The 61,626-nt window shown below is 43.2% G+C and overlaps 2 protein-coding genes across 3 annotated transcripts; both read left to right on the plus strand.

The window, feature by feature from the left end:
* Window positions 1-4,191: 4,191 nt before the first annotated feature.
* PENK (proenkephalin) lies at window positions 4,192-8,777 on the plus strand. Its single transcript, XM_070392205.1, has 4 exons — window positions 4,192-4,318; window positions 4,404-4,460; window positions 4,929-5,069; window positions 7,793-8,777. Exons 3-4 carry the CDS (start codon window positions 4,932-4,934, stop codon window positions 8,450-8,452), a joined length of 798 nt encoding a protein of 265 aa, XP_070248306.1. The 5' UTR covers window positions 4,192-4,318; window positions 4,404-4,460; window positions 4,929-4,931; the 3' UTR covers window positions 8,453-8,777.
* A 33,051-nt stretch (window positions 8,778-41,828) lies between these two features.
* Window positions 41,829-59,086, plus strand: SDR16C5 (short chain dehydrogenase/reductase family 16C member 5). 2 transcript variants are annotated; one of them, XM_070391993.1, is made up of 7 exons: window positions 41,835-42,109; window positions 47,195-47,541; window positions 51,346-51,477; window positions 53,653-53,752; window positions 55,723-55,867; window positions 56,686-56,811; window positions 58,768-59,086. In XM_070391993.1, exons 2-7 carry the CDS (start codon window positions 47,209-47,211, stop codon window positions 58,856-58,858), a joined length of 927 nt encoding a protein of 308 aa, XP_070248094.1. In that variant the 5' UTR covers window positions 41,835-42,109; window positions 47,195-47,208; the 3' UTR covers window positions 58,859-59,086. The 2 variants fall into 2 exon arrangements, with proteins under 2 accessions (XP_070248095.1, XP_070248094.1); XM_070391994.1 differs by lacking the exon at window positions 56,686-56,811 and having other exon boundaries at window positions 41,829-42,109.
* Window positions 59,087-61,626: the final 2,540 nt, after the last annotated feature.

A 61,626-nucleotide genomic window follows, 5' to 3' on the forward strand; every position in this document is an offset into this window, starting at 1 on the left:
AGAGAGATTGGTTGTTCCAGTCATTTATGCATTCATTGGTTGATTCTTGTGTGTGCCCTGACTGGGGATCAAAACCACAACCTTGGTTTACAGGGAAAATACTCCAACCGAGCCACCTGGTCAGGCCCGAAGTAATTTTTTTTTTATTCTCGCCCAAGGACATGTTTTTCATTGATTCTAGAGAGAGGAAGGAAGAGGGAGAGAGAAACATCAAGAGGCTGCATCCCATACACACCCCAACCAGGTATCAAACCCACAACCTGGGTATACGCCCTGACCTGGAATAGAACCTGAGACCCTGTGGTGCCTGGGACGATGCTCCAACCGACTGAACCACATGGGCCAGAGCAATACAATTTTTTAACATGACTGGTTCTCTGGTAGGCTTTACATTATTTCAAGGCAATTACACAAGTCATTTCTAAAAGTGAAGCTGCCGAATAATCTGTATATTGGATGGATCCTCAGTTCTATCCTCTTTAAATCTAATGAGTCATATTGTAACTTGCTTTATTCGTGGTCTAACTACCTACGCTTAGTGCTAAAATTTATTGTCCCCTGAGAGCAGGAGGCCACATTGAAGAACCCTATTTTACTTCTAAGTTTATAGTATATAAACAATACGTTTGATATACACAGTTTAGTTTCACTTCCCTGCTAATTTTTTCCCTGTTCTCTCTCTCTCTCTCTCTCTCTCTCTCTCTCTCTCTCTCCATTGACACATTTTATTATTCAAACTCACTTTTCAAAAACCTTGTACCAGGTTACTTTTTCTTTCAAAGGGTTTATTTTGTGGCCTGGATTTTGAGAGTGAAAATGTACTAGCACTAACCCTGCTTAAAATGGGGATTTATCACACCATGAAAACCTCTCCTTCCAACCAACTTCCAGTCTCTGCCAGGGGGCTTTCAGCCAGTTCAAAGAAGAATCAAGTGACATTTCACGGTAACATCCCCAGCTCACAGAATCTTATCTGGCGACGCGTGCACTTTAGATTGTAGCTGAAAACAGGCAAGTTTGCCCTGCCTCTGGCCTCACTCCAAACATTGGAAATTTTAGAACATGGTGCTTTTATGCTGAAACATTACACACGCCCCAGAGTGCAGAAGTGCTGTGTTCTCACTACTGCTGTGTTAGGGAGAGAGGGGCCGAGGGAAACCCGGCTCCATAATAAAGTGTGTGTACTTGGGTGGCAGGAAGGGGGGAGGAGAGGAATGGACCCCTGAAAGGCATTATTCAATTCAGGCATCTTCCGGCCTGGAGGTGAAGAAAGACAACACTGAAGGACTTGTCAAATGCCTCCTACCACTAACACCTAAGAACTGAATGAAACAGCACTTATCACTGGGACTTTAAAAGCCACGTTGGAGTCTGGAATAAATCCCTTTGTCTGCGATGTTTGGGCCCCAAGAATCAGAAGAAGGCAAGGTCTTAATTCTGACCTGGGACTCAGAATTCTCTGGATTAAATGCTTTAAGAGAAGGTTCCCTTCCCTTTCTTTCTTTCTTTCTTTTTTTTTTTTTTTTTTTTTTTTTTGAGTCTCCTTTCTAAAGCAGCTTTTTCCCAGGAGGTAATTGCAAAATCCATTTGTTCTCAATAAATATTTAGAGGATCACGAAAAGGTAAGTTCCTTGCAACCCACAGCCACCGTTCAAATATAAAGAAATGAACCCAAAAATGTATGCCCTTTAGCCCCTGGGATAGACTGAGACAGGTGATGGGAAGACATCCGTCACTGATTAGGCGATGCCAACAAGGTCGACCTCCCACCACGGTTCCTTCCGCCAGGCAGCCAGCGCATCTATTCAGCACCCACTATGTCCGGATGAGCTGAGCGGGCGCTGGGGCACTACTCCTCGGAGGCAGCCCTCCCTTTCTCTCCCCTGACATTTAAAAAGCCTCAGAGATAGATGCAGATTCACCAATAGAAACGCATTCAGAGCAACCATTAATTTAATTGTTCCAACAGAAATAAACCAGGCCCACCTCAGGTGCCGGAGAGGAGGTGCGGGACCCAGTTCTGCCATTGTCTGGGCCGGTCACTTGGATGCCACTTGACCGTCTGAGCTTCGGGTTTTGCCATTTACAGAATGAGGGTGGAAATAAATTATCCCCGGGCCCCTCTCAGCGTTTAAGCTTCTACTTGTCCAAGATTGTAGGGAGCCTTTTGTGTCCAGCACTCCTGTGTACCCTAAGGAAGCAGTTCTCTCTCTCTCTCTTCCTCTCTCTCTCTCTCTCTCTCTCTCTCTCTCTCACACACACACACACACACACACGTCTCAGCCTCTTGCCCTGATTATTGATTATGTGTTTCAAGTTCTGTTCCCAGGTGATCCCAGGTATGGCCGTGCTCAGAGAGAGCAAGTTTTCTTGCACGTGAGGCAGGATTTATTCGTGCACCGTTACTACTGAGTACTGCAGTTAGTTGGCTGCCTTTACGTGTCTGAGCAACGGGGGGAGAATCTCATTCATAGATGTCAGCTCTCCTTTCCTTTGGGGATGGGGAGGTAGCTAGCTGGAGAGGACACCAGCAGCCCCCTGATGTGAAGAGCTTAAAGATGTCCAAGGGGAAACTGCTTTCCTGGCAAAATGTCTTAGGCTCTGCCGGGCGTTCTGCCGCGGCACCTCCGCGCTCCGCTTTCCCGCCGGGAAGGCAGGCAGTGCACCTTTGGGGCTCCGTGGCCACCCCGGGTTCCCGTCCGGAGCCCGCATGCTGATGCCGAGACCCCCCCCCCTCCCAGGCGCACCCGAACCTCCGCAGGAGAGCGCTGCCCTCTAGCGACCGAAATGAGAAATACAGGGCGACCCGAGCGGGTCCCCGGGAAGGTTGAAGTCCTGGTCAGTCCTTTGCAGAGGGCGCTTCTGGCTGGGAAGCCCTGAGACCCTTTCTCTATGTCTGGGCTCTGGTACTGTCTGTGGTTTCTCTCCAGAGCCAGGAGGGGTAGATAGATACAAAGATGGATGGATGGATGGATGGATGGATGGATGGATAAACAGATGTATGACGGTAAATGATAGACAAACCGGAAGGTAAATGGATGACACATTATTGGTGACACATTTTTAGGGCTTGCTATGTGCCAGGAACACAGCTAAATGTGTAATTTACGTAATTATTACATTTACGTATCTCCGGCACATTACCTTTGTTCCCATTTCCAAATGGGAAAACTGAGATCTTAGACAAGATAAATAACTTGCCTCCTGGCAATATTCCGTGGAGCTAGGAAGTGGCGGAGCGGGTCTCAGTGGACAACCCCGCCTCCACCGTTGGCTCTCAGACCCCTCCCGGCCAAGAGAATGTGCGCGCCCCAGGCCCTGGATGCCCTGGGTACCGCGTCCCTCATCCCTCCCTGGACACTCCAATCCTGATATCACAGCCGCCCCGGCACCCCCTCTTACTGGTCAAACTCTCACAGGGACACCTCGGGCCCCGCACTGAGGCAGTGAGCGGTCCCCAACTTGGAAGACTGCCTGGGACGCTGAGTAAAGGCGCCCCCCGCCACCCTCAGTGGCAGGAGCGCATGCCGTTCCCTGTTCCCTGGCGTCCTCCGTTCCAGAAGGTTAGGCTTTACTGCGTCCACGCTTGGCAGGCGGTCTCACTAACGCGAAAGGGGGGGAAGCTCAGTCTCGAGATTTTCAGATTCCCGGAAATTTTCCGTCATCCCTTCCTTTAGCCATTAACTGCGCACCTACTGTGTGCGTCTGACGCTGTTAGACGGTACAGCAAGGACCTCGGAGCCTAATGCAGGGACAGACGGATGGATAAAGGAGGACGATGTGCTTAGTGCCCGCGGCGAGGGCACCCCAGGAGGAGGCAAAGGAGGGGGGCAGGTTCACTAGCTCGGAGGGTCTCCGGAACATTCTAGAAATCAAAGTCGGTCCCTCTGCCATTCCTAACGCCCCACCTTGGTGCTCTCTCTGGAGCCCGTACCCCCGGGAGTGCAATTCCAGTGTCCTTCCTTGCGGGGACTTGATCTCCTCCCCCTGTCTTCCCAAATTTCCTAATTACCTTCGTTTGTCACCAGGCCGTGAGGGGAGCAGCAAGCGCCCTCTCACGCCGCCCCCTCCCCCGGGGGAGCCGGGAGCACGCGCCCGGACGGACCCCTCCCGCGACGGCGTCGGCGGGGGGTGGCGTAGGGCCTGCGTCAGCTGCAGCCCGCTGGCGATTGGGGCGCGCTCCCCTCCTTCGGTTTGGGGCTAATTATAAAGTGGCTGCAGCCGCCGCCAGCCCGGGGACGGCGAGGGGAGGCGAGGCAGGCGCTCCGAGACCTGCAGTCCAGCCCGCGGCCCCGAGGCGACACTGACCACCGCGACGGTGAGACCGGCGCCTGCCCGCGCCCCGGGCCGCGTCTCCCCCGTGCCCCCTGCCCCTGACACCTGCCTTCTCCTCTCCCTTCTAGTGTCGTGGCTGGGACTCCGCTTCTCCGACCAAGCTGCGCCATCTGAACAGCGTCAACGTGAGTGAACTTGGCCAGAGCGCTCCTTGACCGCGCGCCCTTGGGGCCGTCTGCCTGCTGGGTTTTATTCCGCGTCTCATTGCATGGGGTTCCCAACCGTCTTCCTGTTTGTGACCCGGGTCAATGTCAGGCCTCCCCAGGCTCCCGCTTTCAAGCATTTGGTCTTGGCTCTTCCCTGCAGAATCTTGCCCGGAGCAGCATGCGCCCAGTAAGAGAGCCAAGTGCTCAGAGCAGCCCCGGGCTCGGGGCGACCGTGCCAACCTGGGCACCGGGAGGTCATCTGAAATGTCCCGGGGCCTCTCAACCCCGCCTCGGTCGGGCGGGCGGGGTCCCAGGCGAGAACGTCCCTAGGAGCTCTTGCTCTCTAGTCCCACAAACTCCCGGCTGGGACTGTCCCGGCGAGGGTCTCTCCGAGGGGACCGCTTGCTTTCGGGCAGGCTCGGAGTTCGCGTCCCTCTCTCCCCGCAGCCCATGGCGCGGTTCCTGACACTCTGCACCTGGCTGCTTGCGCTCAGCCCCGCGCTCCTGGCGACCGTGCGGGCGGAATGCAGCCAGGATTGCGCCACGTGCAGCTACCTCCTGGCGCGCCCCACCGACATCGACCCGCTGGTGAGTGTTAGCGCGGTGGGTGAACCAGTAGCGGCCACCGCACGGTGCGTCCTCTGATGGCAATCGGTCGCGGTCTCTGGTGACTTCGGTGTCTCGACTGTTCCCCTGAACGCTGACCCAGGTCCCGCTCTAGCTCTCAGCTTCGGGGACCCACGACTACCTAGGGACCGGTAAGGGTGGCCATGTCCCCACACAAACCAAGTTTGTTTTCACCTGGGGGATATGGGAGCCCCGATGTGCTCTCTTCAGCACCTTGGAGAGCACTGCGTTGTCACCTCACCTGTCCCAAGGAAGATGCTCAGTCACCCCAACTCCTACCATCCCACTAAGGGACCCTTCCACACACCACCATCCTCTCATCCTGCCTGCAGGTAATGTCATTTTTTTATTAGTGACATTTTTGTCGCCTTTTTACGTATTTCATTTCTCTAGCCCGGTTAACCTCAGGTCCCTCAAGCCCTTTCCCTTCAAAGATCTAAGGGGGAGGGAGGGGAGAGCAGAGAAGAGAAAGAAATTGGCAACCGTCTCACGTACAAGTGACGGTGGAATTCAACTGCTGTCATGTCTTGATGTGCTTTTGTAAAACCTACTAAGACAACAGTTTGATGTGCCTATGGAAAAGGCACAGGAGAGGTGGCCAGTGTCCAGAGAGGTGGCAACAAAGAAAAGAAAAGGACTCCACTGGGCCTTGGGGCACGGGGGAGCTGAGGACAAATGAGCTCTTATTCTAATCATAGTCCAGGTGCTCTTGAATCACCACCATGCTCTATGGATCCAAATCTCCGGATGTGGGCAGCTTCATTTTAACCAGCTCCCCTGGGATCCATTTGCACTCCTTGATTTGTTGAAATTCTGTGATGACTTCAACAGCTCAGTAGAGAATCATGTATTCATCCGAGGAGTCAAGCTCCTCACTGGAGCCTTTGCAGACATTTTGCTATGTAGATGCATAAAATAGGGACACCAATCTCAGGGAAGTATTCCACAAAATCCAAGGTTCCTAATTCAGGTTAAAGGTTTGTTTCATTTGAATTACCTGATTCACTTCCTTTGATATGTGCATGTGCTAACATGGCCTTGAAGAGAAGACATATAGTGGGGCTTTATAATTAAACTACAAGAAAAATATTGCCTCTTAATTAGGGGTAAACACACCTTCATCCATCTTTTTTTCTTCTAATTGTTTTTGGTTTAACTGATTTGTTTTGTATGGGAGCTTACATTTTGGATTGTTATTTTATCTCTGACAAAAGGCTTTCTCGATGACTGTGTTGTTAGAATTACAGTGGTAATGGAGTTTTACCTTGGATGCAAAAACACATATGAGAAGTGAGATTTCCTAAACAATACCATGGAGTAAAATCAATATAACAGATATTCATTGCCCTTCTACCACATAAAAGACACTCGTGCTTGGTTCTGTGGCAGATGCAAAAATTCATAGGCATGTTATGATTGATGTCCAAATTGAATTTATCATCTAATATGACCTTGACCATAGAACACCGAGTGTGATAAATATAACAAAAAGCGCATAGACATATATAGGAGCATGTAAATTCACATTACTTTTAAAAATATGAACCTGTTATTCTGATTATCATTATTTGTGTTTTAAGAAATCCTAACATTAGAAAGCATTTTGGTAATAGTGTACAAAATATTCAACATTAAGTTTTGGTAAAGAAATCATTTAAATTATATTTTAGAATAAAAATATTGACACCTGAACATCTTAAGTTCTTAATAACATTTTTATTTCTTAATCAGATATAAAAATAAACAGGATCACTTTAATCCGGTCATCTTTAGGTTTTTATATGTATGTATTTTTAATTTTCTTAGGCGCAAAACAGTCATTAAAAGTTGATTAAATATGTACCCTAAAGAATTTTGTTGCATTAATACACCTTTTCCTATACATCAGCAACTAAATGTTAAGAAAAGTAATATGAATAAACATTAGCATGTGTATAATTTCATATGTGATCTCATAACTACAAATATTTGGTTCAAGATGATTAACTCAGTTTTAATCAATTCAGGAGGAAGAAAAGCAAAACCTCTACTTTCACCAAATAAGTATGTCATAATCCAAATAATTCATAGGATTTAAATTGAATTTTTAGAAAGTCTTTTTTCAAACCTATTTTAAATTGGTTATTTTTCTAAGATTGAAAATGTTTGCAGGAATATTGGATACCATTGCAGGTAAATATTAACAAAAGAAAGTAAAGAAACCTTATGTCATTGGTATTGATTTTATGTAAGACAAGAAGATAAAAGGAATTTTCGGATAATGTCCCTAATTAGGTAAACAGAAATTTCTCCCTTTTGATTAGAAAAAGCTCAAACGAAATGAAATTAACAGTGAAAATTTATCTGGTGAAATTAGATTGTGCAGGCAGTCAACCTAGGTTAAAATTGGGTGAAAAAAACCTTTTACGGTATTGAAATGGCCATATATATATATGCATATATATATATCCTGTTAAAATTCAAAGAAAATTTCTCATTTGTTTCAGTTCATTCTTCACAATTTTTCTAAATCCATATCCCTTTGATTTGCCTATTGAGTGTGATGAAAAGCTTTAAATAAGAAAATGGAGAGTATTATGGGAGTGCTCATCTCGAAGTAAATACGTTGTGGTCCACGCCAATCTGTTCATTTCACAGAATCAGAAAAGCCTCTTTTTATTCTCAAATCGAATTCTCCTCCCCAGGCTTGCACCCTGGAGTGTGAAGGGAAGTTGCCTTCTCTCAAAACCTGGGACGCCTGCAAGGAGCTGCTGCAGCTGTCTACGCTGGAGCTCCCTCCAGAGGGCACCAGCGCCTTCAGAGAAAGCAGCCGGCCCGAGGAGAGCCATGTGCTGGCCAAGAAGTACGGGGGCTTCATGAAAAGATATGGCGGCTTCATGAAGAAAACCGATGAGCTTTCTCCTCTGGAGCCAGAAGAGGAGGCCGAGGGAGGTGAGACCCTTGCCAAGAGGTACGGAGGCTTCATGAAGAAGGATGCAGGCGAGGCTGGCACTCGGGGCAATTCCTTAGACACCCTGAAAGAGCTGCTGGGCACAGCGGACAACCGAGAGAGCAGCCCCCACCAAGAGGCCGGGGATGAAGAAGTGAGCAAGAGGTACGGGGGCTTCATGAGAGGCCTGAAGAGGAGCCCCCAGCTGGAAGATGAAGCCAAGGAGCTGCAGAAGCGCTACGGGGGCTTCATGAGAAGAGTGGGCCGCCCGGAGTGGTGGATGGACTACCAGAAGAGGTACGGGGGCTTCCTGAAGCGCTTCGCCGATTCTCTGCCCTCCAACGAAGAAGGTGAAAGTTACTCCAACGAAGTTCCTGAAATGGAGAAACGATATGGAGGATTTATGAGGTTTTAATACCCTTTCCCATCAGCGACCCCAGGCCCCAGCAAGCCTTCCTCCATCCCCCAGTGAGAGACTGCCTCGCTAATCGTGTTCTGTTGCCATGTGTTGCCTGCATTATATAGCTGACTTTATTGTCTGAATAACTACATGACCTGAAAGCTCTCTTTTCAGGTTCTGTGATCTTTTGAGAGTCTGTAAGCTCAGTATTGGTCTGTGGCAGCTGTCTCGTTTTCGTGCTAAAATAGTTTTTTGTCACCTTGTCCATTATTTTTGACAACACGCCAATAAATGCTTACTTGTTTATGCATATAATAAACCCATTACCCTGAATGCATAACACGCTTGCAAGTCTCTTTTTCTCCCAGGCCCTCATTCACCTTTGGGTTTCAACAGTGAATCTTAAACGCAGAGACAGTGAAACCATCTGCTTTCGACAGAGTCACCACTAGCCTCCTTCTCTTCCTACAAGGGTGGCTGCAAAAACAGTTTTCATTTAATTTCTTATGTATGTGATCTTAGATGAGTAAACACATTAGAGCAAAAGAAAATGTATTTCCACTCTCATATCTGGAAATCAGATGCGTGAAGAAAACGAAAGCCTGAAAAAGAAACTAGCTATGCCCTCATATATAGGAAAATCTGCATTAACATCCAGATGTGTATGTCTCTCTTCTTCAGTGAAGTATTTTAGAAGTTAATAAAAAAATTAAAGATAATTTAGCCCCATTTGAATGACAGTGAAGACCAGAAAGGTTAAGTAGTTGGTGCGAGCTTCCCCAGCAGCTGAAGGATAGAAAGAGAATTAAGAGCCCAAACTTCTTGCTCCCAAGCAATGTCTTTCTCGCTCTAATTCCCTATTGCTCATCCACATCACTACCAAGAATTGGAAGAACTCAAAACCATATACCATTCATTATTATACACCCCTCCACCACAGCCACAGTGGGTGCTCCAATATCTGCTGAATGAATATTTGAATGAATAAAGTAATGAATGAAGAGATTTAGTGATGGGTCCCTGGAAAATGTATTATGGATGTTTTATAAGGCAGATTCTCATCACACAAAGCGCTTATGAATATTGCATATCAATTAAACCACAGAGAACAACATTCAGGTACAAAAAAAATACATTTTCCCCTTTTTCTAATTGAAACTACCTACAGCTAAACTAACCACTGAGTCTTTTATCCAGGACCCTACCCATCCTCTCCTTTGTGGTCTTTCCCCAAAAATCAGGGTTTAGCAGCTGAGAAAAACAGAGGCAGAAGCTCTGCTCTGCAGTCCGGTCCTGCAAGCACCTGCTCTATTCTGAAGAGGCAGCTCTGCTGTCCTGGGCAGCCCAACCCGGCCAGGGTTCTCAGGACTCCACGTGGACACATGCTATTGGGAGACCCACCTTCTCCTAATGAGTGCAAGGGTCCCCCCCACCTCTATTCACAGAGCCCCACCAACACCTATCTTTCTGATCCTTAGCAGCCAACTTTTCCTTCCAGGCCAGAGCCCTCTTTTGAATGAGAGGTGCATGTAATGTAGGTGTTCAAAGCAGAGCAGGAAGAAGGTGACAACCAGCAGCTGGCCCTTGGAGATCAGTGTCAGGAGCATGAGGCCTGATGGGCTGGGACACATCGGCGATATGAGGTCTCTATTCAGCCTTAGCCAATCGTTTCCCTTGGAAATGACAGCCCCTTGTTGCCAGACTTTTCCAGAGAAACCTGAAACCTAGATTTTCATGATAAAATCCCAAGATTTTAATCTTGCCCGTGGATTCCATTTAAAACAGAGTTATGGGTGAAAAAGGTGAACAGGATTGAGAAGTACAAATTGCCATTTATAAAAACAGTCATGGGGATATAAAGTGCAGCATAGGGAATAGAGTCAACAATATTGTGATAACTATGTATGGTGCCAGTGGGGTTCTAGACTTATTGGGGTGATCACTTCATCAGGTATATAAATGTCTAATCACTATGTTATACACTTGAAACTAACATAATATTTCTCAACTGCAATTAAAAATAATTTAATAATAAATAAATAAGTAAAATGCTAAAAGTAAAAAATAAAACAAAATCCATCTGCAGGTCAGATTTGAGAGACATGGAGCTAGTCTTTAAAAAAAAACACAAAAAAAAACTCACTTAATTCTCTCCCTAAGACAAAGGACTCCTAAACCTTGGAAACAAGAACCTTATTGGAGACAGTAAGAGTAAAATGCCCTGTCCCTTCTTGATAAGTTAATAATAAAATTGTTTTACAATAATACAATGTGTGCACGTACATAATCTCATACAACACGTTTGAGGAAACACAATTTCACACTCAAATGAATACATTATTTTTCAAATCCAGTGCAGTTCTTTATGCAGGAGCCCTTTTTTTCTATTTGAGTTAGCTGTGCAGATCCAGCTAAAACACAGATGATTATCTGTCCCTCTATTTCCCATCTGTCACCTCTGCTCAGGGCACAGCGATGCCCGGGTGGGACAGGTTACTTACCTTTGTACTTCCCCACCCCCAGAATCCCTGGTGGAGAATAGAAACCTAGAGATGTGCCACAAATGTTTAGGGAGGGAAGGAACAGAGGAGGGGGACGGGGGAAAAAGAGAGAGGGCATACACAGAGGAGCAAGGAGGATGGGACACAATGGCTGCTTCTCTTTAGGTGATTGTGAGGCTGCCTGCTCTAGCTGGAAACACCAAATGAAGCAAATCCTCAGCGCCAGGCAGACCTTTAAAATAAGTACCAGCTGTTGTCCACAAAATATGACTCTAAGGGGGCTGTGTAGGCTTTCCCGTGTTCCCAAATATCTCCCATGTTGCCCACCCTTCAGTCTGAAATGCCATCATTCGAATGTTTGCCCCTTTAAAGGCTCTGATTTTCAAGAATTTCCTATTTAAAGGCAGTATGGAGGTTCCTCAAAAAATTGGAAATGGAACTCCCATTTGACCCTGTGATCCCACTACTAGGAATATATCCCAAGAAACCAGAAACACCTATCAGAAAGGATATATGTAACCAGATGTTCATAGCAGCACAATTCACCATAGCTAAGATCTGGAAACAGCCTAAGTGCCCATCAGTAGATGAATGGATTAGAAAACTGTGGTACATCTACATGATGGAATACTATGCTGCTGTAAAAAAGAAGGAACTCTTACCATTTGCAACATCATGGATGGAACTGGAGAGCATTATGCTAAGTGAAACAAGCCAGTCAATGAAGGAAAAATACCACATGATCTCACTCATTCATGGATAATAAAGACCATTACAAACTTTTGAACAATAATAGATACAGAGGCAGAGCTGCCTCAAACTGATTGTCAAACTGCAGTGGGAAGGCCAGGGAGGGTTGGGGGGCAGGAGGGAGGGGAGTAAGAGATCAACTGAAGGACTTGTATGCATGCATATAAGCATAACTAATGGACATAAGACACTGGGGGGTAAGGGAGGGTAGGGGTTTGTCAAGGGCGGGGGGGAAAAAGGACACTTATGTAATACCCTTTGTAATACTTTAAGCGAAAAATAAAAAAAAAAAATTAAAAAAAAAGAAAAAAAAAAGAATTTCCTATTTAAATGCTGAGGGCCATTCACCTAAGAGTCACTGGGTTCTGACTGTGAGAGTACATGCTCAGCACAGGTGTTCTGGGTTCTGTAAACTTGGAAGGACTAGGATTAGAACCAGCCTGGCTAGGGCTTCTGGGTAGAGGGACTGGAGTCCAAAGTAAGATGAATTCAAAGCCTATACTTGAGTGGGTCTCCAGAAAACTCTGTGTATGCTGATTGGAATACAGATCAACCTAACTGCAGGGGGCACTGCTGCTCCATTCTGGACCTCTTCTAGTCCTTGGCTCCTAACTTCAATTCTACTCCTTTGGGCCTCCCCAATTCCACCTTCAGGCTTGAGTCCTGGGATGGGTTCCTTCTGAGAGTTGATAACTCTGTGAACTGTGTGTGAACTCTGGGGCCAGGCTGCCTGGGTTAAAATCCCAGCCGGCTGTGTGATCTGCAGCTGTCCTTGACACACTTTTCTCATCTGTGCCTTCTTAGGTTGGTGTAGTAAGTAAATGTGTTAACATGTACAAGAAGCTTAAACCTAGGCTAGCATACAGTCAGCAGTTACAGGGTTAGATACCGCTATTACTCAGTGTCCCAGTTCTTACATGTAGGTCTCGATCTTTCCCCCCTCTTCTTGCCGCCCCCTGGGCCTCTCAGGGACCAGGTGCTATCTCACCCGGGTCTTTCAAGGCTGAGATATAACCTGTGCACCTCAGTCCTGGTCAGACCCTGAGAAGACCCAAAGAGAGGGCTTCCTCTTCTCCTGATTGTGTCCCATGAGGCAGAAACTGCATTTTTCTGTTAATGCTCATCTTCACTTTTTCAGTTTTCTCCTGCAAACATGTAAAACCCATGTAATGAAAACATCATACAAAAAAAGGCGTAAAGCGTCTGAGCCTTGAGCTCAGAAGACCGAGGAGGGGTGCACAACTGTGTATACTTTGAAATTTTGAATACTATGAATATTTATGGGGGTTTTTTTTCTTGAAATGTACATAGCACTTCACATGAATCAATTCATTCATTCAACAAATCATGGAGCCAGCTACATGGGTATCTGGTGGAAAAGCATTCCAGACTGAGGGAACAGCGCTCAAAGGGGAAACATGTGGATAGCAGAAGGAACAAGACTTAGGACTTCGTGTAGGTATGAAAGGAGCTTTGGGTTTTGATCTCAATGTGATAGAAAACAATCCGAGGTTGAGAGCAGGTCAGTGACAAGACAGGCAGCCGTGTGTAACCCTCAGTGTCTGCCATATCGAACAAATGTCCTCACTCCTCGTTCTTCTGAGAGAGAATGCATTAAGTGTCTGTCATCGTTTTGCAGCCTTCAAAACATCTTGGGTTACCTGGAAATAAAAAATTTATATCAAACTCTCATATTTTATAATAAAAATGCAATAAATAAATATTCCTTATCAATTCCTACACCAAAGAAGTAGAACTTAAAATGCTCACACATTGCTTAGAAAATGAAAAACAAACATCAAAAAGCATGCAATTATATTATTGACTGGGAACATGTGCCTCTACAGAGAGGGGGTGCAAAAATCCCATCAGCAGAGAGAGCTTAGCAATAGTTCAAACATACCCATCAATGCCAAGTGCTGATACTTTTTCTCTTATCTTTTTTTAGTCAAGCATAACATATCTACAGAGGTGTCCACAAATCACAAATGTACTCTCACTGAATTGCTATGAAGCAAACATACCCAGGAACCACCTCCAAGTCAAGAAATAGAACATCACTAGACCCTGTTCATGCCCCCTCCAAATAATTAGCTCTCTCTTCTCCCCAAAGGTAACCACTCTCCTGGCTTCTATGACCATAGATTAATTTGCCTATTTTAAATCTTTTCTATAAAAGTAAACATACTTTTTTCTAACTATGTGTTTCAACATTATACTTATGAGATTCATCCATGCTGTTGCACATAGCTGTGGTCTCTTATTGTTATTGCCATATAGTATTCCATTGTAGAAAAAGACTGCAAGTTCCATTCTATTATTGATGGGAGGCTCAGGTTGTCTTCTTTGGGGCTATTGCAAATACTACTGCCATAAACATTCTCAACCACATGGCTTATCACATGTGATACCTTTCTCTTGGGTGTATTAACTAAGAGTAGATTTGCCAGTTCATGGGGTATGAATGTGTTTAGCCCTAGTTTATAATGTCAAACAGCTTTTAAAGGGTTTGTCCTCCTAACCACATTGTAAGCCCCACCAATACTGGATTGTCAATCTTTCTTAATTGTAGCCATTCTGTTTTAATTTATACTTCTCCAATTACTGAGATCAAGCATCATTTTATAGGCTTATTACCATTTGGGTATCCTTAGTTACTCTTTTGCTTTTCAAATGTATTTTTCAAATTGTAGATATGAACTATTCTTCTGCTCTGTGGTAAATGGCCTTAAACCATGAAAGAAATGCAGAAGTTTTTCTAAACTATAAAATACCCTCGGGCATCAATTATAATCTATACAAACCTGTTCATGACCCTGCCCAGAGACTGACTCCATGACATTGCTAGCCAAATACTGGCTTTATGCTGTTCCTTCCAGGCTCAGAACATCCAGATATGGCTTTTGGTAGAGCAGCCCTACCCAACTGGTGCTTTCAGTCTACTGGGTCTTCCTGTGGGCTCCCTGAGATTAGCAGAACTGGCAGTCCTGGGGGGACCACCCTCTGCAAGGGGAGGACAGACCATTTCTAAGGGAACTCATAAGTTTCTTAAATTTTATTTTTCAGTGGTAGGTTACATTCAATATTTTCTTATATTAGTTTCAGATGTACAGCATAGTGGTCAGACAATGATACACTTCACAAAGTACTCCCCCCAATATGTCCAGTAACCACCTGGCACTATACATAGTTATTACAGTAGTATTGACTATATTCCCTGTGCTGTACTTTACAAGCCCAGGAGTATTTTGTAACTGCCAATTTGTACTTCTTAATCCCTTTATCTTTTTCACCCAGCCCCCACCCAAACCCTCTCCCACCTAGCAAACCTCAGTCTGTTCTCTGTGTCTATGAGTCTGTTTCATGTTTGTTTGTTTATTTTGTTCTTTAGAGTCCACCTATAAGTGAAATCATATAGACTTTGTCTTTGCTTACTGGCTTATCTCTCTTAGCATACTACCCTCTCTGTTTATTCATGTTGTTGCAATGAGAAGCTTTCATTCTTTTTAGTGTCTGAGTAATAATTCATTGTATACCCGTACCACAACTCTTTTATCTACTCATTGATTTATGGGGAATTCACAGGTTCTGATGATCAAGTTGTTTCAAGGAACAACTTGATGCAGACAGGCACTATCTTCCCTCAGCCACTAGTACTTGCCTCTCACCTCATCCCTAGGGGAATGAGGGCCCTCGTTGCTCTCTTCCCTGAAGAACCCTGCAGAACTGGAGGGCCTCTGGCACACTCTCTGCCTGCTGCCAATTTCCCCGACCCATTTTGGTATTAATCTAGAAAAGAAATTGAAATGAAGAGGGAGTTGCAGACATGAACTGAAAGAGCCAACCTTCCAGAATTCCTCCTTTAATTTATCAATCAAGTATAGCAGGGCCTTGATAACATTGTTTTGTTCAATATGTCATTATAGCATTGATAAGATGCTGTACAAATTTAACTCATGTTTATATCAACTAGCCTGGGGCAAAATTGGTTTCATTGCATGTCATTTCACTCAAAGTCGAAGAACTGAGTAATGACATTAAGTGAGGACTTCGTGGAGAAGGCTACATCTTCTATGAATATAAAAGGGCTAAGAAAAGAGGAGAGGCCATAGGTGGTCATGCAATTTGAAATCCACATTGAGGCGATAGGACACTAAGCTCTTGTTAAAGAATTGGCTGATAGGGCAGGACTTCAGGTGAATTTGAAGTGGGTATAGAGAACTTACCCAACCAGCCATTTTTTCCCCTTTTCACTGCTTATTTATGGAAGAAGTATTTATGGAGCATATGCCCTATTCTAGGCCCAGGAGCTACAGAAAATGAAAGGCCTCCCAATTCTCTGCTTTCTCAAAACATATATTCAAATGTGTAGAAAGAAGCAATAAACAACAAAGGAAGAAGGTAGTTTGTGAGAGTTCTAAGTGCTATAGTACTTGTTGTTTGCACAAAAATTCAAACAAATGAAGAACTATACAGTGTTAAAAATGAAATTCCTCTTTCATCTCCCATATTTTCCACAGTTAAAAGTTTGGTGTTAACCCCAAGAATATTCTTTTCACTAATGAATATACACACATGCATGCATGAACACACAGTTTTATTGTTAACATGCATAAAATAATTCTAAATATATTATCCTGCTACCTTTTTTTTTCACTTAATGTTTGTTGGCACTATTTCAGCTTTAACATGAAAATCCTCCTGATGTCCTTTAACTACTGGGTGGTATTGTATACCATGTATGCTTTGCTTTCTTTAAAAAACTCCACTAGTAACTAAGTTTTTCACACTACAAACCATGCTGCAGTAAACATTCTTAAAGCATGTGTGTGTGTGTGTGTGTGTGTGTGTGTAGTTGCTATCAAGCAGAGTACTGCGCAATCCTAGGGGAGGATTCTAAACCAGCGATTTTAAAACTTTTTCGTCCCATGGCACACAAACTAATTACTAAAATTCTGAAGCACACCAAAAATATATTGTTTGCCAATCTGACAAAAAAAATAGGTACAATTTTGATTCATTCACACCGATGGCTATTAATGTGTTGGCTGTTGACATTTTTTTTTTTATGTGACAACCTAAGGGAAAAGAGGTCAATGCCCCTGACTAAATAGTCAGGCATTGCATATTTTATAAATTCTTGTGACACACCATTGTACTGCTCTCTGCACACTAGTTGAATATCACTGCTCTAAACACTTCTGCCCATTATACCTCTGTATCAGATACAGGGCAAGATCAGCTTCAATAGCAGGCACCAGGCCAGCACAAGGTAATTCACCTACTTTCACCCTTCTCGCGTGGCAATAGAGGGAACTCTGTCCCCTCCCCTAGAGAACAGATGGTGCAGTGGGGTTGGCCAGGTTCATACCGCACACATCTCACCTTAAGCAGAGACAAAGGAACACTTACTGGGCATGAATCAAGGAGAGATATTCCCACACAAGGTGATGAGCTCTTATCAAATGGTAATCTCTCTCTCTCTCTCTCTCTCTCTCTCTCTCTCTCTCTCTCTCTCCTTGCTTTATTGCACTAGCTACAGCCGCCAAGAAATTGCAATAGACATCCTTACCTTTATCCATATCTTAGAGGGAAAATATATAGTTTTTCAGCATTAAGTATGATGTTAGGTATAGATTTTACATAATTGTACTTTATCGTATTGAAAATTTCTCTGTAGCATGAATTTGCTGAAAGTTTTTAAGTAGGATGGATGTTTTATTTTACCAAAATTATTTACATTACCTTCTAAGAACTGTTTTATCTGCATCTCAAAATTTGATGTTATTTTTATTCAGCTCAAAATTCGTCTGATTCCCTTCTGGTTTTGTGTTGTTTGGGTTTTTTTGTACCATGTTTTTTTTACAGTGAGTTATTTAGTTTCCAGGTAGTTGGGGATTTTCCAGATATAATTTTGTTACTGACTGTTAAAGTTAATTCTATTGTGATCAGATAACATATCTTGTATCACTTGAAAATTTTATATTACTCAAGACTTATTTTATGGCCCCAAATAGTGTCTACCTTGATAACTATTCTGTGTATTGTGCACTTGATGAATAAAGCATCCCCAAATGTCATTTAGATCAAGTATGTTGATAGTGTTGCCAAGTCTTCAAAATCCGTACTTGTTTTCTGTTTCTCTGTTCTATCAATTAGTGACAATGGGGTATTCAACTTCAGATATCATTGTCTAGTCCTCCTTGCAGTTCCATTGGATTTTACATCATTTCTCTTTTAAGAGCTGTTATTAGGTATATAGCATTTAGGATTGTTATATACTCTTGATTAATTGATTTCTTTTTTATTATGAAATAACCCTCTTTAGTCCTTGCCTCTGTTTATATTTTGTTCATCAGTTTATTTTGTTCATTAGATTTCCAATATAAGTGAGATAATATGGTATTTATCTTTCTCTGACTGTCTTATTTCACTTAGCATAATAATCTCCAGGTGGATTTATGCTGTTGTAAAGGGTAAGAGTTTCTTCTTTTCATAGCCACATAGTGTTCTATTGTGTAAATGTACCACAGTTCTTTTATCCACTCATCTACTAATGGGCACTTGGGCTGTTTCCAGATCTTGGCTATTGTAAATAAACCTGCTATGAACATAGGGGTGCATATATTATTTCAAATTGGTGTTTCAGGATTCTTGGGATATATTCCTGGAAGTGGGATCACTGGGTCAAAAAGCAATTCCATTTTAATTATTGAGGAAACTCCATACTATATTCCACAGTGGTTGCACCAGTTTGCATTCCCACCAACAGTACACTGAGGTTCCCTTTTCTCTACATCCTCCCCAGCACTTGTTGATTTATTGACGATACCATTCTGACAGATGTGAGATGATATCTCATTGTGGTTTTATTTTGCATCTCTCTGATGGTTAGTAACACTGAGCATTTCTTCATATGGCTATTGGCCATCTGTACACCCTCTTTGAAGAAGTGTCTATGCAGGTCCTTTGACCATTTTTTAAAGGGACTGCTTGTCTCTCTGGTGTTGAGTTGTACAAGTTCTTTACATATTTTGGAGATTAGCTCCTTATCAGAGGTATCATTGGCGAATATGTTCTCCCATACAGTGGGTTCCCTTTTCATTTTGTTGATGATTTCTTTTGCTCTGATGAATATTTTTAGTTTAATGTAGTCCCATTTATTTATTTGTCCTTTATTTTTCTTGCCCTAGGAGTCATATTGACAAAATTATTGCTCTGAGAAATGTCTGAGATTTTACTGTCTATGTTTTCTTCTAGGATTTTTATGGTTTCACAACTTATATGTAAGTCTTTTATCCATTTTTAATTTATTCTTGTGTATGGTGTAAGTTGGTGGTCTAGTTGCATTTTTGGCATGTACCTGTCCAATTTTCCCAATGCCATTTATTGAAGAGATTGTCTTTTTCCCATTGTATGTTCTTGTCTCCTCTGTCAAATATTAATTGACCTTATAGGCATGGGTTGATTTCTGGGCTTTCTATTCTGTTCCACTGATCTATATGACTGCACGTATGCCAGTACCAGCTGTTTGGGTTACAATGGTTTTGTAGTATAGTTTGATATCAGGTATTATGATACCTCCAACTTTATTCTTGTTTCTCAAGATTGCTGAAGCTATTCAGTGTCTTTTTTTGTTCCATATAAATTTTTGGAGTATTTGTTCTAGATCTTTGAAATAAGCTGTTGGTATTTTTAAAGGGATTGCATTGAATCAGTAGATTGCTTTGGGTAGTATGGCCTATTTTAATGAAGTTGATTCTACCAATCCAGGAACACAATATATTCTTCTACTTTTTTATAGCTTCCTCTATCTCTTTTTTCAAAGTCCTGTAGTTTTCCAAGTATAAGTCTTTTATCTCCTTGGTTGTCTGTTGTTGTTTTTCCAATTCCTTTAGGTATAACATTAGGTTGTTTTTTTGAGCTTTCTTTATTTCCATAAGTAAGTCTGTAATGCTATGAATTTCCCTCTTAGGACTGCTTTCACTGTGTTCCATAGATTTTGGGTTGTTGTGTTCTCATTTTCATTTGTTTCAAGGTACCTTTTGATTTCTTCCTTGATCTTATTGTTGACCCATTTATTGTTTAGTAACATGGTATTTTGCCTCCATGTCTTTGTGTGTTTTTCAGTTTTTTCCTTATTATTGATTTCCAGTTTCACACCCTTATGATCAAAGACAATACTTGGTATGATTTCAATCTCCTTAAATTTACTGGGACTTGTTTTGTGTCCTAACATGTGGTCTATCCTAGAAAATGTCCCATCTGCTGCTTTGTAGTCAAATACTCTGAAGATTTCAATCAAATCCATCTGATGAAGTGTGTCATTTAAGGCAATCATTGACTTCTTGATTTTATGCCTGGAAGATCAATCTATTGATGTCAATGGTAAAATCCCCTCCTATTACTGTATCACTGTCTATCTCGCCCTTTGTGTCCATCAAGATTTGCTTTATATATTTAGGTGCTCCTTTGTTGGGAGCATAAATGTGTACAAGGATTATACCCTCTTTTTGGATTGCTTCCTTTATCATTATGTAGTGCCCTTCTTTTTTTCTCTTACTATAACCTTTGCTTTAAAATCTACTTTGTCAGATATAAGTACAATCCCTTCTTTTTAATTGGAATGGTTAGATTATTACATTCAATGTGATTATTTATATGAATAAGTTTACATTTGCCATATTAATAGTTGTTGTATAGTTGTCTCATTTGTTCTTTATTCTTTTTATTCTTTCACTGCCTACTTTTGGATTAACTGAGTATTTTTAATTATCCTATTTTATTGCCTTTGTTCAGTTATTAGTCTTTGTTTTTCTTTTTAGTGGTTGCTTTAGGGCTTATTGATGTTTGTTTTACTTGTCACAGTCTACTTTCAAGTAATAGTATATCATTTCACATATTGTGCTTTCATTACCCATCTCCTCACTTTTAATGTTATTGTTTTCATACATTTTTTCTACCTATAATGCAAACACCACAATATATTGTTATCCTTTTTGGCTTTACATGCTAATTATCTTTTAAAGATGGTTAAAAACAAGACACAAAAGTACTTATTTCCATAGAACTCATTCCTTTGTGTAGAGTCAGTTCTTCACTTGGTATCATGTTCTTCTTACATGTCAGATGTGCTCTATAGTTTACATTTCTTGTAGTGCAAATCTGGTGGTGATGGATTCTTTTACATTTTGTCTGTCTGAAATAGTACTTTGCCTTTGTTTCTAAAAAACATTTTAACTTGGATTTGATTCTCATTTGATTGGGTTTTCTTTCTGTGTTTTAAAGATATTGCTTCACTGTCTGCAAAACTACATTTCTTACAGTAAGTATGCTGTCATTCCTATCTTAGTTCCTTTGTTTTATAAGATGTTTTTTCTTCCTCTAACTGCTTGTAAGAATTTCTCTTTATTACTTGTTTTTAGCAATTTGATTATTATGTGCCTTGGTGAATGTTTCTTCATTTGTCTTGTGTTTATGATTTGTTGCATTCATTGAAACTATGGGTTTATAGTTTTCACCAGATTTAGATAATTTTTTGGCCAATATATATTCAAATATTGTATTTTGTTCCTCCCTACATCATTTTGAGACTCCAAATATACCTATATATTTGTCTCCTTGAAGTTGTCCCACAGATCACTGGATGCTCTGCTAATTTTTTTTTCAGAACTTTGCCTCTGTTTCAAACATGATTAGGCACTTTACCTATATTATTTCCTTTTCTCTCACAGCTAACATATAAGTTAGGTAATGTGATCATCCTATTTAGAGCACTAGAAGTTAGGCAACTTGCCCAAGATTACATAGTAACAGGAATACCTGTTTCTAACCTAGGCAGTCCACATCCAGGGTTCTTGTCCATAGCAAAAGAGAACACAGATAACATCTAGGGAAAGCTGTGGAAACCACGCACTCCTCTCCTTCTCTAGTTTGCCTCAGGGATATGTCACTCAACATATCTCAAAAGTAGCCAAAACCGGTTTGGCTCAGTGGATAGAGCATTGGCCTGCGGACTGAAAGGTTCCAGGTTCGATTCTGGTCAAGGGCATGTACCTGGGTTGCGGACACATCCCCAGTGGGAGATGTGCAGGAGGCAGCTGATCGATGTTTCTCTCTCATCGATGTTTCTGCCTCTCTGTCCCTCTCCCTTCCTCTCTGTAAGAAATCAATAAAATATATTTTTTTTAAAAAGTAATATGTGATCATAATTCATAAACATACTGTCCAAGTCCTTGTACTGCTCTTCCTAAAACAAGGTATCTAATGCTGGATGGCATCAACCATGAGCTTTAAAGCTTTCCTGGTTCCTATCTCTAGCTGTCATCCCAGGTCCCAGGAAGAGCTGAAAGAGCAACTGGAGCTTAGCTCAATTGCTGAACCAACCCATCAAGTCAACCCTAGACCTTTCATCTGGTTCATTAAAACTAGAAATTCAGTCTGAAAAGATATGAGGCTTATATATTACAATCCATACCCGAGTCTCTCATTTCTTAAAAGATGTTTGGACATTTGTCCAACTTTAAAAGTTCAGAAAGGTGTTCTTGTCCAGAGCAAGAAAATAAGTACTAAAATGGTCCCCAAATGTGTAGAAAAGAGTTAAATATGAGCCACATTACCTGCCATATAAAGACTCATTAACATAATAGCTACAGTGAAAATATGCCTCCAAAAGTGGGAATCTGGGGGTGGGGGTGGTAGTGGGGTGGGGGGTGAGTAGGTAAAAATTCTTAAAAGAATAGAATTAAAAGATAGAAAAGTCAATGTTTCTAAGACTTTGGTTTTCTCAGGTGCATCTCGTCCAGAAGTTATCTCTTCCCACCCACTCATGACAGAATCAGTATAAAAACAAATAACCCACAGAAAGCAGTGAGAGCCCTCGGCCAATGAAGAATCTGGGTTATGGGAACCAAGAGTGCTGACCAAACCAGACTGACAGGCTGAGAAGATTAGTCAAAACAGGACCAAACTAGGTATGCCCACTCGTTTCTTTAACAAACAGTACTTACTGGCCATTCTTCTAGGCCGCACCTACTTAAAAAGGTATTCAACATGGCAATACTGGTCACAAGACCCAAATCAAGCTTGCTTAATCAATTTTAGGGGAGGGAGAGCCAGGGAGGACCAGAAGTTGGGAAATGAGGCAAAGCAAAGCATACCAGAATGCAGAAGCCATTTTGAGGAAACAGTCAAGCTTCGCCTGAACAGAGGTCCACAACTTGCTGCTTAAGTGGCCAGGTTTTGTACAGGCTTGTGAGTGACTGTCTGATAAACAGCCTCTGTGTTGGATATTTTTCATTTTCCTTCCATCTTCTCCACTTTTCTCTGTGCCCCAGAAGGCTACCTAAATGGATTCCATCGAAGGGAAACATTGTTCTCTGGCTTCCTGTTGGGTTGCACTGAGCAGAAGCACCGAAGGATCAGAGTAAGCAGTGGATTATTTATACCTCCAGCTTCCTCCCTTCAGGGTTCAACAGGATGGACAATTGGACCCCGAGACCCAAGGTCTCAGATTCCACAGGGCAGCCCTCCTCATGCTGCCTCTCTGCCTTCAGTTCTGATCATTCTCCCTCCTTCACTCTCTTAGACCTGGGGTGGCAAAGCTGCCTGCTCTTTCCAGCCACTGGATACTGCACTCTCCACATAGATTTCTCAAACCCTGCTCACGCCTCTTTAAATAGTCTCTTTATTTAACTCCACTTGAATTATTTTAATTTGAACGTTTCCTGCTGGGGCCCTAATCATGTAGTTACTGGTACCCAGCATGCAATGATGAGGAAATAGAAATCCCTAATACACAGAAATAAATAAAATAAAAGGGAAGAGATATAGTGGGGGAAGAAAGGAGAGAGAGAGAGAGAGAGAGAGAGAGAGAGAGAGAGAGAGAAAAGAAGGAAGGAAGGAAGGAGGGAAGGAAGGAAGGAAGGAAGGAAGGAAGGAAGGAAGGAAGGAAGGAGACCCTTAAGACTGAAGGAGAATAAAAGACAGCAGAGAAGCAGGGCCCATTCTGGAGCGGGCACCTACAGCAGGACAGATTATTCTAGAAATGGAGAACAGATTAGTGATTGTGAGGAGTTGGAGATCAGGAGGAGGTGATGTGGTGTGGGGTTATGGTGAGTGCAATTACAAAAGGGCAATTCAAAGTACTCTCATAGTGATGGAAATATTCAGTATATTTTACTGTAGTGGTAAATACACAAGGCTACACATGTGAGAAAATTGTATAGAACTAAATACACACACAATAAGCACAAGTAAAATGGGAGGAATCTGAATAAAATGAGGTGGATTGCATCAATGTCAATATCTCAGCTATGATATTGCACCATAGTTTTCCAGATGTTATCAGTATAAGAAACTGGGTAGAGGTACACAGGAATTGCTCTATATTATGTATTACAACTGCATGTGACTCTACCATTACCTCAATAAAAAGTTTAATTATAAAACAGAGAGAGCTTAAAAACAGCTGCTCTTTGAGGCATCTGTGAAACCAACTCCTTCCTTAAAAAAATCAGTAACTAAAGAGAAATAAGTAAGCACTTTCAATAGGCACTTGAAGGGAAGCAAGAGTTTGCCACAGCAGAATATGCCTTTTGGGATTTGATTTTAAGTTGGTTGTTAAGGAACAAAAGAAGGAAAAACCTTTGATCTCCCTGCTGACTGCCTGGAAGGAATTTAGATAGAAAGCCTGCTCCAGAGAGGGAGACACCATCTCAGATAACTACAGCTTAATATGAACTAGTGGGACAGGCAGGGAGGAAGCTAGCGAGGCCCATCTGGTCAACGTCCTCTCTGTGTGCCATTGTTAAAGGTGGCCCCACAAACTTTTATTTTCCAAACCCTTGCTTTTCCATCTCCGTGTGAGTTGCCTTCAGCCTGTTGAAGTCCCAAACCACAACCCCCCTTTCTCCTTAGCTCCAGAATGACATACCTGCCTCAACTGCCCAATCTGTCCTTGGATCTCATTTTCTGTTGCACCCCTGAATGTGCATTTATATAACAAACTTTGAACACATTTTTCTGTTAATATTTCTCTATTAATTTGATTATGAGACCAGCTAGAAGAACAAGGGAGGCAGAAAATTATTTTTTAAGCCCCCATACACTGTATAGCAAGAAAACCAAATGAAGACAGATCTTTATAGAAGAAGGCTAGCTACCGATGTGGAAGAAATGATTGAATTAGAAAATCAGCATGCAGTGACACCTAATGAGATTATTGACTCATACAAGGATCCTGTCAGTCTTAAATGTATTAAATATGTGTTTATTACTCATAAATGGGAAAATGTAGCTGTCTAATGAAGTAACCAGATGCTCATTACACTATCCAGCAAACTCAGCATTACAATCTGGATTAATCAGATACTTAAAAATTTCCTGATGTGATGCAAATTATATATTACTGATCATTTGTCTAAATATAAATGTTGACCATGCACACTTAAGCTTTTATATCTAACTTCTAGTTTATAAGAAATATAGGCATTAGAAGAACAACCTAAAGTGCACCATGAAGAAGCAACCAGAAACATTCAACGGTGTGACAACCTACAGGATAGCACCTGAGCCTCTTCAACATGCCAGTGTCAGGAGCTTAAAAATCGAGGAGTTTATAGCAGGGACATGATCACTATAATTTCAGGTGCTTCCCTATATTTTCCCAACTCCCTTGCTGTTAAGTTGGGACCATGTCACCAGTTCTGGCCAAAGGCCTCTGAGTGTGTGTCAATCCCGGGCCAAGGCACTGGCCTTCCTCCATTCCTCTCCTGTAGACCACCATCCAGATCCAGATGGCCAAATGCAAGGTGGGACAGGGCCACCCAACTTTTGGTGACTTAAGCAAGTGAAATGTCAGGCTTTGTCAGCTGCAATATCTAGCATTAATGATTCCTCATCAATACAGGAACTGTGCTAGTTAATAGGGACTCAAGCACAAAGCAACAGATGTACTGCATGCTTCTGGATTGGATCTTGATAAACTGCTGAAAAAGTTATTTGGAAGTCAATTGGAGAAATTCAATTACAGATTGTATGTAAAATTTGACATAAAAGTTGGAGGTTGTTAACTTAAAAACCAAGTTACAAAACACTTTGTGGTATGATAATTATGTGTGTATTGAGTGTGTGTGTGTTAGAGAGGGAGAAAGAGAGAGAGAGAGAGAGAGAGAGAGAGAATGAGAGAGAGGGAGAGGGAGAGGGAGAGAATACACACATCTACATTTATAACACATGAAAGTGTTAACAGTGGTAAACTTTGGGAATTACGGATATAGCTATTTTATTTTCTTGGTTTTGCTAATCCACAATAATTGCTTTCTTAGAGAAGTTTACATAAAAATGTTATTTTTAAAATGAAAAAAAAAAGATTATTGGCAAGACTGAGGCATTATGATTGCTCACAAAAAGAGGTAGGGTCTAGTTAAGCTAAATTTTGTCAAAGAACAAATTTGGGAACAGAACGGAGCTAAAGTCTGAGAAAAATGCCAGGGGGAAAAAATCCCAAGAAGCTTTGCTGTTGCTAAAATTGCTTAATTTCAGAAGCAGCCTTTTCTTAAGTCAATTACAGTCTTCCTAACAGCCTGCTCTATTCTCTTTAGGCAGGTCTTCCAAGGTTTTCAAAGGCTCTACACCCATTCTTTCTCTGTTACCCATATGATACTATGCTATATGCCAGCCGTGGGCAAACTACGGCCCTCGGGCTGGATCCGGCCCGTTTGAAATGAATAAAACTAAAAAAAAAAAAAGACCGTACCCTTTTATGTAAAGATGTTTACTTTGAATTTATATTAGTTCACACAAACACTCCATCCATGCTTTTGTTCCGGCCCTCCGGTCCAGTTTAAGAACTCATTGTGGCCCTCGAGTCAAAAAGTTTGCCCACCCCTGCTATATGCAGTGATTGGGCATTTTAAATGTGGCTACTGCAATTGAGAACTGAACTTCTTATTTTTCATTTAATTTATGTCAATTGCAATTTAAATTGAAATAGTCATTGATGCAGATTCCCAACCCCTCCCTGATCAAGGATGCTGGACTCCAACCCAGCCACTGAAAACCCTCTGTGTGGTGTGGAGAGACAGCAGTTCTCAGGGAGGTAGGCTCCTCTTCCACAGGGGACTGCTCAGCTAGGTTTGGACTTACCCCCTCCAGAAACTTTTCTGCCTTTGATGTTTCGTCTCCTGCATTCCTACCCCAGGGCTAGGGCAAAAGTCCTCACAATGAGGGTTTGATAATGTTGCTTCTGGGATTTTCCTTATATGTAATCTCTCCTCATAATGACACCATTATAATAACCTGGTCATTATTAACAGGAAATGAATAAAGGGAAGACTAAGTAATACAGGCATGCCATTTACACCGCTTTGCTGGAAAGCTGCAAATTAACATTCTCCAAGTCCATTCCCCACAGATCGCTGAGGGGAAGGGACTGGACAATAGACGCATGCCCAGTAAGGTCTGGGTGGTGTAGGAAGATGCTTAGCTGTCAGTCACACCTGGGAACAAGTCAGTGGCATGGGCACTGCAAGCACGGGAAGATTTGCTATTTAAGCTCCTGAACAAAGGAGCCTCTCTCTCACACTCACTCATTCTCTTTCTTTCTGCTCATGCTTAACTCCTGTTGCAGGGGGCACACTCCCCTGCACTCCCCCACATGGCTTGTGGCCATGTAGGACTCACACAATGGACCAATGGACTGTACTGGACTCAATTCTACCATGGGACAGATATTTTTGGATACTGGCCCTACTTTTGGCTCGGCTGGGCCTCTAGCGGTACATTTTCCAGAACTGGTTTAAAGACAATGGGACTTTACAACCCGGGAAATTTAATTCCACACCAATAAAAACTATTCACTCTCCCATGCAAGTCTTAGAAAAATTCATTTCCTTAAGATATCACAAGAGTCACCCCATTCCCACTAGTGTCAGGGAAACTGGACCCACTGATTTCTCTGGCCACAGGAAGGCATTGTTTCTAATATCACTTTCCAGTAACAACTGAAAGGTGACAGTTAAATCTGAGGGGCATTCTCCACTTCTGCCCTCAGAGTCACCAGCTTTGGTCCACTGACACCCTGGCCCCGGCAGCTGGAACTGAAACTTTGCTCCAGGTAGCATTTCTGGGTGGGTGGTTCCATGCCTCCAGGGTTATTGCTCAAGCAAAGGAGGAGAAATACATTGCTTCCCCAGAACAAAGAGTCCGTCCAGTTCGGGAATTTGAGTTGCAAAATAGGCCTTTGAAGACGTGAATTGAGACATGAATTTGGGGGACAGCACTTTTTTTGAGCTTCCCAAAATTGAGCCTGGAGGACTTCGTGCGGAAAAAGAAGCATGGGATGATGCAAGGACGATGGGTCCACTACAGGGCAGGACAGGATGGCTACTTTCTGAGGAAAAGACCTACAGCCACTCAGAGAGGAGAGTGGGTGAGGAAACCACTGATGGGCAGCAGGAGGCAGAGTGACAAGTGTTACCTGGCCCCTGAGGTGCTGAGGCGGGGGCTGGAACCTAGCAGAGAAACTAGCAGGAGACGGGAATAGAAAGGGGAGTTGCATCCGCAGCAACAGCTGGAGAAACTCACCCAGGAGAGGACCCAGGCCCCTTCAATAACCTGGTACTGCCCAAAGATGTGGGGCAGGGTGCAGTATTTGAAGTGACTATTCTGTTCATCAAACACTTCCATGGCCAAACGCTCTTCTAAAAGGTTTATTGAGCCATATGCTATCAGAAAAAGGACCAGGTCCTGGAGCATGCCGTCAGAACCACCAGCAGTGTCCACCACCTGGGGGCTGGTGGGGCTCTTTTTTGTAATATATTTTTATTGATTTCAGAGAGGAAGGGAGAGGGAGAGAGAAATAGAAACATCAATGATGAGAATCACTGATTGGCCTCATCTTGCATACCCCACACTGGGGATCAAGCATGCAACCTGGCACATGCCCCGACCGGGAATCGAACCGTGACCCCCTGGTTCATAAGTCGATGCTCAACCACTGAGCCACAATGGCTGGGCTGAAGGGGCTCTTTGATGTAAATAGTCTGGGGAATAAAAATGTAAGTTTTTTGGAAGAATTTACATTGGCGAGAAAGTGAAGATGGGAGAAGGTGAAGTGGGGCTAATTCTGGGATAGGTGCAGAGTCCATAAAGAGGAAGTGTTTGTTCTTTAGGATTGGTGTGGCCAACAGTCCAGAAAGTTCATGGGTAAGCAGGAGGTGGAGGCACCTGTGGTCTGTGGTACCTGGCAGTTGGCTACTCAGCTATTCTGTCTAGATAATCTAGATAATCTCTGAAATAACCACCTGGAAGTTAATTCAAAGTTTCAACATACACTCAGAAATCCAAGCACTCTTTTGTTGGTTGTGCCCTTGATTGTTAACTGATTAGCCTCTGTTCCTTCTACCCTCAGGCCTGCTGTAGTTTAATTTAAGATACTTCAGAACTTTTTGTCAATCCAAAAAGAACAGGCTTTAACCTAGAAGAAATAGGGAACCACGACATATATATATATATATATATATATATATAATTTCAGAGAGAAAAAGAGATATGGAAACATCAATGTTGAGAGAGACTCATTGATCAGGTGCCTCCTGAACTCCCCACACTGGGATTGAGCCTGCAAGCCAGGAATGTGCCCTGATCAGGAATGGAACCTTGACCTCCTGGTTCATAGGTTGATGCTCAAACACTGAGCCATGCCGGCTGGGCTAGGTAACTACTTTGAATTGGGGAGGTTAATTACCAGCCATCAGTGAAAGAGAAACTTGAGAGCTAAAATCATGTAAACCATGGACTTGAGGTGATAATGATGAGTCAATGTAGTGTGGATGAAAAAGGAGCCACATACTAAACCTGACAAGCTCGGGGGAGGCCTCCCTACATGGCGGCCTCACAAACTCAGAGGCCTAAAGTAACACATAGGCTGGTCTGAAATTAAAACTTTCTAACTAAAAGCAGTTCCAGGCAGGTAGTGATGTCCTAGGCCAGTATTTTTCCCCTAACAAAGGTCAATCTTTACCTTAGCTGAGTCTGCCTGTTGTTTGTGGGGATGTTTGTTTGTTTGTTCATTTGTTTTTGCAACTACAATAACATGCCCAGATAACATACCTTTGGAATATCAAAGTAATGTCCTTTTTTCTAGACCCTCAAAGCACAGCCACTGCGCCAGAGCAGAGACCACAAATCCCGTCATTGTTATTAACATGTTAACTGTTGATTGTTAACTATCCTGTACCCACCAATGTAAAAGAAATATGTATCTATCCATTTTACTTTTTATCCAGTCCCAGAGATTTCCCCGCTTTGCTTTCTCCCGCCTCCCTAATCTATCACCAATGGATTTCACGTAACCCCTTTATGCCTCCTCCTTCGATTGTAAAGTATAAAATAAAGTGCAAAACTGCCATTCTCTGGAGCATTTTCTCAATTCACTGAGATTTTTGCTTCCTGGCAATTATCGTCAGTTTGGCTCAATTAAACTCATAAAAATTCTTATAAATTTGGATGTTCCTTACTTTGACAGTAGGCTCCCCAAATGTACCATCTGGTGCAGATGTTGACAGTGGGGGAGGCTATGGGTGAAAACATGGGTAACTTCTCCCGGGTGACACCCACAGAGATAACACTAGGTGGGAGGGCACATCAGAGCGAAATCATTAAGAAACAGTTTCCAGCAGCTGGCTTGATCTCTGTTGGCTTCTTCCTCTAAGAGGACTCTCGTGCCTCCAAGTGTAACGTTTCTGAAGGTCTTTTTACTACTCAGGAGAAATGATTGTGTATTTGCTCCTAACAGTCCCGTTTTTCTGGGCACAATTTAGAACAGTTCCCAAATAGGGGCGGGAGGTCATTTTATTATCAATTCCAGGGTCTCTTTATTATTCTTTTCTCATTGTTTTTGTTCATTTTGCTGACTTTTGGCAGAGTGAGGGGAAGAGGTGGAGAAAAGACAGGGGTGAAAGGCAAGAAGCAGGAGGCCTGTTGCATGTGGATTAATATTAGATATTACAGAACTAATGTTAACACTTGGGTTGCGGGAAACGAGTTAAGTCAGCTCGCGTGAATTGCGCGTACTCCGCGGGAGCCGTCTTAAACTCGGTTCATATAGATTTGCGGTGGAGTGCGGGAAACGTGTAAACTCGGGCCGATTGTAACTGCGTATTACCAAATATTTCATTTCAATCGAACCCATACTTCAAAAGATATAGGCATTTTAACGCGCCATCTTATATTTTGGCGGGAAATTCACCCGCAACCCAAGTGTTAATTTTATTAGGTATGGTATCTAATATGGGGGGGGGGGGCAGGGAGACATGCTTGAGAGCCCCACTGGCCCCAGGTGCACACATGGATTTGGCCTTGGGACAGGGACCTACGTTTACCAACAGCTCACGAGAAGAATGGGACTCAGATAAACTCTGTGCAAATCCCTCTCCCAAATACTCCTCAGCTCTAGAAAAAAAGCCTTCTAGGCGTACGAGATGGTTTTCTTTATAGGTGACTGGCTGGCTGCAAATGCAGTGCATTAACAGAGTCTTTTGTACCAATCACAGAAATCAGTGTTTGCATGGCATTTCACAATTTACAAAATGCTTTATTATATGTGTTGTTTTGATATTTTAAAAAAAAGATTTTTATCGATTTCAAAGAGGAAAGCAGAAAGAGAGAGAGAGAGAGAGAGAGAGAGAGAGAGAGAAACATCAATGATGAGAGAGAATCATTGATGGGCTGCCTTCTGCACACCTCCCACTGGGAACTGAGCCCACAACCTGGGCAGTTGCCCTGCCTGGGAATCAAACTGTGCCTCCTGGTTCATAGGTCAATGCTCAACCACTGAGCCTCAAGAGCCAGACTATTTTGATATTTTTAACATTCCTGAGAGTCCGATGTTTTTACAACATTCTCACAGTCATCCTTTAACATGAAGTGCTCTGGGCACACTTGAAAAATCACAGGAGGTCCTTGCGATTTAAAGGCCAGTTTATTTAGGTCCTTAATGTGCAATGGTCAAAGGAGCCAGGAGTTCTGGGATCATAAGCATGGGCTCGAATCCCACTTCTCCGTAAGTACTGTGCACTCCTTGACAAGTTATGAACCTACCTGAATCTCATACTTACCCCACTGGGCTATTATGAGGATTAAATAAAGCAAGGCATGGACAGTTCTTACTACAGCTGAGTACTTAGTAAATGCTTGCTCATCATGATGCTTAATGATTTTTTCTAACTGCCTGGTTGTCATGACTGCCCAAGGACCCACCTGGGAGCAATTGGCATTTGTGGCCAGCACTTCCTATATCCAGGGTTTCCATGGACTTTTCTCTTTTGTTCCAAAATTGGATGCTTTCAGCAACCTGAGAGTGAAGTCTCAACATAGAAAACATTTAAACAATGGATGGTTGGAGACATGTCAAAACTCCTGCCCTAGGAATAGTCCCAGAAAGTAACAATATATTGCTAAAATTTAATAATTTTTATAGAAAGCTACTTGAATTTCTTTCAAGATAAATCATCTACATTGAGAATAAACTTTCTCCTACAAAAAAAAAATATAAAGAAAGTCACAATCTTCTCTTGTTCTCCACATAAAAATCCTGCAACCCAAAGTGCCTTCTGCATCACACTTGTATTTATTTATTTATTTACTAGAGGCTCAGTGCACAAAATTAGAGCACTGGTGGGGGGGGGGGGTGTTCCTCAGCCTGGCCTACGCCCTCTCATAGTCCAGGAGCTGGGATGGCTTAGGCCACAGAGAGACACCCGCCACCGCCGCTACACTTGCCAGCTGTGAGACCGGCTTCTGGCTGAGCTGCACTCCTCCTGTGAGAGTGCAGTGACCACCAGGGGGCAGCTCCTGTGTTGAGCATCTGCCCCTGGTGGTCAGTGTGTGTCATAGCAACCAGTCGTTTTGCCATTCAGTCTATTTGCATATTAGCCTTTTATTATACAGTGGGGCCTTGACTTACGAGTTTAATTCGTTCCGAGACCAAGCTCGTTAAGGAGCTCATTAACTCAAATTACTCTATCAACTCAATGCAAAAAATCAGCCGAGAGACAGCTGGTATCTCAAAAAACTCGTTAGTCGGGACACTCGTAAGTCAAGGCCCCACTGTGTATGATTTATTTATTTATTTATTTATTTATTTATTTATTTATTTTTGAAGAGGAAAAAATGACCTTTATTTGAGAGAGTCTCAACACTGCATAAATAATTCTTACAGATAAAGCCAGATACAAATGTTGCCATCCATAGACATAATTCGTCTAGGCCAGTGGTTCTCAACCTTCCTAATGCCGCGACCCTTTAATACAGTTCCTCATGTTGTGGTGACCCCCAATTTCATTGTTACAAATTGAACATAATTAAAGCATAGTGATTAATCACAAAAACAATATGTAATTATATATGTGTTTTCCGATGGTCTTAGGCGACCCCTGTGAAAGGCCCGTTTGACCTCCAAAGGGGTCGCGACCCACAGGTTGAGAACCACTGGTCTAGGCATTAGCACACTTCCACTAGGGACCAAAGCCCTTTTTTAGGCGTTGTGCAGATATGGAATCACCATCCTCAAGGATTTTGACTTGGGAAACAAAATAGCTATCCTTCTCAAAGACATGTAATGGGTCCTTAACATGTATCAGGCAGGATGGCGGGCTTTGGAGTAACAAAGCTAAGGAACATGGTTCCTCTTCTGCCCCTCAAACTTATAGGGGGAACTTCAGTAATTGCAAGTCAATATTCCCACCTCGATTTGCATCTCACACTTAGCATTCAGAAAGACCCAAACCTGTTCTTCCCCCAGTTTTCTTTCTCTTTTTTTGTATTTATTTTTAATAGATGATAAGACATCATTTGTTTTCATAATCATAATACACTACATGTTGCCAGGATGGTGCTTGAGCCAGAAAAGTGTATGTAAGCTTGGAGAAGAGTGAATTTCTCTAGCTGGATGTCTTTCCTGGTTATAAATGCACATTCACTCAGTGAAACTCTTAAGGCAAGTGAAAGTGCCTAAAAGTTTCCAAGGAAAATACCATTAGGGATATGGTTAATGTTCTTTATAAATCCAAATAAGTTAATGAAAGAGATCTGTAATGGCCCCTTTCCTTGCTCTGTCCTGAAGGCAAGCTTCCCCAGGATTTTTCTTCCCTCCCGAAATCCAGTTAAATATCTATAATGGTGTTCTGGCAATAATGCTCTTTTTCTATCTTATCTCGATTGGAATTTCTGGCAGGTCAGAGCTAACAGCAAGTTGAAGGTAGCCTGGGTTCTTTGGCATCCTCACTTGGGTCTCCAAGGCATTTCAAAATTAACTCCTGACCAATGTGAAATAAATGTGATGCAAAGATTATTCTTTTTACCAGGCTCAGCCTTTGCCTTTTTCTTTATTTCTGCTATATCTCGTAGCATTTGAGAGCTTGGTGAGTGAAATCACTGTGTGGGTATAAGGTAAGGTCATCTCTACACACACACACACAAACACTTAGTTTTTTAAATATTTTTTAAATATTCCATCCTCACTTCTATGAACCTTGTGACCATGGGCTAGTTTGCTCAGCCTCTTAGTAACTCTGTTCATAACTATAAAACAGGGCAAGAGTTAAATGCACTTAGAACTTGCCTGATTTTTAGCAAGATTCCATATGTATTGCTGCATTTTTATTATTATTATTTCCTCAAGCAGCTATAATCTGTTTAATGTGGGTTCTGTAGATATTTGCATCTAATTTCTAAATAAGATGATTGTGTAGGAATGTTCAAGTGTAACAGAATGTGATTATAAAAATCAAGGATGTGTCCCTAGAAATAAAAAATGCTCTATTATTTTTTGTTAAAGGTGGGTCTGGGAAAAGTACACAGTAGCTCCAAGAAAAGCCTATTCTAATGGTAAAGGCCTGGATTACAATCCAGGAGACCTGTCAGATAAGAATGGTTTTTACATTTAAGAAAAGGCTTGGCCAGGGTAGCTCAGTGGTTGAATGTCGACCCCTGAGCAGTTCAATTCTTGTTCAGGGCACATGCCTAGCTTTCGGACTCGATTCTCAGTAGGGGGCGTGCAGGGGGCAGCCGATCAATGATTCTCTTTCATCATTGTTGTTTCTATCTTTCTCTCCCTCTCCCTTCCTCTCTGAAATCAATAAAAATAAATTTTAAAAAAAGAAAGTGCCCTTTAAATTGGAAAGATTTTTGTAAACATAAAATATTTTATGCTCATTATTTATATACTTTAAAAATTCAATGATTTTAGCCGTTGTTGCTAAAATACATATTTTGGATAATTAATGTCTTCAGGGCAAATCTCCTTGTACTAAATACTTCATGTATATTGCAATTGTTGTGATAATGTGACAAATTTATCAGTTACCTTTTTTCTTATTAGGACATTGCTTTCTTCAGTGAATCAACATGAATGTAATTTTGGACACCTTCATAGTTTTGGGGAAATGTTTATATTATTTTCTAGAATCTTTATTTTACAAGTTAATTCCAAAGTCAAAAAAGGATGTTGCTGGAGAAATTGTACTTATAACAGGAGCTGGAGGTGGAATTGGGAGGCTAATGGCCATAAAATTTTCCCGCCTTGGAGCCATTTTAGTTCTATGGAACATTAATGAAGAAAGCAATATGGAAACACATAGACTGGCAGAAGAAAAGGGTGGTAAGGAAGTATTTGCCTATAAGTGTGACTGTAGTAACAGGGAAGAGGTCAACAGAGTTGCTGATCAGGTAAGATAATTGGTGTCCTTCTTAGCTTCCATGGCCTAGAAAAATGTTGCTTCTAATATGTGCTTTTACAAAGAGAGGAGGAGAAAAAGTTGTCATGGACTTCCCCCAACATCTCTACATGCCTCTTGCATGTCAGGAGTCTGACTTTGTAGCCTCCATAAAGGAGCATATAATAAAACCATGCAAGTGGGAATTTGATGAGCCTTCTGAGTTACTGCCCAACTGCTTTTCAAAAGAAACTATGACTAGTCCTGGTTCTGGAGCTTGCCGCAACCTTTTGCAGAAAGGATTCAGGATCTGGAAAAGGGGCCACGTGCGAACAAATGCACTAGACAAGAAATATGTATTTAGAAGGCATGGGGCCAGGCGGAAACCTTTCCCTAGTGGAAAGGCTCTCCGAAGCCCTGGCCCTGTCAGCTTTTATTCAATTTTAGAATACACATCTTGCCCTCAGTTAGGCAGGCAATCTGGTAACAGACAGATTATCTTAAAGGTCAGTAAATATTAGTAAAGATTTACTTTGAGACTATTAGGTCAGGAAATTGCTTGAGCCACCATTATCTCAACAGAACAATAAGTGCATAGCTTTTAGCCCTTACTAAAGCTCAAGGTTCATCAGCCTTCCACATTCCTTGTTGCACTTTCATGATAGTGTTTGACAATGGATGGCTCCCAGCAGCTGCTCATTGGTTATGCAATTTTTACCACATTACCTGCCCTCTCTTGGTCTTGAACAGGATGACAGTAACCATTAGGCTTTTCTTAAATATCCAAGAATATCTTACATCAAAGATTCCATCTTCTCAGGACCATGTTCCTCCCTCATAATTGGTGTAAAACAAAGCACTTGCTCACATTGACCCTCTCATCAGCACTGACAACCTCTCTCTGGGGCATAGTTTATGGCCTCTCTGGAATGGGAGGAGTCTTATTTTTCTTATTATTTAAGCAAGCAAATATTTACAGAAGCCAAAATAGCAGGGTTAAAATTTCAAACAGCAGTTTTTACACAAGATGGAGGTTACTATGCTTCATTCCTCACTGGTTTTATGTACATGAGTCAAATCTTTGACTCTTTTGGGTCATTGTTGGGGAGGAAGTTACGTTGACCCCTGAGGACTATAAGCTTGATAGAATTAATTCTCTGCCAAATAAAGTCAGTGAGCCAGTTTATAAGATAAGGGCCAGGAATGAGGGCCAGGAGTAATTTTTAGAGGGTCCGAAGAGTCCTGGACTCTATTTTGCCTGGGCTGCCTCAAGCCGGGTGTGATGAAGCTACATCGGAATCCCATTGACCTTGACTGCTGTGTGGGTGGTCAAGATGACGGCGTGTGATCCTTTCCAGGTTGGAGTCAGTCCTTGTGTGGCAAATTTCTTTACCCAAACAGAGTCACCAGGTTGGAAGGGATGAAGCAGGTCAGAAGTTAGTATAGGCAGAGTGTCTCGGACGGGCTCCTGGACTGCTTTCTGGGTGGACTGTAAAGTCTGTAAGAACTTGAGTAAACATTGGTTATGGATTTCAGCTTTTCTAGGTTGGGTACATGGTACTTATCTCCTAGAAGCTCTGTAAGCTTAGTGTGGTTCCGTGTAAGCTGGTGAGGTGGGAAGGTCAGGGTCTGGAAAAGTCACTAGAATCTGGAGAGGCATCACTGGTTTTAGGGCAGCTTTCCGGGCTGCTTCATCTGCTTCCTTGACAAGTATAGTGGCAGCTGCTACTGTCCAAAGGCGGACTACCTAGACGCAACGGGATCAAGTCTTTTGGACAAGTAGGCTATTGGCCTTTTCTAGGGGCTGAGACTTTGGGTAAGAACCCCTTTGGCTATGCCCCTTGTCTCACATATGTAGAGGTGGAAAGATTTAGTTACATCTGGTAATGCTAGTTGGCCCATCATCCTTGCTCTGCTCATGTTCACTTCCACTATTTTGCAAAGTAATCCCCAAAGACAATATGTTCTTAAAGTAAGTATTTTTAAACAATACAGAATTTTTAAAGTATTTTTAAAACAGAAAGTATGTACATTTCAATCATTACTTTGTGTTTTTTTTATTATTATAAAATAATCCATGACATTTGTAAAAAGTCTACTATACAGAAACATCTATCATAACACAGGAAGCCTTTCTGCATGTGCCTCACTCAATTCTGTTTTCCGCCAGAGGTAACCACAGTGAACAGTGTGGTGTGTATGCATTAGATCCATTCCTCTTGCATTTCCATCTGTATTTCAGACACACACATGAACAATATAAATGTAACTTCAATGACGTAATTCTGTACTTTTTTTCCCACTTACACCCTGTCGACCTTTTCCTACCAGTAACTATAATTCTAAATTCATTTTTTTGTCAGCTTCATAGGATTCTATTATATGATTACACCATGGTTAATGGAATAGATGTGCATTTAAGTAGTTTCTATGGTTTATTTGTTTTCTTTTGGGGGGAGGGGGCGGATTGCAAAAAAGCTCCAATGAGAATTCTTTCTGCACAGATGTCAATATTCCTATGCTGGAACCCTACATGTGAAAGAGCAGAGTCAAAAGGCAGGATAGCTGCAGCCCAACTATCTTCCATGAAGAATACACCAACTTCCACTTCCACCCACAGTACTTGAGAATGCCTGTGTCCCCACACCCTCCCCACTCCTGGATTTATATCTGATTTTTAATACCTCAATATTGATGAACCCCCCAAAAATGTGCCTATTCAATTTGTATTTTCCTGAATAACAGTGAAATTTAGCATCTTTTCAGTCATTTGCCTATGAACTGCCTGTGTATTTCTTTACCCATTTTTCCTACAGCCTTACTCAAATTGGTTTATAGAAATTCCATAAATTATAGCTAATTTTCCATTTCAATTCTTTATGTGAAAATATTTTCTCCTAGTCTGTTGCCTGTCTTACGCATTTTTTCCCTGTATAGAAGTTGACAATTTTTATGTAGTCAAATGAATATGCTGGGGGTTGGGGGTCCTTGCCTAGCCCCAAATTACAAAATAATTTCCCTGCATTTTATTTCAATACTTTCATTGTTTTGTCTTTTTATGTCAAGACTCGTATTCCATCTGGATGCCCCATGTCCTATTTCCACTCTTTGTGTTTGTTTACTGAGTAGGAGTTACTCCAGGTTTGTGTTGGGAAGAATGACTCACTTCTGTAGAGCCTTCCCGGGGAGTGTTTTGGGTTAAGGTATCTTGTGCTCTGGTTTCTGGAAATGGGATCCATCTCCTTACCAACTTCTAGTCAGTCCTGACTGGTAGTCCCTTTCTTTCTAGCACTATTATGTTTTTAGTCACACTTTTTTATCTTCCCTTTCATTTCAGTGGGATTTTTGGAAGAAAATGGATATAAATGTTCAGTCTGTCATCTTAATGGAAATGTCTTTGTATGTCCTAAAAAACATTTTTTATGAAATCAAAATGTGATGTGCACATAATAGAAAATTTGGAAAATACTAAAAGAAGAAGTAAAATCAACCAAAATTCCACTACTTGATAATTAAAAATGCTAAGATGTTGGTGAATTCACTTCCAGAATTCCTATCCTATTTAATAAAGAGGGGATATGCTAATTGACCCTCATGCCGTCACAAAGATGGTTGTGCCCACAGCCAATAAGGAGGGAATATGTTAATTGACTGCTACGCCCTCAACGATGGTGGCACCCACAGCCACAAGATGGCGGCACCCAGTCCCCTCAGCCCCACTGGGGTGGCAGGCATGAGGCAAGGCTAGGCCCGCCCCCTGCCTCCAGAGTCCCCCAGTCCCCTCAGCCCCCCAGGCGCTCAGGGCCAGCCCAAGGTGCAGGCAAGCCTTGGATGGCGGCTGCCCAGCTGACACCCAAGGCACAGGCAAGCCTCAGATGGTGGCTGCCCAGCCGCCCAGGGCCAGCTCGAGGCGCAGGCAAGCCTTGGATGTTGGCTGCCCAGCCACCCAGGGCTGCCCAAGGCTCAGGTAACCAGGGCCAGCCAAGGCTTGCACTGCCGGCAGTGGCAGCAGCAGAGGTGTGATGGGGCGTCGCCTTCCCCTGATTGCCAGGTCGCCTCCCACCCCTGAGGGCTCCTGGACTGTGAGAGAGGGCAGGCCAGGCTGAGGGACGCCCCCTCCAGTGCATGAATTTTCATGTGCCGGGCCTCTGGTTGCACATAAATAAAATTGTGATAGAAATGTAGCATCATATTACATAATTAGTTTTATACTAAGCTTTCTTAATTCACACTATGTGCAGAGTATTTTCCTATATCCTTGAAAAACATGACTTTATAAAAAATGGTTGTAGAGCACTCCATGCACACATATTTCTTAGAAATTAATAATCAACTTATTTTTTATTAATATACTTATTTCTAGAAAGAGTAATACATTGCCATGGCTTGAAATAGTCGAAAGTCTCCTATCCCAGAGGGAAGATGAAGGTGGGTGGGTGGGGGGTGGGTGGAAAGAGACCAACCAAAGAAATTGTATGCATATATGCATAATCCATGGACACAGACAATGGGGTGTTAAGGGACTGGGGCAGGGACAGGGTAGGCTAGAAGGAGTCAATGGGGGCAAAGGGGGATATATGTAATACTTTCAACAATAAAAATTTAATCTTTTTTTTAAGTCTCCTTTCCAACCTCTGACTCCTGGTGACCAGTTTCCCTTCCTGAAATTAAAATGATACCTAATTTTGTTGTAAAGATAAAGTCTGACAGGTGGAATGGGTGATACTTGCTCTCTAGAAATGTATAATTTACACCAACCCTGTATGAAGCCATTCTTTTTCTTTTAACATTTATTGGCTTGGAAGACTAGAACTGTTTTCTCCAACTAAGAATGAAGTTTGAGCATCTTTTTCATAATTCATTAGCCCATTCTGCATCTTCCATCACAAATTAATTGTCTATTCCTGGCCTTTGCCACAAAGGACCCTTTAAAAATATTTTCTTAGCTTTCAGGATTGTGGTCAAGAGTTTTCCCATGTCACGTCAAAGTGGAGCCTTCTCCAAACAGCAGGGCTCAAGTTCAGATCCTTTAATTACATCATCAGTGAAACCCCACTTCTCTGCACTCATATTTGGTTTTAATGAGATTTCTAATAATGCTTGAGATTTCTTTCTTGAGGTCTACTCTGAGCTGCTGACCGGGAAGTAGAGAGCCCAGGATTTTGCTCAGAGAAACCATGAAGATGACATAAGGCTCGTTGTTCTGTAATGTTCGCTCTTCCGGGCAGGCTATACAGCCTGGAGCCCATTACCCAACCTTCCGAGTCTTAGTCACTCTCATTCCCAGGCATTGCTCACCTCCACACCTTGTCCCAGTCTGTCTCTGAAGTCTGGAAGGCCCTTCCAGCCCCGCTACCTCTCCTCATCCTGGCGAGGTGCCCCTCTTCTATGCACAGGGGCACCGAGGGTGCATGTCTATCATCCAGACATGTGCAGTTCATGAATATGTCTACCCCTTCTCCCCCCCCCCCCCCCAAAAAAAAACTCTGAAGTTCCCAGAGGCATGCCCACACTGAAATCAGCGCGCACACACCTGCCCCATTCACTTTCCAATCGGACCACGGCTCGCCACAGCCTACAGAATACAAGTCACTTCCTAAATACTGAAATGACATTCCAGGCTCTCCCCCGCACCTCCCTTTCCAGGCTTAGACCACTCACCTGTTTCTTCTCACAGCTATGTGCAGTCCTCACACACCCAGGTCTGTCCCAGATACAGGCTGCCTAACACTGCTCTCCTCTGAGCCTTCACCACTTGTCACTTCTATGCATCCTCCCCAACCCTGGGTGAATTCCAACCGCAATCTTGTCCTGACAACCCGTTTTTCCTTCAATACCCCATCATTAAATATTTCTGCTCCTGATGCCACCCAGCAAACTCCACCCTCTATTACGAGCTTACAAGCGTGCAATGGGGAGCTCTGCTTATATTAGATGATTAGCTAACGTTAAGTGATTTTTATCTTTTTTTCTTGGCAGATGTGACACTGCTGTTTCTGGATCCTTGTACACAGAGAAGATGAATACTAGCCAATACCAATTGGATCAGAGTGCACTGTTGACTTGTTCTCTTTTTTCTCACCCTCACCTTGATGAACTAACTTTCCCCTCGCCCTCCACTCAGTCTTCTGCTAGCGCCCCACCCACTCCCGCCCTCACTGCACCCGCCGCCGGAGGCTCTCCCACGCCCACACTACTCACCACGACGGGACCTGGGAAGCTGATAACCTTGATCCCAGATGGAAGCGTCAGACGGGGCGGGCGGGCTCAGCCTCCGAGGCCAGCGCGGCCGGCTGCACCGGCAGGACTAGCTCCCTCCCCCGCACGGCCTCCCGCACCCGCCTCTTCTTTGTTCTCTAACTCAAGGGTTCCCGGCTTCTGGGCTGTGCTTGGAAACACGTGGGGCCCTTCCAACTCTGGGAATCTTGAACATCCGCGGGTGCGTTTTGTGTTTGAAATCCTGGCGCCCGGCGCGCGCATCTGGTCTTCTCGACCTAATTTCCAGCTTCTCTCTCGGGCTGCCGGGGGAGAAAAGAAAGGAGCGGGGCCCACGCCCGCCCCACCCCTTGCGGGGGCGCGGCCGACCCGCCCTCCGGCCTGGTCTCCAGCAGGTGCCGGGATAAATCCCGGAGCCTCGTGGGGCTGCCAGCCAGTGCCGCGGTGCCCGAGGACGAAGAGGCTTCTCCGCGCGCAGCGTGTCCCCGGTGAGTTGGCGAAGTCCGGGTCCAGGGACTGGGCACGACCTCCAGGGGGAGTGGCGCCCGAGGCTCGCCAGCCTGGGGCGTCAGTGCTGGGGGGCGGGGCGGGCGGGGGCGAGGAAGAAGCGCGGGGCGAGTCTGAAAGAGCGCCCCGCATCGGAGGCCAGGCGGCACCCAGCCCCGCGGGGGTGAGCTGCTTGCCTCCTTCCCCAACCAGAGGGCAGGGTGACTCTCTCCCTGGTCCCCTCTTCGGTCCATTCAGCCTGGGTGCCCAGCTCTCTGCTGCTGCATGCATCCTCCTCTCCCTCCCCAGCGCCCCAACGCCCCCGTGGCCCCTCACCCGCCCCCTTACCGGGACCCCCTTGCTGCTGCCCCCTGGCCTGTGAAGCATAAATCACCTGTTTCCATTGCACCAGCTTAGTTCAGCTTGGACTAGAAGGCTAGGACATGGGATGGAGACACCAAAGAAGTCTTCAGTCTGATCAAATTTAAATTTTCGTTTTAAATATTTTAATCGATTTTGAGAGAGAGAGAGAGAGAGAGAGAGAGAGCGCGCGAGCTCGCCACCTACCGCCTTCTGCACGCCCCCTACCGGGGATCGAGCCTGCAAACTGGGCATGTGCCTCAACCCAAATGGAACTGGCAACCTTTCTTTCAGTGCACAGGACCATGCCCAACCAACTGAGCCACACCGGCCAGGGCCAGCCTGATTACATTTAATATGCTGTCATTTCCTAAGTAAGGAAGAGTCTTTACACTAAAATGGAACTTTATAGTTTAGTGCTTTACTTTTGTTTGTAAGCATACTTACTATAGCCATTTTTTAATTGGTATATCCAAGGATCACTAATTTACATGCTAGAAGTAACACCAGTTATAGCTCTCACTGATATTTATTTTGCTGCCGTTATGTGCCTATCACTGTTCTACCAAGGCCTGTAACCTGGCAGGCCCTGAAATCTAGCCCCGCTCCTCTTGTCCTATCCCACCCCCAACCTATGCACCCTGAGAGGGCAATGAGGACCTCCTTTTTCCCCCAGAAGGTTTCATATGTGGTGGTATTGACCGCATAACTATATTACACTCCTTAATAGTTTACCTGCATTAACTTATTTAATTTTTATAGCTTTTCTTAGGAATTACATAGTGGTGTGCCTAAAAGGGGCATGGATGGCCTGGTATTGGCTTTCTTGTGGAAGGAGTGTTGGCAGTGCCTAGGCTGCTGCCTGGGGAGGGTGCCTGGGGTGTCACATTACTGTAGAAAGTCTGACCCTCATCCTTGCAGGTTTGCAGGTACACACCCCATGACTATCTATCTATATAGAAGCCTAAGCGTCTATCGCAACTGAACGGATGACCGAACAGGCTGTGGGGGGCAACCAGGCTGGGAGGGGGGTTAGTGAGGGGTGACCAAATGACCGAGCAGCAGGATGCGTGGGGCAACCCGGGCGCCAGTCGGGGCAGTGAGGGTCGATCAAACGACCGAACAGCAGGCTGCATGGGGCGACCAGGCTGGCAGGGGTGGCAGTTGGGGTCAACCAGGCCTGCAGGCGGGGGGTGAGTTAGGGGTGATCAGACAGGCAGGCAGGTGAGCAGTTAGGAGCCAGCAGTCCAGGATTGTGAGAGGGGTGTCCAAAACCAGCAGTCAGACATGCCCCGAGGGGTCCTGGATTGGAGAGGGTGCAGGCTGGGCTGAGGGGACCCTCCCTGCCCCATGCACAAATTTCATGCACCGAGCCTCTAGTCCTATATAATTAAAGGCTATTATGCAGATCAGTGGAACAACTGGTCGCTATGACGTGCACTGACCACCAGGGGGCAGATGCTCAATGCAGGATCTGCTTCCTGGTGGTTAGTGCACCAGAAGCTGGGCTCATGGCTGGCAAGCACAGCAGTGGTGGTGGGAGCCTCTCCTGCCTATGCAGCAGCGCTACGGATGTCCGACTGTCCTCAGGGACTCCCGGACTGCGAGAGGTTGCAGGCCTGGCTGAGGGAACCCCCTGAGTGCACATATTTTGTGTACTGGGCCTCTAGTTTAATATAAGAGTCTGAATACCGCTGTTCACCCATCAGGGTACCTTCTTTCCAAGTCCTGCAGGGCCTGGGATGCCCAAGCAATTATCCAAGCTATTCTGTGAAAATAAATTTGAACAAAGATGCCAGAGAGTGTGAAGGCCATTTCATTCCAAGGATGGTGAAACCCGGAGTGCCACAGAAGAAACCACTCTTTGTTTAACCAGAATACCCATGCCCCTCACTGCCAGCATTCTTATTCCCTGGTCACACAGGTAAAACCTACCTTAAGGCTTAAACTCTTCTGTCCCTCTACTGGGTGAGCTCTCCCAGATCTGTCTACCTCTCACCATTCATCATATGGATATCTACTCAAATGTCCATTCCTGGCAAATCCCTCCTGTTGCTTCCGACCTTGACCACAATTTAATTTCTATTCTCTATAGCTCCCTGCACTTTTCTTTATAAATCTACCAGAGGCCCAGTGCACAAATTCATACACCGGTGGGGTCCCTCAGCCTGGCCTGTGCCCTCTAGCAATTCGGGACCCCTCGGGGGATGTTGGACAGCCGGTTTGGACTGCTGGTTTCCCCCGATCCCCAGGGATAGGGCCGAAACTGGCAGCTCAACATCCCCTGAGGGATATAAGAGTACACCAAGCAGTAGGCGGCCCAGGAGGAGCCAGCTGTGAGCCCAGCATCTGGCACCTATCAGTCAGCTGAGCGGTGCTCTCACTGCATTGAGCTTCTGCCCCCTGGTAGTCAGTGCGCATCATAGTGACTGGTCAAATGGTCATCTGGTCGCTTAGGCTTTTATAGAGAGAGATAGATGGATTGTGATGATGTATAGCAGTGATGGCAAACCTATGACACGCGTGTCAGGTGACACGCGAACTCATTTTTTTGGTTGATTTTTCTTTGTTAAATGGCATTTAAATATATAAAATAAATATCAAAAATATAAATCTTTGTTTTACTATGGTTGCAAATATCAAAAAATTTCTATTGTGACATGGCACCAGAGTTAGGGTTTTTCAAAATGCTGACACGCCGAGTTCAAAAGGTTCGCCATCACTGATGTATAGGGTGTCCCAAAATCCACGCAAGATTTGCAATTCAATTCAATTGCAAATCTTACGTGAATTTTGGGACACCCTCTATTTATTCATTTAATGTCTATCTCTTCAACTAGATCCTTAGCTCACCAGGCCAGAGAACACGGGAGGCTGCCCATTCCCTCAGCCCCAGTGCCCAGCATCAATGCTCAACAAACATAATAAATGAACATCTGGCCCTGCATTAGCTAGCACAGGGACCTTGGATAAACCACATACACGTTATTTCTGATCCTCAGTCACAAGAAACTACAGTTTTGGTCACAATAATTTCTGAAGGGTTCAACCACGCTCCAAGCCCTCCTATAAATGACTCTATCCACTCATAGTCATTAATAGTAATTAGTTTATCCTCAACCAAACTGCAAAGTGAGAACCTGCTATTCTTTTTTTTTTTAATATATTTTATTGATTTTTTACAGAGAGGAAGGGAGAGAGATAGAGAGTTAGAAACATCGATGAGAGAGAAACATCGATCAGCTGCCTCCTGCACATCTCCTACTGGGGATGTGCCTGCAACCCAGGTACATGCCCTTGACCGGAATCGAACCCGGGACCTTTCAGTCCGCAAGCCGACGCTCTATCCACTGAGCCAAACCGGTTTCGGCAAACCTGCTATTCTTTAATGGACATTGTCTGCCCTCCTCTGTCTATTCTCTACAGCTCCCCACTCAGGGCAACCTCCCACCCCCACCACAGCATGCCCCCTGCTAAACACATCTTCTCATCCTGGAGGAAATCAGACCTTTGTCTTTTTTTCAGTGGGTTGTTATTAAAGCATATTATAAACTCATTCCACTGAAGTGCGAACGAGTAACTGATAACAGGATGTAAGTGTGGAGCCCAGTATGCGCTTGTCGGGAGGAGATTTGTTATTCTTTCACCTTGTTGGTGAGCAGCACCATGAATCTGAAAAACATAACATTTGTAAAGCACTGTGAGCCAGCATGGGTCAAGCACGTGACATACATTTTTTTTTCATTGCAAAACTACTCTATGCCACAGACCAGTAAGTAGAGATGAGGAGACCTCGACCAGAGAGGCTATGGAGTCTGCCCCAGGTTTCACAGCCAGGCAGGGGTAGGACAGGACTGGAATCCAGACCTGTCTCTCACTGATGTCCTACAACCATTAGGTCTGAGTGGTAAATGATAGGGCGCAGGGGCCCAGAGCTGATGGTGAATTCATCAGAAAAGGTTTAGAACAGCGGTTCTCAACCTGTGAGTAGCAACCCCTTTGGCGGTTGAAAGACCCTTTCACAGGGGTCGCCTAAGACCATCCTGTATATCAGATATTTACATTACGATTCATAACAGTAGCAACATTACAGTTATGAAGTAGCAACGAAAATAATTTTGTGGTTGGGTCACAACATGAGGAACTGTATTTCAAGGGCCAGAAGGTTGAGAACCACTGGTTAAGAAGGTCTAATTAGTCTTCTTAAAATACATTATGCAAATAGGGTTTTACATTTTTCTCTTGAATCTCATATTTTAAATAGTGACACATAATTTAAGAACAACAATGCAAATGAGAAAACATGAATCTAAAAGGAGACAGCAATAAAAGCAAAGATGTAGCAGTTATGTCATAAGCTTGATATGGTCACGACTTTGAACATAAATCAGCCCACAGGACTCATGATTATTAGGAGAAAAGGTTCACTCTGAGAAATAATGAACATCTTCTTTGGGTTAAATTTGGGTGTAGTTACAGTTCCTGGTGAATGAACATTTGTTCATGAACAAAGCTGAGTGGGCATGCAGATGTGTGCTGAGCCAAGATCCAGTCCCGGTGGGCCCCCTCCTTTTTCTAAGTTCAGAGTCTGCTACCAGGAGAGATGTTTAAATCACGCTTCTCAATTTCTTTCACTATTTCAGGAAGTATGAGCTCCATGTAGCAAGCAAACACAGAGGGAGTAGACGCCTAGGTCTTTATATGAGTCTGTCTGTCTGTCTTCATAGGTGTCAGTCAGAATATGGCTCCCAACGTGAAGTCAGCAAAGAAAGTATTCGTTTTCTTAGGAAAATCAGTATTTAGTCTTCTGGAGACTATGATTTTTACCTTAATCCCAAAGCCACGGAAGAACGTTGCTGGTGAAATCGTACTCATAACAGGTGCTGGGAGTGGACTCGGAAGGCTCTTAGCCCTTAAATTTGCCCGCCTTGGGGCTGTGCTTGTTCTCTGGGATATCAACAAGGAGGGGAATGAGGAGACGTGCAACATGGCTCGGGACGCCGGAGCCGCAAGAGCCTACGCCTATACCTGTGACTGCGGTAGAAAGGAAGAGGTGTATCGAGTGGCCGATCAGGTAAATTTTGGGTGCTTACTCTTTGCTATGGGTAGTAAGAACTCTATGTAAATACTTGGAAATACATCAGTTTCTTTCTCTGTTTGCTTTTCTCGGTGCCAATTTGCCTATCTCCAGCATTCCTTTAATTTAAAAATTTGGGGGGAGTGGGAATTAGAATTTTTGCAATACACCATGTTAAGCACCCTGTATGTATTGTATATTATAATCCTATAAAGTAAGGCCTATTAGTACCTCCATTTCACAAATGAGAAAACCAAGACTTAGGAGAGGTAAATAGCTTACCTAAGAAAAAGATAGTAAGTAGCAAAGCGACAGCTGGGACATGACCTGTTGACTCCTGAGTAGGTACTCTGACCACCACTCTATACTGACTGTGCTGGCCCTTATCATAATATAAGATAGGTGATAGCACCATCTTTGAGGATGAAGAAACTGAGGCACAGATATATTAACCCGCTCAGGGTTCCAGAGCTACTGCATGACTAAGCCAGGTGTAAACCCATAGTTAGTCTAATTTTAAATCCAGCTATTTCCACTCCACCACAATGCCTTTGATTTGCATGTGTATTTCTCCGAAGTTGTCATGAAAAAATCAGAATATTTTATTCATCCCAAAGACTGTTAACCTCAGTTGTTCCTTTAGTGATGACAGAGATGCACATATTTAGGACGCTTTCAGGAAACCAAAGCTCCAATATGCCAATGGTAGGGTTTTCTTAGTTCGTAGAGGAACTTACTTGTTTGCTGCCTGTCTCCTTTCCTTATTAAGGATTAATCTGTCTTCATGTTGGCACGAGTATTCTACACATCACTCTCCAGGGCCACTTCTTTTGTGACTCCCAGGGTTCCCTCATTTAGTGAGAAGGGAGGAGCTAGACCAGCTTGTGACAAGCAAGCAACCACATTGGAAAGCTCTTGCACAGCAACTACATTGGAAAGTTTTTGCACAGCTTCTCTGCTCAAAACTAGTAGAAAGGTTTGCAGGTCACTGGCCATTGAGTGAGTTTGTGACTTGCGTTTGAGTTTGTCTTTACATTTTATTCATCTGTTCTACCATCTCCAATCACAGGCTGCCCAGAACAGTCTGGAGACCCAAACTTGACAAGCTAGCAGGGCTCATGCTGGGACTACCCTGCAAAGAGCAGTTGTGTCTTTTTCAGAGCTGACCTCACAAATTCAGCCCTTTGTCCTTGAAGCACGAGTCACCTGGCAGGTTGACTTACACTGATTACAAATAACTTCCCTGTCAAGTCTTAAGCAATAACTGGCTTGTGTTCAAACACAACATCTTCAGATGTGGAACAAGCTAATATGAGGTGCTCATAAATAATTAGTTCCCTCTGCTCCATATCCATAATTTAGTTCTGCCCAAAATGCTCAGCTTCAGAAATGGTCAAACATGGTGCATTTACTAGCCTATTATTCAACTTTTCTTACTTCTGGGTCTTGTAGACAATTAAGTATATGCTCTTTTGCATTCAGGAGAAGCAAACTACTTTCCACCTTATAAACCAAGCACTTCCACTTCTTATTCTGGATAGAGGGAAGCTACCAGAGAAATTTTACAAAGTATGCCATAGAGGAGTGATCCAGGTGAAAATTGTCAGAGCAGTTTGACAGTGTTTTATCTCCTCTGAGACCCCAATCACCTTGAAAGCTTGTGTCCCTAGAGCATAGTTGGCACTGAAAGTCCAACCTTCATACCTGGCATCCTGGGTGAGAGGTCATTTGGAACAGTAAACACAAGACCAGCCTGGAGCTACGTAGTTGTCACTTACCCTTAATGTGGCATGTGGAAGTATCCTAACTGTATATTTAATAACCGTGATGCCTTAGACAAGCCAACTCATAATCAATTTTGCTTGGCATACCTCTAATTGACTGCATTGGTTCAACAGAAAAAAAAACCCACCTCATTACAGGCATACTGCAGAGCCATTGAGGGTTCAGTTGCAGACCACTCAATAAAGTGAGTTGTAATCGTTTTGCTGTTCGGTCTAGCCTTATTTGTAAAAATGAGGTGTGTTTGTATTTGTAGTATCAGTGATTTTTTTTTAAGGTTTATTACTGATTCCAGATGTCCAAGGTCAAACTTCAGGATTGCTTCATCTTTTAAACCACATGGTCATTGGTAGAAGTTGACTTTAACCTATTGCCCACTATGACTTACAGTGGTGGAAAAGTCAAATCAGCCATCCTGAGCAGTGTGGAGTTAGACACTGGGTTAGACACTGGAGTTAGAACACCTGTGGGTTCTTGTTGTCATAGTGTGGCTATTCAAAAGGTGGGCACAGCTTATGTGCAAGTCTTCCTGGAGTTGTCACCCAGGGCTGAAGAGATTATTGCCACATTCTTACAACAAAGAAGAATAATGAATGCCAAAAAAAAAAAGAAGAAAAAAGGAAGGAAGGAAGGAAGGAAGGAAGGAAGGAAGGAAGGAAGGAAGGAAGGAAGGAAGGGGAAAGAAAGAAAACTAAGTATAAAATTAGGATCTGCTGCGTTTTCCCTTAGATGTTACCCCTGAGCCCCTTATAAAACAACACAAACTTACTCTCATCCCAGGATGACCACTCAAGTTACGGTAGGCCCAGTGTCATCGTAGCAAATATGGCCTACTTGTTCCTCCTTTCACAGATCTTATGCCTAAAAGTTTGGGGGAGGGAGAAGAAAGCCAGCCAGTTGATGAAAACAGGATAGACAGGTTCTGAACCATGATGTGTGTTGAAAGCATGGATATACTGAATATCATATTTCCTCCATTCACTCCCTACGCCACCCCATCTCTGTGTCTGCTAGGTCTTGATTTATATGACTCCAGAGGTCCGGTGCATGAATTTGTGAACCAGTGGGGACCCTCAGCCTGGCCTGTGGGATCAGGCCAAAACTGGCTCTCCAACATCCCCCAAGGGGCTCTGGATTGCGAGAGGGTGCAGGCCAGGCCAAGTGACCCCATCAGTTCATGATCGATCGGGGCCAGGGAGGGATATAGGAGGCTGGCCAGCTGGAGAGGGACAGCAGGAGGTCTCCAGGGCATGTCCAGACTGTCTCGCTCAGTCCTGATTGGCCGGACCCCAGCAGCAAGCTAACCTACCAGTCAGAACGTCGGCCCCCTGGTGGTCAGTGCATATCATAGCATGCTAAGGTTGAGCAGCCTTAGCATATCATTAGCATATTATGCTTTGATTGATTGAACAGATGACATATCGACCGGACACTTAGCATATTAGGCTTTTATTATATAGGACTAGAGGCCCAGTGCATGAAATTCATGCACAGGTAGGGCCCTGCCAGCCGGGGCCTTTCTTCCAAGCTGCCGGCTGCCAGCTGCCAACCGCCAACCAGGACCTTCCTTTATTCCATGCCACCCCCTGGTGGTTAGTGCATGTTATAGCGAGTGATCGAACTGCCAGTTGGTCGAACTCCCGAGGGGACACTTTGCATATTAGCCTTTATATATATAGATGGCAATAAGGGCATATGTCCCATCACATTGATTAAAATTATATGCTTCTTAGAGCATAGAACAAAGTTACTACTCACCAAATATAAGAATAGCTCTAAATGTAGAAGGAAAGCAGCATTGCATTGTTGGAATTATCATAAGGAGAAGAAGAAATAAAAAGAAAAGCATCAGACTTGGATCGCTGATGCACTGTACACTCAGCAAAGGAAATAAAACATGCTTTGTTTCCAGACTGCATAAGCTCAGTCTCTTAACAAGGTTTAAGTTGGGGGGGAATTAAACCTAGATCATATAAGAAATTACTACGTTGATGGTGCTGCTCTTGTTACTCAATTCAGGTTAAAAAAGAAGTTGGTGACATTTCCATCCTAATCAACAATGCTGGCATCGTAACAGGCAAAAGATTCCTCGACTGCCCGGATGAGCTTATCGAAAAGGCTTTTGATGTGAATTTCAAAGCACATTTGTGGGTAATAATTTTTTCTTCTCATGACAAAGATTAGCCTTTAAATAAAGTGCAGTCTTCTCAATTTTAGCTTATCCTGGTCTACCCAGTCATCTTCTCCCAATCCAACTCAACCCACACTCCCAGAACTCGCCAGGGAATCCTACAAAGACACACTGTCCTCCTGGTACTACTATCATTTATTCACTGCCCTAGGCACCTCAGGCATGAGCCTTAAAACAGCTCCTTGAGATAAGGAATCACAAAAGTTAAAAGACTTACTCAAGGCTACACAGCAAGTGACAGCACTTAGACTTGGCCAGGGTGACCTTATCATGTGCCTAAGCTGCAACTCTTTTGAAAAAAGTGGAAGCACGCATTCTGAATAAGCAACATTAACCAGATCTGTTCTGAGCAAACCGAAACATTCGGTCTCCTGACTCAGTACACACCCAGGGAAAGAAAGGTTTCTACCACTAACCCTGGTGACTGCGTGCTGTGGAGATCAAGGGGCACAGCCATGTGCCCACTTTCAGACACTGTGTTTTCCTGGCTGTAGCTGAGACCAGTCATGTCAGGCCGCCCCATGCCAGGCACGGTCCCTCGTTCTGCCTCTCCCAGCACATGAGCCCATTTTGTTCCCACCCCACTCATAGCTCATCCTTCCCTTGTCCAGCTCTGCTTCTGAGAGCGATTATTTGCTGGAGATTTCTGAGATCCCCTCCATTATTCTCACAACTCTCCTCGTGGACTTTCCACTCAACTCTCCTTGCACAGCTTTGAGAGACTGTAGGTTTTCTGTCTCCTAGTTTCACCAAAAATGCCATGGTGGTACTCTTGGGGTTCTCTTTAGTTTTCAGGAGAAAGATGGAAAGATTCAGAACTCAGTGGCCACCATGCTCCTTCAGGAATTACTGCAAGTGACTTGTCTTGTCCCAAATGCCCTCTGCTGCATTAGAATGAAGTTGTAATATCCCGTCAGAAGAAAGACAAAGACAGTGTCCCTGAAAATCTCCACTCCGGGGCTTTCATGTTCTTTCCCCACCTCTCTGCTTTCCTGGTCTCTTTCACGGTCTCCTCTTTCTCTTCTTTCTCTTCCACTTTCTCTACGTGTTCCTGAAATACTGATGTTCCCCTGCTGGCCCTGACCTCCCCTCACGCCCTCTCTGTACCCTTTTTCTGAGCAAGTCCAGGTACGTTCTTTAAGTACTTGCACAGAGTGGGCACTTACTTGCTAGAGGGTCAGAGAGCACATGGTGACAGGGCTCCCAAGGGGAATGTTGCCAGGGAGAAGTGCCTCAGAGCAGACACCACAGTTTTTATTATGCTGCCTGTTTTGATTTTCCTTCTCTCTGTAAGTGTTGGGTTCTCTCTGAAACTCATTATGATGCAGACAAACAGAGGTTGGTTGACTTTTACAAGAGATTCTTTTTCTCATATATATTTATATTAGGAAACAAATAGGAAATATAAATTTATGAAATAAAATGCAGTTATTCGTATAGGTTAATTATTTCTCTGTTGCAGAATACATCTTCTCCCAAAGCTCATTGCTCTTTCCTTTATCTTCTTTCTCCAAATCCCATATCAAAGGTGAAGGTGCTCTGTGGTCCTCAAACATAGTATCCGTCCCCTCGTTTTAACAGATATTCTCTTTTGTGACATGGAACAAAATTAAGAAACTATTGTTCAAAGAAGTAGAGATAAACGTAAAACAAAGTGATATTTTTACACTGAAGCCAACAGCAGCGTGTCCTATAAACACTGTTCAAAAAAATTTGAAATTCATATATGATCCCAGGGAAAAAAGAGCAATCTAAATCTAAATAATCTTATTCTTGATTGTAATCTAAATAATGATATCTTTTCCTTTCTGGATTATGGCTGCCACAACTAAGATTGTCCTGTATTGCTTCAATTATTATCTTAATATTATGTTTTGAAAAATCAAATATGAGCAAAATGTAAGTTTGAGTAAATTATTTGTAATAATATTGGTATGCCATGAGGAAAATATTGATTTCATAGGTGAAACAAGTTAAGATGGTTACTTTCCAGATACTTAAGTTTTTATATTGCAGTGCCTTCAGGTATTTTAATGAGCTTAAAAAAATTTTTTTAATCACAATGATCATATAAACATCTGAAAAAGAGTAAAATGTGGTATAAAATATTAAAAGTTTTACTTTGCTCATCTTAGACTTATAAAGCCTTTCTACCTGCTATGATCGCTAATTCGCATGGACACTTGGTTTGCATTTCAAGTTCAGCTGGATTATTTGGAGTAAATGGGCTGGCAGGTAAGAAAAGTGTAATATTTCACATTTGCACATTTTCCCTAGCTCTAACTTACATAATAGCTCTGAGTAATCAGCATTGACCTGATGCACCAATAATAAAGATAAAAAATTAAGAAGTATATTTAATAAGGGAAGTGGTTGAGAACTACATAATGCATCAAAACTGCCCATCAGATATACCTACCGGAAGTTGAAGTATGCCCTTTGGAATCATTAGGTCTTATGTAGTCCCCTGGGTTTAAAAATGAAAGAAAGAGAGAGAGAGAGAGAGAGAGAGAGAGGAGACACCTTACTGATGACTGTTTTTACATAAGTGATTAGCATAGTCACCATCCCCAAAATTCATCTGGTACTATTTTCAGGTTGGTAAGGACGACCACTCTGCCTTCTGAAGTCTCCCCCTGCTGTCAGTTTGGAGATAATTTCTCCACCCCAAGAAACCTAAACTTCACCTCTTTGCTTTTCCACTGGTTAGAAGACTTAAAGGAAGTGGTTGCCACTTCCATCTCCCTTGCAGCTGACTTGTCATTAGCAGTGGGGAGGGGGCAAAAAGAGAGGCCAAGATCTTCAGTGAAGGCAACCCAACTCAGGAGGGAGCTCCAGGAGGAGCAGAAGTCTCATCCTTCCCTACCAGGGCATCCCTAGGAGCAACTTTCCGTGTACTGATGCAGATCCCTGAGACTCGGGCATCAGAAGCCCTAGCTGCAATACTCGGATAACTTTGGCCAACCTTCCCGTGGGGCACTTCCTGATGCTTTGGAGCTGAGCCACTTAATCCAAGATTCACAGTACCAGTCCAGGCCCAGTTCATCTCAATTAGGTGAAGAGGTTTCCCAGAACCACCAGTCACCCAAAATATCAGTCTGTGCACATCTCCCTGTACTCTGTCATTCTCAGAAATCATCACATATTAGCATTACCTCTCTCTTATATGTCTGATAAATGATGAAACTCTGAAATAATGCAGGTATATTTACAGCTTCTGTTAATCTTTTTTCTGACGCCATATCTCTCTATCTTAAGAAGGATTCTTCCATCCCCAGCTGGCCTTAGAAACAAGCATAAGCCTTTTGTAAATCCCACCATGGGGGTCTTGGCTCCCCAGCATCAGAATCACCAAGGGTGTTATTTGTCTCCAGGGTTGAGGGACTCAGTGAGCTGCATTTGTACCAAATGACTCAGATGATCCTAAAAGCTGGTCAGGACTCCTCTCCCCTCCCTCCTTCTATGGTCTTACCTGCCTTCTTGAGCAGCAGTGGGCCTGACATCCCCACGCCTGGCACTCATTTCCTGGTTTTTGCCAGTTGTGGTAGCCGCTTCTGAACAGAGCAAGTACGTTTACCTTGTTTGACTGTGTGAGGCAAAGGGAAGGAGGAGCTCATCTACACGCCTTTTCTACTCCAAACTTTTCCATGCAGCAGATTGAAAATCCAGGTGTTTACTTGAAGTGAGAGTGACTGAAGACAGCAAGCTCAAAATGGACAAGCTACTGAGTCCTTAGTTTTTCTTCTGAAAGTGGGAGAAAGAATTAGAGTTGGAAGAAACTTTGATCCGAGTATCATGACCCAGGCTGCCCTCTCTTGTCTAGCCTACTGCATCGCTTACTATATTTCCTCTTTTATGCACCTTCCTGCCCCATTTGGGTTGAAATTCTTTGGGCCTAGACGCACATGCCATGTGCCCCATATAACAGCTAGCACATGTCTGACCATTCATAACGTGGAAGTAAAAGCTAGCAGTGTGACTGTAGGAGGCTCTCCAGCATCCACTAGGTCTTATCAACTGAACTTTGTGTGACCGTGTACCTCCCCACTCACTCTGCACTTCTTCCAGTCGGAACGGACCAACACACGAAACAAGAACTCTGAAATCGTCGTCTGATTTTCTGTTGGCTAGTGTTATGAGGAGACTTAATGCAATGCCATTTTTAAAACTTCAGAAGGTACATCAGCATTGTTTGTCTTTTTCAGATTACTGTGCAAGTAAATTTGCAGGCTATGGATTTGCTGAATCTATTTTTTTCGAACTATTTGCCCAGAAAATAAAGGGGATCAAAACCACTATTGTGTGCCCATTTTTTATAAACACTGGAATGTTTGAAGGTTGTACTACTGGGTAAGTATAACCTGTAAGATCAAAGAAACTGCATTTTAAAAAATAATTGCCTCTTTTATTTTTTCTATCTGTTTTTTTATTTTTATTTTTATTTTTACTTTTTTAAGTCCTCACCTCAGGACATACTTAGAGAAGGAATCAAACTGGCAACTTTTCGGTGCACAGGGCAACACTCAACCAACTGAGCCACTCAGCTGGGCTTTTCTAACTGTTTTTTTAAAGTTGTTTAAAAATGTATTTCTCTCGGATTCAGCATGATTTATGAATGGTCTCAGGATTTATTTTTTACTCAGATGTGCTTATATTTGAGATGTTGGGCTTAATGTGAATGGTTTATCAAAGCTGTGTCTCACTCACAAGCCGCCCTGTAGCCTGGATCTGCTCACCTGTCTCTCCAGCACTCAATCACATTCCCTTTCTGCCACCCAACTCCCTCCTCCCCTCATCCCTGATTCCACAGAAGGACTGAAAATCACTTAAAGGGACACAAACTCCCCATTCTGCATCTCATGGAGATGACAGGAAATTCGTTTTTTCAAAGATTTGCTTTATACTAATAGATCATTTCTTTAATGTGGTTTTACTTATATGCATATTATACATCAGTGTATTCAGTAGAATCATCATTTTCCATTTCAAATTCCAGTTATTACCATGTTGATAATCAGGGAGTAAATATAGAAGTAGATAAAATCTGGGAGGGAACGAAGCAAATAAATGATAATGTCTTACAGTCTTTTTATGCTTAATGTGCAAGAACTGTTTTTATTAATTTGTTAATTTTGGTTGTTTTTGTTTTTTTCTTTTTTACCCCCTAGCTGTCCTTCTCTGTTACCGATTCTGGAACCAGAATATGTAGTCAGAAAGATAGTTGATGCTATCCTGCAAGAAAAAGTGTACTTGTGTATACCAAAGTTTATATACATACTGATGTTTTTAAAAAGGTAACAATATCAGTCAGCTTCTATGACTTCTCTAATGTACCGATCAACAACTTTCCCCAAATCCTTCCAGGAGAAGCCTCACCCGCAGAGTCCCCGGTACTGGAAACAGTGCAGGGCATTTGCACATACTGTGCCCCCTCTTAGATGAAGCATTCCTTCCCTGGCCTTCCAGAATATCCCCAACGGCTTCAATGCATACGCTCCTAGCAGCTGAGCCTGGCCTCCTCAGACATCTCACCGCTGCACGGCACACTTATTTGTGAGATCTTGCATTATCGTCTGCCTCCCCACTGAGCCGTCAGTTCCTGGAGATCAGATGCCAGTTGGTTTCTGCTCACTCTTGTGTGTTTTCAGCTCCAAGGAAGAGCTTGACCAAAAAAAAAAAAAAAAAAGAGGTGCCCTTCCTGCATAAGCAAAAGTCTTTTCTCTTTAGCTAATTGTATCTACTTTATACAATTAACCAAAAATCATTCTTCCATACCTTCATGTCCTCAGGCTCCACCTAGCACAGGAGTGGTGACTGATACAACTGCTAAGGTGTGGGGTGGGGCAAAAGGGTCTATGGCAAGGAGATTGAAATCTGGAGTTATAATCCCGCTGTGTACTAAGCCTCTGACTCTGAACATGACCTTCATTCTCCAGGTCCAATTTCCTCATTTACAGTGTAGAAATCAGTGCTTGTTACAGCTTGTGAATGAGTGAATGTAATGACTTTACTGGCCAGCGTGCGTGTTCACAGGACAGTGCCTCCGCTTGCCTAACAGAAGTTAACGCCAACTGTAAAGAACTTGGGATTTACTTTTTCTAATTTTTAAAATAATTACAGAGTTGATATTTACTTTTATAAATCCCGGATTGAGGGGGGTCTGCATAATTCCTGAGAAGGCTTTGAAAGCATGAAGAAGTTCAATGAGGGGGGTTAACAGCACACACTCCTTCAAACATCCCACAAGTATTAGAGGGTGCCTAGTGTGTGCCATGCATTGCTGATGACCCTAGGATTGGGGGTTACAGCAAAGGATAAGAGAGACAAGAGTCCTGGCCCTTGTGGAAATTATCTTCCTAGTGGGTAGGGATCAGGGAACAAACAAAAAATAATAAAGTAAAAGAGAAGGTATGCTGGGTGGTCCTAAGTGCAACAAAGAAATATGAAGCAAGAAAAGGAAATTCCAGAGTGGTAGGATCGGGGATGCAGGCTGAGGTCTAGTTTTCAGTATGGTACTCAGGGGAGGTCTCCTGGAAAAGGTACCATTTACTAGAGATCTGAAGCTGGGGAGGGCAGAAACCTCCTGGGTTTCTTGGGGTGCCCCCCAAGGGACAGCGAGCACAGGTTCTTTACTTTATCCCACCCTTAGCTCAGGGGTCAGGTTTCCTGGGCCTGCTCTGTTTACTGCCCCTCTCCTCGCTCTGCAATGTGAATGTCAGAATCCGCAGGGTCAGAGTGCGCCGTCAGGAGGGGCGCGTGGGGGTGGAGAAGATGAACAGTCTTAGTTGGAACTTGCCAGCCATCTGAGGAGCTGTTGCATCTAATCCTCACAGTAGGCCCAGAAAGAAAGATGAATGACCTCATTTTACACTGGAAGAAACTGAGGCTCCCGAGCTCAGTAACTTGCCTGCGATGACATTGTACATGACAGAGTTGGGTTTCAAGCCAGGCTCAGCTGACTCCACGAGATGTCCCTGCTTCCAGCCCATCATTACATGGTGTAGGGAAGCTTTGGAAATGGACGTGAGAAGTCAGTTGAATGATGTAAATAAAGCAAAGGGAGGGTTAGAAACCCTGGGCTGGTGTCCTCCCACATTGTAGACAAGCCCAGGGTGACACTGGGGCGTGCGTAGCAATGTGTGCATGCGTGAATTCTTCTGCGACAGGTCGGTGGCACTGCTGTTCAGCTGTGCTGTAAGGATGCTTTTATGAATGATAACCGAGAAAGTTTCCTCTTGTTTTCTCTTTAGTATCCTGCCCACCAAGTTGATACTGCTCATAGGTGAATATGTGGGGGCCTTCCATTTTATGGATGGCTTCGTTGGAAAGAAGAAGAACTAAAGACCAACTCTATGGCTGATGTCATCTAAAACCCAACATTACATACTGCTTATTTCCATGAAGAGAAGGATTTTTGTCTGATAGAATATATCTGGAGACGAAAAGTATCATTCTTGTTGTTCTATCTGGACTGGAATATTCAGCCAATACTTTTGAAAATAATGTTGCCATCTGCTTTTTTGTTGAGTGCTTTTATTTATTATTAATAAAAACAGCTCATTTTTGTCATCTCTGCTTGCAGTAGACGTGAGAGAGAGAGAACCCTCTCACATGGTGAGTGTTTAGAGGGGGTGCCCTCTTTCTAGAGGACACAATTCTAGATGTCCTGTCACCTTGCTCTTCACCTTAACCTTTTTGAACCTCTGTGTGCTCCCTGGTGTAGAAAAATCCAGCCTCCCGTCCATCTTTCCAAAGCAGCCACACAAATGCTTGCTTCTACATGCCCCAGATGCTCACAGAGTAAGTGCCAAGTGTACCTCCTGCTGGAGGTACATCGGGGGCCGCTGTGAGGGAGCCTGACTGTCCATTCCCTGAAATCCCTGGTGGGCATCAATCCTACATCAAACTCTGAATGGAACCACATTTTTCTTCCTAAAAGAGGTCAAAGAATGGGTGCGTCTCACTCTGAAAAGGACATTCTTCTGAATTAGAGAAACTGCTACCTATTAATCCAGAAGACACATTCATGTGGTTAGTTTCATTTAGTATTTCAAGTTGGGATTCATGTTGAGATGTTTTTCCATAGGGTGGACTATTTCATGCATTTGCATTCATCAGTGCTGCCTTCATTACAGTTTAATCAACTGGCCAACTGCATGCATGCTTTGGAGATTTCACCATAAAAGGAAGATTAAGCAAAATGTGGTCATTACCATACCCTGGAACTCCTTCCCAGGCTGGATGGGGCACCTGCCTTGCAAGAAAAGCAGCAGCCTTTGTCTCTGACTTCCTTTTGTGTGGGGAACAGGAAAGGATGAGAGGTACCTTGGGTCACCCTGTGAGAGTCCAAAGAAAAGAGTTTAAATATCTTGGGGGTAAGTTGCTCTTAGAGCAATAGGGATGTGGAGTCTGGAGTCCACTGTGGACTGGTTTATCTTGAGCTGTCCATAGAATTCCGACAATGCTGCTCCTGTATTTCCTTTCCATTCAGAAAGTTTTTTTTTTTTTAAAAAAAAAACAACTTGTTTTGTGATCATAAAAATGATAGCTAATATTTATTGTGCCTGGCACGAATCTCAGCACTTTATACACATGATTTCATCAAAGAGGAATATTGCATCATTACTCAGAGAATAATAAAGCTGTTTGGTATGTGCCAAAGAAGAAAGGGCATCTTATTTCACAAGAGTGACATCCTACTCGACTGGAGATGTGTACTGAGAGGATCAAAAGGCCCCCTGACTAACCAACTGAAGTTCCAAATCCTTGGTTAACAAGGTTAATTAACAGAGAGGCACAATATTGCTCCTCTATTACAATTCCAAAAGCGTATCTTCTAGGGGCCTGTCTATTTAGTTGAAGCATAAAGAAGAGACTCTTAGGGGATTTAGTAGAACAAAGGTCTGGGTGTAGTGGGCATCCACCACTCATAACAGCATTAACAGCAATTATTTCTAATTGGAGAGCATCTTGCAAGGCTGGATGACTACAAAGGCCTGAAATTCAATTGTGGTTTTATAGTACCCATAAAATCGTATAAACAAATTCAGATTTACTTGAAGTACCCCTAGGAGGAGAGACCACATGTAAATTAGAGCATTCTAGAGGCTAATAAATAACAAGGTGATTTAATACCACTTGAGAGCAAGTGTACTCAGCATGTGTTTCATACAATTTTCCATCTGAAATTTAACCCTAATGATGCCATGATTAAGAGCCCACATAAGCCTTAAGAAATGGAAGGCTAAAAGACAAGGGCTGTATGCCAGGTTTGGGCACCCTACCCTCCAAGGATGGCATCGTATAGTTGCCCTGCTGCTCAAGAACTAAGGAGGATTCTTACTAGTAGTATTAGAAGGATCTTGGCTGGGTAAAAATCTGTGACCATGTACTTCTTTTGTTTGTTTCGTTGGTTGTTTGGTTTTTACATTGTGACGCTATACTAGTCAACTCTGGCTGCCATTACAAATGACCACAGACTGGGTGACTTAAACCACAGAAATTTATTTTCTCACCGTTCTGGAGGCTGGACATCCAACATCAAGGTGCTAGCTGATGCAGTTTTTGGCGAGAGCTCATTGCAGATGGCCCTCTTCCCACTGTGTCTTCACGGGGTCTTTCCTCGGTCTGTGGACATGGAGAGAGAGATCTGGCTCTTACTTCTCCTATAAGGCCACTAATCCCATCATGAGTACCCCACCCTTATCATCTAATCTCACCCTAATTCCCAAAGGCTCCGCCTCCAAATACCATCACACTCGGCTTCAACATATTAATTTGGGGGGTGGAAGGACACAAACATTCCATCTATGCCAAGATAGAAAAGGAAATCCAGGCCACAGAGGATCCATATACTTCTCAGTGTCCCAATGCTGAGGTAGTCACAGTTTGTCAACTAAAATCATTGAGAATCCTGGAAGTAAGATGAATTGGAAATGCTTTAAAAACAACAACAACAACAACAAACAAACACTTAATTCCAACCTCTAAGAGTCAGCACTTGACAGAAACATGACAGAATCTGGATCACCAAACAAAAGCTGATGTGAAGCAAAACATCCCATACAAAATGGTTGGGTGAAGAGATACAATGGCAGTCTAGGCATCTT

Source organism: Myotis yumanensis, unplaced genomic scaffold, assembly GCF_028538775.1.
Source record: "Myotis yumanensis isolate MYYU_CA2020_CCGP unplaced genomic scaffold, mMyoYum1.0.hap1 SCAF_15, whole genome shotgun sequence".
Taxonomy (NCBI): Eukaryota; Metazoa; Chordata; class Mammalia; order Chiroptera; family Vespertilionidae; genus Myotis; species Myotis yumanensis.

What these genes read in the sequence shown, in the direction of transcription:
- PENK (XM_070392205.1), top strand. Translation starts at nt 4,932, where the DNA reads ATGGCGCGGTTCCTGACACTCTGCACCTGGCTGCTTGCGCTCAGCCCC. An exon ending in CCACCGACATCGACCCGCTG is followed by an intron (nt 5,070 to 7,792) that starts GTGAGTGTTAGC and finishes TCTCCTCCCCAG; the next exon opens with GCTTGCACCCTGGAGTGTGA.
- SDR16C5 (XM_070391993.1), top strand. Translation starts at nt 47,209, where the DNA reads ATGGCTCCCAACGTGAAGTCAGCAAAGAAAGTATTCGTTTTCTTAGGA. An exon ending in TGGAGTAAATGGGCTGGCAG is followed by an intron (nt 53,753 to 55,722) that starts GTAAGAAAAGTG and finishes TGTCTTTTTCAG; the next exon opens with ATTACTGTGCAAGTAAATTT. An exon ending in ATACTGATGTTTTTAAAAAG is followed by an intron (nt 56,812 to 58,767) that starts GTAACAATATCA and finishes TTTTCTCTTTAG; the next exon opens with TATCCTGCCCACCAAGTTGA.